At 42.0% G+C, this 71430-nt stretch overlaps 2 protein-coding genes across 2 annotated transcripts; both read left to right on the plus strand.

The window, feature by feature from the left end:
- Positions 1–9253: 9253 nt before the first annotated feature.
- LOC116487935 (zinc finger protein 845-like) lies at positions 9254–15898 on the plus strand. Its single transcript, XM_032185184.1, has 3 exons — positions 9254–9370; positions 9775–10401; positions 11198–15898. Exons 1-3 carry the CDS (start codon positions 9313–9315, stop codon positions 13798–13800), a joined length of 3288 nt encoding a protein of 1095 aa, XP_032041075.1. The 5' UTR covers positions 9254–9312; the 3' UTR covers positions 13801–15898.
- Positions 15899–17881: 1983 nt separating this feature from the next.
- CDC5L (cell division cycle 5 like) lies at positions 17882–52320 on the plus strand. The gene is made up of 16 exons (XM_032185086.1): positions 17882–18005; positions 21416–21519; positions 22493–22654; positions 23181–23308; positions 24154–24253; positions 24501–24719; positions 26106–26250; positions 26729–26917; positions 27824–27972; positions 30578–30740; positions 32122–32286; positions 33618–33698; positions 34039–34284; positions 36914–37111; positions 50433–50645; positions 51827–52320. Exons 1-16 carry the CDS (start codon positions 17961–17963, stop codon positions 51929–51931), a joined length of 2412 nt encoding a protein of 803 aa, XP_032040977.1. The 5' UTR covers positions 17882–17960; the 3' UTR covers positions 51932–52320.
- The last annotated feature ends 19110 nt before the right edge of the window (positions 52321–71430 follow it).

A 71430-nucleotide genomic window follows, 5' to 3' on the forward strand; every position in this document is an offset into this window, starting at 1 on the left:
CCCAAATTTACTCCTGTTTCTGGTGAGCCAGCTGATCAGCCTGATGAGCCTCTGACGAAGGGGATAGCACAGAGACTGGATGGGGAAGCTGCTCTCTGTAAAGCACAGGCCAGTGGTAGCCTTGGATTAGATGGACAGAGGGGTTAAATATTGATTGCTGTGATAATGAAGGCTGCGGACTAGATCCACCAAATCAGAAGAAACTCAGGCACTACAGGAAGGGATTGTTGTGCTGACATATACCCAGCCTTTATGGCTGACTGAGCCCCTGTACTAGTCTATGAGTCACTTTGCTCTGCCAGCTCTGCTCTGAGAGTGGCAAAACATTAATAATAAAAAACAGAAGAATGATGTTATCTTAAATTGTGGCACCCAGCTGCTAAATTAATGTATGCTTAAACCCCAGGGCTCACAGAGCCTGCTGAAGCAAATGGAAAGATTCCCGTTGACCTCAGCAAGCTGTGAATCATTCTCAAGTGGGGATGGAGCTCCAGTTCCAGTGGCTGCTCCCATCTCCATGCAGATCAGTCTTGGAGCAGATCTCATATTGGCCATGGTGTTTGTTGGGTGATAAAGCAATTTGCTGATAGAGCAAAGCATAACCTCATTGTACTCTGAAATGGGGATGGGAGGAGTTCATCTAATCCCATTAGACATCTACATCTGAGCTAATTGCCCTCTGCTCCTCTGGTACTCAGTGAAGAGAAGCAGCATTTCATCTGCAACTCATCACTCCAAAATGGACATCTAAAATAGGTCAGATGACTCACACTTTAAATGCCTTTTTCTTTCAATTGACAATAAAGGGAGCCTGGGGTAATTTTCTCAGATTCAGACATTGACATGTGGTATAAAGAATTTCACTCCAAGCATCTTCATTAGACAAGCTTCAAAAATGTTGTGTTTTTATATGTGATTGCTAAATCAAACGGCTAAGTCAACACAAGATCTTAGCAGGGACAGGTTCAGGTAGTTTTCAGTCTTGGTTAACTAATCTGAGTCAGCTTTGCTTTGCAGAAACTGCAGAGTTTTGTCCTCAATAGCAACTTAACAACTTAAAAATATGACAAGTTTCTTTAGTGACAAGATAGCCTTGCTCAGGGTTTCATAATCTGGATAATTGGTCCAAAATGGCCTCAGGTATATTCCAAAATAATAATATTAAATCGACAAGAGGCTTCATATTTTTGCCATTATTTTCTTCTCAGCAAGCTCCTACCCCACTGGTAAGCAGTGCATTTCGTACCTGCTTCAAACCTAAATGTACTTGTACACAATATAGTCTAGGCTCCCATTATGGTTACTGGAGAACCAGTAACAATGGAACCAGTAACCAGAACAGGCAATAGAAACTGGAAAGCAATTCATCTGCCTAAGAGTAGGTATCTGCTTTCGAGTGACTTGGATTACACCCAGACTCTGTTGGCTGTAGAAAATCGCAGAATCACGGAATTGTAGGGGTTGGAAGGGACCTCAAGAGACCATCGGGTCCAACCCCCCTGCCAAAGCAGGTTCCCTAGAGCAGGCTGCCCAGGTAGGCGTCCAGACAGACCTTGGATATCTCCAGAGAAGGAGACTCCACAACCTCCCTGGGCAGCCCGTCCCAGTGCTCTGTCACCCTCACCATGAAGTTCTTTTGCATCTTGGGGCGGAACTTCCTGGGCTCCATTTTGTGGCCTTTGCCCCTTGTCCTGTCCTCACAAACCACTGAAAAGAGGTTGGCCAAATCCCTCTGTCTTCCACACTTCAGATATTTGTAAACATTGATAAGATCCCCTCTCAGTCTTCTTTTCTCCAGGCTGAACAGACCCAGGTCTCTCTGTCTTTAAAGAACTCTCATGAGAGCAGAATCCCTCATGATAGCAGAAATTTGATCAGCAGATCCCATCTAGACACTACATAACGAAGACATCCTAAAACTGCAGCTGAATTCCATCCACAATATTCAGAATTACCCAATCCATTACCCCATAATAACATCTTTACCTGGAGTATATCCTGACAGGATCTCATCTCAATGTGATAAGATAAGCCACATCCTGGACCACTAGTACTGCTACATCAAGAAATAAAGAGCTAATCCAAAGATAAAAAGAAAAATAAGTTTTGAATCAACCATTTCATTTTGCAGTGATTTTTTCCATGCATGTGAATACATATCTGTGTATGTGTTATTTTTAAAGCAACACTTTTCTAAATGGGCACAAAGTTTTTTATTCATGTGGGGTCTTTTTCATCCTGACAGTAAAAATACATTGTGAAGTTTCAACATTTGTCATGAAACGGAAATGTTCAGTTTCAGGCAGCTCAAGTAAATTCCATAAAGCCCTGCAAAGATGAAGCATAGAACATCTTCAACATAACCAGGGGGTTGGACAAGATGATCTCCAGAGGTCCCTTCCAATCTTGACCGTCCTGTGATTCTGTGAAAGCTATAAACTGACTCCACAAGGAGACATGTATGGATGACTGCCAGTCTTTGTTGTGTAAGCCTGATTTGCTTCCACCAGATGTTTCTCGGAGTCCAGACAAATCAACATAAAGCTTCTCAAAAAATGACCCCAAACTTGTAATAGAGTCCTTATGTAGTTTAAAAGGTCTATTCAGGAACACAGCTTCTAACTTGGCACTTGTCCTCAAAATATTCATGATTGTCAGCAGCTATTAAAAACAAGAACAACAATGGTTATTTCCATAATAGCGGTATTTGGAAATCTCCAAGGACTTTGTGAACTTAACAGACTTATCTGAGATGTATGGACTCGTACCAACTATTAGGGAAATGCAGCTTCCTCTGGGATAAGAATTGAACATTTGTGTTCAACGACTCTATAAGGTAAAAAAAGACAAGGCATGAATAAAGACTGATGAAAAACGAGCCTAGTTTGGATTTTTAGGTAAGGTGAAAATTAGTTTTTCTCTCAGTATTGCCTAAAAACTCTATTTAACATGTGAAAGAGCAGAATTATTTCTTTTTTTAATGAGAGGCAGTAAGTAAAATTTCTCTCTTATGCACAGCCTTGCAGGATGAGGCAAGGGGACTGGTGCAAGGAGATAGCATGGGCTGTAGAACGGGACAGAAGAACCGTGTTCCAGGTTTTCCTGTTTAGATAGGAAAGTCCTTTCTGTTTTCATTTCTCCATCTCTAAAATGAGATCCCTCTTTTGTAACATCTTCAATGAGAAGTCTGTGTAATACAAAGATGTTTTGTTTTGCTTCCAAGTGCATTACAGTGATTCTTAGTACTTTAGCTAGGGAGAAGTGTGTCAGTGTGAACTTTGCTGCTTATGGAGTATGTGCTAAAATGCAGGCACAGCAAATGACCCTGTGGAAACACAAAAGAAAAAAAAAAAAAAGTTCTGTTTTTTTGGTTTGTTTTGTTTTTATGCCAGGGAAAGAACTAAGTGTTTTCCTATAGCATATTGCATGTGGGTCTCTGGGAAAGCACAAGGGAGGGCCTTGGGACAGTTCAGGGAAATCATATGGGCCAAACAAGTTTCATCCTAGACCCTTTCCTTGAAAAGCTCCTTCAACTCAGCATTACATGAAATTTATTCTTTTTACCAGACCAATTCTTGCTTGTGGGTTGTGATCCATGTTTAATTACAACATAGCCATGGCAAATATAATGCCTTTTGACTGATAAGTCACCCTAGTAATCGTTCTGCTCTAATGAGAAGTCCATGCCACTTGGTGAAAGCCTCAATCACTTCTGACGTGCTGTGTAACTGTCACTTATGCAAACCAAACTGATGGGGGGAAAAAAATAAAAAGTATGTTGTCATTCCGTTTATGAAATTTGCTTGCAGTCAGACTTGGTACTCTGCAACATGCAGGGGAAAAATAATACAAGAGAGAGTTTTTGTATCACATAAAAAGCCCTCCCTGTATTTTTCCATTATTAAAAGTATAACCTAAACTATTTTCAGATGGAATAATCTAAGCTGGAAGGGAATTACAGAAACAGGCTACAACAGACCTAGGGAAAAAGTTGCAAACATAACAAGCTTCTCCTTTTCCATCATTATTCATCATTTTCACTCCTGACAATGTGAATATTATAGTTGATTTTTGTTATGATTATGAAGCAGCTGAAGACTACACAACAAAATTGCAAAAAAACATGAAAAAAACATTTTGTTTTCAATCGAGATGTTCCCCTCAACTGCAGAAAAGTAACCACGCCAACTAAAATTCTGAAAGCCACATCTAAATAGCATATTGGTCAGGTTCTAGAGGAAATTTTCAAGCAGGATTTTGAAGCAAACAAAAAAAATAATAGTTATCAGTGAGTTGTAGTCAGACAAAATACTTTTTTGTGTAGTCAAATGACATATCCTTTTTGAAGCCCAAAACAAAGGTCTTAACTCTGGAGTTTTTTTTTTGTGCTGAACGGGTCTGTTTAGTTGCTGATGATGAGGATTTTTGTGATTAGTGGCCTAAGTTTACAGATAGAAGCCTCTCAGGAAATTGCAGAGGTAGGTTTGGATGGGAGCCCTCTAAGCTGGTCTAGACTCCCTTTAGACTCTCTAACAGGTAATTTCCAGGTGAAAAACTCAGCTGCTTTTAATGTAGAAATCTAAAGGTCAGCTGCATCACACAGTGGGGTGCCTATTTCTTTATACCCATAAGGAGAGCCTGAGGTGTCTAGTTTAAACAATGCCTTATGGAAAGGTAGATGGGTGAGGTAACACATTATTATAAGCATGGACAAAAGAGAAGAAAAAAGTGGATGCTTTTCTGACTGACATGCTTCCAATTTATTTGGTAATAATCCTGGTTAATCCTGATTCTCAATGACTTCTCTGGTGCTAGAGTTTTTCTCCTGATTTACTAAGGAAATGAATCTTCTCTGGTAATTCTCCTTGTTTGTTTCCCTGTCTTACTCTTTGTACTGGGAAATTGTCCCTGGACGATGCTAACTCCCAAATTGTGCCAATGAATTGCTTAGGAGATTTTTAATTTGCCTGGATCCAAGCCAGGCCAGTATCTTGCTGACTATTTACAGTATATATAGCTTGAGTTCTGCAGCCTGTGCAGGTGGCTGGTACTGTTTAACCTGTTGGTGTAGCCTGGCAGAGACAGGCGGATGGACAGACAATTTCCAAACAGTCGCTGAGATTTTGCCACCTAGTTTCAAAGGGCAAGAGAACTTCATAATTTGGACATGATCAGCCCATGCCAAAAGCCCTCCAGTTAACAAAATAAATGTGAACGTTTAAAGTTATTTTAAATCCATTAGGGACAGATTAAAACTAAAGGAACTTGCTGTTGTTTTTCATGTTGAGCCAACTGACCTAAGCCTCCAGTCAATGTTATCGATGGAGTCTAGAGAGAGACTCAGCTGATCAAATGCAGCAGCCTGGCTGCATTGCCTAAATAAATGTGTCTGAGGCCATTTGAGATGCCCTCGTTTATCTTCCTTGATCTACAGATGTTGTTCCAGAAGGGCTCATGCCCCCATCGGATCTGTCATATCTGTCAGCCCATGCAGATGTCTCATTTGCCCCGTGGCACCTCAAACGGTACTAAATACCCCGTTTAGGTAACTGAACCATGTCTGTAGTGACTGACTGGCTGAATTATTCCATAGGGTCTGCTGACTACAATAGGAGCTTAGGCATCTGGTATACTTGTAGACAAGTAGTGCAGCTCAATCTCATTTTAAAGTCTTGAGCCAGTTCATACCAGGGCTTCTAGCACCATTTTAAATGTCCAAGTACTTCAAATTTCCTAGGATAGGAGGGACATTGTCACAGGGTTGGCTGGTATGACACTAAAGACCAGCAGCAGGAGCAGGGCTTCTCAAACAGCTCAAGGCACCAACATGCAGACAACTGGACTGAGCCTCAGTGTGTCTTAATGATGACCTGAACTCCACCCACAGAGCTGGTTGCATCTTGTCTGCAAAACGCGTCTTTTCGTCTCTCATGCTCCACCGCAGAAAACTTCAAACAGATGGTAAGTCACTGAATTCTTTCCATTAAACAAACATACTTTCCTTCAGTTGTGGAGTACCCAGCAACTGACAATTAAGCAGCAGTACACTTATTTTTATGATTACCCTTGTCAATCCACAGGAATTTGCTTTTCAAAACAGCTGACCTTTTCCTACAATATTATTTTTGACAAGTGATGGCTCATTACTCTCTGTTAAACTGTCAGCATTTTAGTATTTGGCTTTCAAATTATTACCATAGGCAGAGGTACCAATATCCTATAGTAAGATTTCCTCACAATTTCCACAGTAAAATCTTGCTAACCTTTAACTTCAAGTTGAAATTTCCTTTACGACATTTACTTCACATTTATGTTTTTTTTTTTTTTTTTTTTTTTTTTTCAGAAAGTCTCACTTAACACTATTTAGTTATTTTTAAGATCAATTTTGAGAAGTACCTTATTTTGTGTATTAAAAACAAAAAACAAACAAACAAACAAACAAACAAAAACAATCAGTCCGATACTACTGCTGAAAAGCTCTAGCATGTCTGTGCTTTGAAGCAGAAACATGACATCTAGCCACATTGTGACCTTGGGGACAATGTTGCTTCTTTGGCTGTTTTCATGATGTTCTCCAAAATGCGACATAGCTGAGCCCCTGGAAAAATCAGTTTCCATGTGCTCAGAGGAGACTTAGTTTGACAGCTATGCTGTCCAGTGTGCTGGCACTGAGCTCCTCCCAGCACAGCTCCTTTTCCCATCTCCCCTTTGATCATCAGGCACATCCACATGCTCTAGGGGGCCCTGCTTGAGCAGGGCGTTGGACCAGTTGATCTCCAGAGATCCCTTCCAACCTCATCCATTCCGTGAAGAGTGCAGTGGGGCTTGATGTGACTTCCACTCCCTGCTGCATCTCTCTGTGGGCGTTTGGTGTTAGAAGGCACCATCCCTAAGTGCTGCTCATTTCTTTGCCAATGACTAGCTCCTCACTGATGTGTTTTTTTCACTTCCCTCTGGAACGGAGTTTATTGAGGCTGTTTGGAGGAGAAGAAGAAGAAAAAAAAAAGTTTGAAAAGGAGAAAAACAACCCAACAGGTTTTTACAATAAATTAATCTATTTAGTTACTAAGTCTCCGTTTGTTATTACAACACCCTGGATCCCTAAAAGCTGCTAGCCCTGGCTCACAGTCCTAAAACAGCTGATACAACCCTTCTGACCAAACCTTCTAGGGAGAATTTTTCCCTCTTTACATTAGCTGATAGATGAATAATTTATTTCCCAAATCATCTTTTTTTTTTTTTTTTTTTTATGATGATGATGATCTGAAAGTGCCTCCAGCTGACCATATTTGTCTTGAGGTTTTAAACAGTACATTTTAATGCCTAGGACAAGACTTGTAGTTGCCACCTGCCAGCATTTACAAACGTCAGGTTGGGCCAGTACCTGTGTGAGTGCTAACAACACACAGCCACTCCTAGAAATGGAAGCAGGAGCAGGAAATAGGAGGTGGCGAGTGCAACCTAAATAGTGCAATAATAATGTTTAGACAGCAGCAGCATTCAGTTTGCTGCAATTAGACAGTGCTCTGCAAAGCAAGGTACGATGCAAACAGATAAAAATGCAGAGGGCCACGTGTATCCCACCTCCTCTTTGTTTAAAAAAAAAAAGAAAAAAAAATAATTGAAATAGGTATTAATCTCCCTTCAGGGAGAATATATGAGCCAGAATATTCCCAGTTAAGTTTTTTTTTTTTTTTTTTTTTTTTTTTTTTTTTTTTTTCTCCTCATTTTCTTTCTTTCCTCAGATGCAGACACAGGTTACAAGAAGCATCAGCTGTCTGTGTTGTGACAAATATCCCTTTCGGCTGTTAACTGCTGTGCTTTTAAAATGCAAGTTTGGGATAAGCTCAGGAAAAACGATTCAGCAAACATCTGAGACACACAAATCTCTGTGAGATATCAGTGTACATACACATCACTGAGAATTCAGACACGACTCATAGCCCAAAAAGTAATCCTATTCACAGTGGATCTCCTGCAGGTTAGTCTCTTTTTCACAGCTGGGTTTTGTGCATTTTGAGACAGCTGTGAATGGGAAGAACAAGTGTGTGGGTTATTACCTCTTAGCTTTGATAATCACAACTGACGTGATGTATTTTTCCTCCTTACTTTCTATTTGAAATTCATATATTATTTGCCTCCCTTTCCACAGGACTGGCTAAATGGGGACAAGATTATTTGCGATCTCCCATGTATTTTCATTTTGTTTTTTCGTTGCAGAGCCTTAGACTGAACTCGTGTACGCAGAGCCCTCTTGTGGCGATTCAGCCAGTTCTGGCAGGAAGACTCTGGTAATATTTTTTTTGTTTGTTTTTCCCCCCTAGGAAGAAAAGAAGGTTGTCCTACGGATTGCTGTGACAGGCAAAAGTCCAGGCAAGACATCCAGCCCATCCTGGCAGCTGTTTCTCACAAATCTTCTAACTGTGTAAGAGATTCATTACACAATATTCCTCTCATCTTTGCCTAATCTAAATAAGAGTTTTCTTTATTTTTTATTATTTATTTATTTTTGACAGAGCCCAGAGGCTTTGTCACTCCTATTTGAAAATATCACCATGCCACCTGCACCGCGCAGACTGAACTTACGGGTTGGAATATTGCCTACAGTGGCTGGAGAAAGGCAGGTATTTCAGCCGTTTGTTGTTAACTGAGCTGGAGTTTCACCTCACCGTCTGTGAACAGGAGGCTGCAGCCCTGCCTTCAGGACAAGCCACCTTAAGTGTGGGCTTCTAGAATAAAAGCTACCAGCACGTACAGGAAAACCAGTCTGCGTGGTTATGTACCCGTTAGCATTCACAAGGGACTGAGGGTTTGCTGCCAGCAGGACCTGAGAGCTCAGCTGATACGTTATCGTGATATATGTATGTTGATATGTTTTTAGGGTAAAGGTGACTGGTTTCACTACTGAACTGCTTTTTAACTCGATTTATTTCCTTTGCTGCCTTTTCTCACAGAACAGACGGGGGTAGATGTTACAAAACATTTGAGGTCCCCGCGGGCAGGCACTGCCCAACACCAACCCCCCTCAGGCAACCATTTTGGTGCGGGGGCGCAGCCCCCTCAGGGCGGCGGGCAGGCCGCCACAATTAGGCCCCGCCCCCAAACCCAAACCACGCCCCCAACCCACGCCTCACTCCGGAGGCCACGCCCCCACGCGGCTCCCTCCAATCAGCCGACGCCACCCCCCACCTCCTCCCCCTCCCCTCCCGGAAATTTCGCGCTGTGCGCATGCGCAGTCGGGCCGTAATGGAGGTCGAGCGGGGCTTGCTCGCTGGCATCGCGGAGGGGGCTGGGCTCGGGCTGGGCCCGGGGATGGCGGCGGAGCCGGCGGGGCTGGGCCCGGCGGGACTCGGTCCGGCGGTGGAGAGCGGTACGTGCTGTGTAAGGGGGTGCGGAGCGGCTGGCGAGGCGGGGCGGGATGCGCTGGGCTGAGGGGACGGGAGATAGGGGGATGGAATATGGCGGCGGAACGGGAGTGCGCATGCGCAGCGCGGTGCTGTGGGTCTGTCAGGAGCAAACTGCTCCAGCACGGGACCCCCACAGCTCCCCCCAGACCCCTGCTCCTGTGTGGGCTCCTCTCCACGGGCTGCAGCTCCGGCCCGGGGCCTGCTTCTGTGGGGGCTCTCCATGGGTCGCAGCCTCCTCCAGGCCACATCCACCTGCTCCACCGGGGGCTCCTCCACCCATGGGGGGGCTGCAGCGTGGAGATCTGCGCCGTGAAAGTTGTTTGCTTCTTTCAAAAGTAGTCTTAACGCTGTGTGTTTCTCTCTTCAGAGTCGGATGTCTTTGAAGTCATGCTCCCGATAACAATCTTAGTACTGAGCGATGAGGATTGTCTCTATAACGAGGCTGAGGAGCAATCAGTGGCTGTTCCTGAGCTGAAGGAGGAGGATAAACAGGAGGCAGGCTTCAGTACCAACGTTCTCCTAGAAAGTGACCCAGCGCCTTCAGATGCCAGTAGTGGTTTAAGCGTTTCAGAAGGAAAAGAGGTTCCATACAATTATCCTTATTTGCAGCAATACCCTGAAGAAAAACGGATTGATGAGAGTTTGTGTAATGAGTTGACGCTATCCCGAAGTGATCAGTGTGACACAAACAAAGATAAGTGCAATCAGAATGTATTGCCGATGTCACCTCACAAAACAGACCTTAATGAGATAAATGAAACCAGTGACCAGAAAGAATGTGTTGATAATGATGCTTGTCAGAAGATTCCTCTCTTCTCGGCAGCTGACAGTGAGGGTGGAGATGTGACTGTCAACACCTGTGAGCAGTTGGCATTAGCAGCAGTGTGCAGAGATGAAGAAGAAGGTGCTGATGTTGCAAATGTTCTTTCTGCTGGAAGCCAAGAGAAACAACTGGAAATCCCCACGGAGATGGAGGCAACTGTTAAAGTGGAAGGTAACTGGTTAATAATATTAGTGCAGGGGTTGAAGAAATCCAGTAAATCTCAAGCCTGAAATGGGTGGCAAAACAGGAATAATTCAAAATAATTTATTTTAGATTAATCGTTCTAATATAGATTTTTATCATATGCAGCAGGAAAAGACTGGAGTATGCATGGTTCTTTTATGGACTGATGTGAAAAATAGTGGAACGAAATTGGTACTGTGTCACTCTGCCACACTTTGTGAAAGGGCTGCCTGAGACAAAAGGGGGAAAAAGATCTGAAAATATAAGCTTGGGATACTACTTATTTTCCTCTCAGGTACTAGAAAAGGCATAAAGAAATAGCAGGACTACTTGTACTCTTGACAGACAGGATAGCAAAAGGGGCATCGTGTGCACTGTGCAAACGGCTATTTGAAGAACTGAGCCCTAGTGCAGTTGAGTGGCAGAGCTTTGACAGCAATTCTGGCATAAGGCTCTGCAAAAAGTCTGCGTAGATTACGTTTGTCTTGTGAAATTCAGAGCTTTGAGGAAACAAAGAGTGAAAAGATGAAGTGAAAGAAGGATTTCCTTCCAATAAGAATCCAACAAGGATTTCTTCTCTTCAAACGTTTTAAACATTGGAGGAAGGCTGTGGTCAAGTGGGGAGAGACATAAGAAGAGAAGTAAAGATAGGAAAATGAAGGTGAACGGTGTGCATGTATAGCAAGGTGATGTATGTTAGGCTATTTGGGATTATTGCTACCAATTAATTCTGAACGTCGGTTGTTGTATGATATGTCATGCGTATGACTTTTTATCCCTGTAGATACTGATTCTTCATTGAATGGAAGTAATGAAGCTAATGACAAAGCAAGTAAGAGAAGTGAATTTGAAGCCCTGAGTTCAGTTTTGGAACATGTCTTGAAAGAAGAACCGGAACCTACCCAGAGTCATCCTGCTCCGTTTGCTAATAGATATTCCCCTACTTCAGAAGAATTGGTGAAAGATTTAGGGGACTTGGAGATGAATGCTTCTATTTCTGCTGAATCAAATGCAACCGAAGAGCATGTTTATAAGTCCTTAACACCATTTTCTAAAAAAAGACATCAGCAACGATATATTGTTTCTCCTCATGAAAGCCCAAATGAAATACAAGGCCAGCAAGAAGGTTTAGCATGGCCCAGTATGAACATCAAACCTTTTTCTAAAGCATCTTGCTCTATAAATAAGCATGAAAAAATAAATTTTAAATGCAGGTTTTGTAGTTCTGTATATACGTGCGCTGCACTTCTGAAGAGACACATTCATTCAGCTCATAAAGATAAAAAAATTCATAAATGCTGCTTTTGTAAAAGAACCTTTTTCTTTTCTGTCAACCTGAAGAACCACATTAAGTTTCATAAGAAAATGAATAGGTTGCAAAAGGCAAGAAAAAATAGAATGAATGCTAGAAAAGGTAGACAGAGAAGAACGGAAGAACGAAAATCAGAGACCAAGAAAAAAGAAAGCAAATACGAGAAGTTTTTCATCAAAATTGAAAAGGACTTGACATCTCTGGGCGTTCCAGTTATTTTTTCCTGCAGACTTTGTCTTTTTGGTTCATCAAATCCCAGGATTTTTGTTCATCACATGAAGGGGCATCAAGAGAGACCACCTTACCAGTGTCCCCAGTGTGATTACACCTGCATTAGCTTATCCTACATGTTAAATCACATGTACTGGCACGCTGGCTATGAGCTGTACAAGTGCAGGTTCTGTACCTTTTTCTCATTATATTTTGCAAGCATGGTGAGGCACAGCTACATACATACAGGGGCTAAACCGTACTCATGTGAATTCTGCCAGTCAGCATTCACGAGCACCAGCGGGTTAAAGAGGCACAGAAGATTGCACGCAGGCGAAGGAGCGTGCCAAGGGCCACAGCTCGGCTTTGTACGTGAAAGAAAGAGAAGTCGAAGACCTTCAAAGAGTTACACGTGTGATGAGTGTAACATCGTGTTTTACACGAGAAGACATCTCAGCTTTCATAAGAAATTTCACAAACAGTTTAAGGTGACCGATAGTGGTTATACGAATCAGAGCAATGAATATAAAAGCGAAGTGTTTGAATTTGACAGCGATTCCCAGAACTGTGCTTCTGAGAAAGATAATAGTCTCACTGGGGGAATGTGTAAAATGCTGGCTTCAGAAGTAGACTTTGAGCAGGCAGATGATGTGCAGGATGATAAGAAAATGTACTCTGGAAGCATATTTCCTGAAAGCAGCTGTGGAAGCAACACTTTACCTATTTTTGGGAGTAGATCAGAAGTTCTGGATTCATACGAAATGGACACTGTAGTTTGCAAAGAAGACCCTCTGTTCAACCCTGATTACTCTCAGTGGCAATTCAAAGATGATGATTGGCAAGCTGAAGATGATGAAGATGCTGCATATTATACATCTGAGGATATGTGGCCTTCCAGGTTGTCTACGTTTAAAACATACCAGTGCCAATTCTGTGATTATGCTACTGCTGTTCATAGCAACTTTAAGCTGCACCTCAAAATGCACGCAGATAGAGGACCATTTGTGTGCCAAGAATGCAATAAGACATTTAAAACTTCAAACCATTTGCAGAGGCACAGGCTTCTTCATGTAGAGAATCAGTATGAATTTGGTCATTGCCTCTACATGGATAGCCATTTAGAGGAGAATCTTGGATTGCATCCTGAAATGCACATAGGTCTGTGTCCAGAAGGAAATTTTGGTTCCTTGGAGGGTTCAAGCAGCGTCCATTACATGTTTGGTTCGGAAGTCTATGGAGAGCAGACAGCTATCCAGAGGGATGAAGGAAATGATTTGCTAGCACAGAGTGAGCCCCAATTCTATCAGTGTGCAGAGTGTGACTATGCCACTTACATTTTAAGCAACCTTAAACTACACGTAAGGACTCACACAGGTGAGAAACCTTACAGCTGCAGCGTTTGCCAAAAGGAGTTCCGCACCTCCAGTCACCTGAAGCGACACACAGTGATCCATTTTAATATGGAGCACCTCAAGTGCAGGAAGTGTGACTACTCCACAGACAAATGGCTGTCCTTGAAACGGCACCTGGCTTTGCACTCGGTTAGCGAAAGCTCCTCTGCTGTGTGTCTCTACGAGCAAAAACCTCTCCCTGTCAAAACATACACGTGTGAAGAGTGTGGCTATACCACGGTCCACAACAGCAACCTGAAGCAGCACTTAAGAATTCATACAGGGGAGAAGCCGTTCGAGTGCATGCAGTGTGGCGTCGCTTTCCGCACGTCGAGCCACCTGAAGCGCCACGTGCTGACTCACTTGAAGCTGTATTGCAGAAAGTGTGACTTTTCTACGGTAGATAAAAGAGCTTTCCAAAAGCATGCCAAAGTGCACAAAAAAAAGTACAAGCATAACATTACAGCTCTGTAATGTGGTGGTGTCTGACAAAAAGCTTCTCAAAGAACATAACCAGCAACGTGACCCTGGTAGATAAGCTTGAGATTTGCAAGCTGGCACTCAGGTCTTGAGAACTGTACATGTCTCAGAATTGTTCATTGTGGTACATTCCTCTGCTGTACTTGAAATGCTGGCTGGTAACGGGTGCGTGCAGTGTTTTGGTCAAGAGAGTGAAACTTGGGATGCTTCTTTGCTCTAGGTTCTGCTGGGAGCTTTAGTTTCTAGTGTAGGTTGTGCTGAAGAAGAACTTGGAGGTGCCTCTTCATTCCTGGGTAACCTTTATATTCCAAGAGGTCAAAGTTATGGTTTGGCCTATATTCGTCAGTGTAAACAGTTACTTTGCTCCATTTATTTTCTTTAAAAAACAAAACAACCTGTTTAACTGAAAGAAGGGATTTAAAGGGAGGGATGGAAGTGCACATTATGCTGTATAGTAATAATTTTTCAGTTATGAATTGTCAGTAGGTTTGGAGGCTTACTCCCATCTGCTCTAAGTTTTATTCCCTGCTACCGGGTTCTCCTGTAACACCTGCAAGAGAACAAATCAGTGTCTCAAAAAATTACAGGTACATGCATTTAATCTCATTACAGGTTACAGGGATAGGAAGGTGTTTCCTGTACATTTGTGTATATGTAAAATATGAAATAGGCAGCTCATTGAGTCTGCAGTTGCTCCGGGTAATTCTCTGAGTAGTCTCACAGAAGTAGTAATACCTGGAATTGAGATATTTTATGATACTGAGAATCCTTAAGTTAATCTTCACAAGCTTTATGTAGATGGCTAGTATTAGTTCAGTATAAACTGCCTTTGCTTTTCTCAGGCTGGTAGTCAGCTGTGTTCTGTTTCTTAGAATAGATAACGTTCTTTTCAAAGAACCTTTCTGGTGACGTATTGCAAAAAACCACTATTTACGTTGCAAACCTTAGCACCTAGCTTGAACTGTAAAATTTACTTTGTTAAAGAACTTTATTGTATATCTGTAATACCACATGTAAGAACTGCTCATGCCAAATGGCACTTTTATATGTTATGGTGAAGGCTGAGCTGGATGTTTCTTCCACTCTGTGTTCAAATATAGGCAAATGCTTGTACTACAGAATTGTATGGTGATAGAAACTTCTGCGCAGACAGCACTGACTGTACGTTCAGTGGGATTTATGAAAGCGCTGTTACCCTCTTGTGTAAGGAAAGAAAATGAATTGCATATTGGGAATTATTGCATAATTCTTAAAATTCATAATTCTTGAATAATTGGGATAATACTTATTTTCCCTAATGCTGCAGCTCAGACCACAGAACAGCAGAGTAAGCTTACAGTTTAATTTACATGATGTAAACATGAAATTGCCACTGCTATTTTACTTCGCTCAAGTTTATGATTTTCTTTATAAATACAGATAATATATTGAAAAAGCTTTCTGGTGACATAGGAAAACAGTTTTACAAGAGTGGATGGAAGCTCATGAATTGATGCCTGTATTTAAGGCCAGACCAACAAAAGTATTTATTAAGTGATCCAGTTCTCAAGTTTCAGTAGTCAGACAAGTCAGTATCTGTGTCTGTGAACCCCAGTGATTGCAGATGTTTTTACTATAAGCTGGGAAGTCACTATTTGGAAACGAGGAGGATTCAGATTTTAAAATGATTGAGCTATCCAGCTGATGCACTTGTGAGAAAGAAAAGCACTATCTTAATATGAATGTTTCTGGGAAATATTAACGGTATCATGCAGGCATGGAAGAACTTTTACCTGGCTTACTGTATGGTTCTGATCACTTGAAAAATTCAAAAGAACACGTGCAAAGAAGAAACAAAAATGGTAAAGAGAATTGCAGCCCATACATTATATGAGATAGGGAAGCTGAAGGTGAAGAATAGTTATTAAAAAGTATGTTGTACAACAGAGAAGAAGGAGACCAATTTAAGGGCGATAAATTTGCTAAAGAAATTTTTCTAAAAAAGGCTCGCTAACAGTAGAAGTTTCTTTTAGTTGCAAGTAAGGAGTAGAAGACATTTTCAGATGGAACTTGAGTTTGTAGAAAATAAATATTCCAGGTGATTGCCTCTAATAAAAGATTCAGTAAAGTATTTCATGAATCCTGAGCTTCCCCTCTGTTCTTGATGCAGTGCATTGGACGTTTGGGTATTGAAAATGATTGTCAAGTCAGAGGTATTTGAATGCAAAGGCATATTCATTTTAAAATAAGGACATTGGCTGTCCATGTTGTTTTTTTGTTTTCTTTTAAAATTATTATTTGTAGCTAAAGGTGTCCTTCTAGACTTTTTTTTTTTTTTTTTTTTTTTTTTTTTTTAAGAAGCTGAGCCTCTCATAAAACATCCTGTGAAGTTTTCTATTTGTTCCAAAATACTTGCTTAATTTTCTGGCCCTCCTGGCTGCCAGGACATGCTGCTGGCTCAGATCCAACTTGCTGTCAGCTAGAACCCCACCAATCCCTTTCCCCATGCTGCTCCCTCCAGCATGGAGATGCCTTTCCCCATGCTGTCTCTCCTCCCCCAGTCTGTACATACAATCAGAGCTGCCCTGTTCCAGGAGCAGAATCTGGCCCTTGCAGTTGTTGAACTTCATGCAGTTGGTGATTGCCCAGCTCTATTTTGTCAAGATCTCTGCAAGGCCTCTCTGCCCCTGGGGAAGTCAACAGCTTCTCCTTATTCAGTATATTCTGCAAAGTTATTTAGTACTTATTCAAGTATTTACTTGACTCCTGAATCCAGATTATTTAAACATTGAAGAGAATTGGGCATAAAATGGAGCCCTGGGGAACCCACTAGTGACTGATGAAACTCTATTTACTACAACCCTTGGGATACTGGAACTTCAGCTGCTTCTGCAAGCATTGGTAACTGCAATCTGGTAAAGAAACCATCCTTCTCCATGGACTTCTTGGTAAAGCCATTTTTCCAATGTCTGAGCCCTTCTGGAGGGTTTGAAAGCCTTTGTAGCCAGGATAGAAGGATATCTAGAAGGATAATGTAGCACCCACCTAGAACCAACACCACTTTGCATACGTTTTACTCTGTTTTTAATAATTTCCTTTGTGTGGGGATTTATTGACAGAAATTAATTTGGGGAAGAAGGTGGCAAGAATACCTGCTAAGGAGCATGAGGAAAGAAGTATAGCTCTGAAACTGTGAGGGGGGACAGCAGGAACTGCCCTGACATCAGCAGGATGGACACTTTGTCCTGTCCATGACACATTTTCCCCACAAAATTCACACATCTGGGGTGGTAGTAGAAGGCTGAAAGGCTGACAGGGAGAAGAGAAGTGAGGGACATGGGGCTTGGTCCCCCTGTTGCAGGGGGATTGGGTTGTAGGGGTTAGTTACTTCGGGGTCAGAAACTGGTGTGAATGAAGTGACACTTCATAACTTGAGTGAAGGACTGTGGCAGAAAGACCTGAGAAAAGTGGTCGGAAGCCAGAACGCAAGCTTTAATAGCAGTTAAAACCTGGATGTCACCATGACTTGCTACCACAATTTTTGTTTTGGTTACAGTGCGTCAATGTAAATAGCGGTTGTTTTGGTTTTGTGTTTATTTCTTTTGTCCTAATTGCTCCTACACCATGAACATCGGTGAAACCCGGCCACCTGCTGCCTCCTCCCCCCGCCCCCTTATCCCTTCGGGAATTTGACACAACTTAAGGAATTTATCCTTTGAGAGCTGACGACCTCCCCGTACGCCTTTTCTTTTTTTTTTTTTAATTATTATTTATTTATTTATTTATTTAGCAGAGGAGAAAGAAAAGGGAAGAGAAAGCAGAAACCGCCCCGACGAGCTGAGGGCTGAGGCGCTCCAATCACCCCCGCCCCCCCATTCAACTCCCCTCAGGGCCGCCAGAGCGCAGTCCCCCGCGGGGGGGGGGAGGGGGGGCGGGCACCGCTGTGCACATGCGCCGAGCGCCAACTCCCGCTTTCCCTCCCCGCTCCCCCTCTCCCGCCACTGTGCGCATGTGCAAGCCCCTCCGCCGCGCAGCCCCCGCCCTCCCCGCTCCGCGCATGCGCAGAAGGCGAGCGGCGCCTGCGCTGGGTGCAGGCCCGGCCCCGCCGCAGCCGCTGCTGCCCTCCCGCCGCTCGTTTCTCCGCTAAGCCCCTCGGGCCCCTCTTCGCCGCCAAGATGCCGCGGATTATGATCAAGGGCGGCGTGTGGCGGAACACCGAGGTAGGGCCCGGTTTGCTTTAACCCCCCCCATCCTCCCTGTCCCCCCCTCACGGCTCAGCCCTCAGCGGTGTGGGGGAGGGGCTGCGCGGCAGCACTGCGCAGGCGCGGGCGGAGGGGCGGGAGGGGCGGGAGGGGGGCTGGTCACGTGGTGCGGAACATGGCGGCGGCGGCGGCGGGGGGGCGGCTGTTCGGATGTCCCCAGAGAGCAGAGCTCAGCGCCTGCCCTTCCGCGCCCCTCCTGAGGGAACTGCAGGCCGCCATGAGGCCTCCCCTCGGCCTGCTCTGCTCTGGATTGAGCAAACCAAGGGACCTCAGCTGCTCCTCACATGCCTTCCCCTCTAGACCCTTCACCACCTTCGTAGCTCTCCTGTGGGCAACCCGAAGGCTGCGTGCTGGGAGCTGAGGAAGCTCAGCCGTGCGTAGGGTCGCCTCTGCCCCACAGATGAACCACCCGCACAGTAGCTGAGGGATATGTGTGGGCTGTGTTGTCTTCAGACATCACAGAATGGCCGAGGTTGGAGAGGAACCTCTTGAGGTTCAGCGAGGGCAAGTGCAGGGTGCTGCACGTGGGGAGGAACAACCCAGTGCAGACTGGGGACTGACCTACTGGAGAGCAGCCCTGCCGAGAGGGCTTTGGGGGTCCTAGTGGACATGTTAACCACAAGCCAGCAGTGTGCCCTTGTTGCTAAGAAGGCCAGTGGGATCCCCATCAGGAGTAGTGTGGACAGCAGGTCACAGGAGGTGATCCTCCCCCTCCACTCAGCACTGGTGAGGCCACACCTGGAATGTTGTGTACAGTTCTGGGCTCCCCCAGTACCAGAGAAATGTAGAACATGGTCCAGCATAGAGCTACAAAGACGATTAAAGGATTGGAGCATCTATACTATGAGGAAAGACTAAGTGAGCTGCATCTGTTTAGCTTAGCAGAGATTGAGAGGGGATCCTATCAACCTCTATAAATACCTGAGGGGACCATGTAAAGAGGATGGGTCCCAACTCTTCTCAGTGCTGTCCAATGATAGGATAGAGGATAATGGGTATAAATAAGAGGGTAATAAATACAATTGGTATGAGGGGTAATAGGTATAACATGCTCTAGATGACCCTGCTTGAGCAGGGGGGTTGGACTAGATGATCTCTGGAGATCCCTTCCAACCTTGGCCATGCTGTGATTCTGTGACCTCTGAAGATCACCTAGTCCAACCCCCCTGCCAAGCAGGGTCACCCTGAGCTCATTGCACAGGATGGCATCCAGGTGGGTTTTGAATATCTCCAGAGAAGGAGACTCCACAACCTCTCAGGGCAACCTGTCTCAGTGCTTCATCAGCCTCACAGTAAAGAAGTGCCCCCTCATATTGAGATGGAACCTCCTGTGCTTCAGTTTGTGCCTGTTGCCTCTTGTCCTGTCACTGAACGCTACTACAAGAGATTACAACTGAGAAGAGACCGGCACCATCCTCTCGACACCCTCCCCTCAGATATTTATACACAATGATGAGGTCTCCCTTCAGTCTTCTGTTTTCCTAGGCCCATTTAGTGGGCCTGTTTAGCCTGGAAAGATGGCCCTAGAGCGTGTTCTGTACTGCACAGGGAGGGGTTTTGTTCCCTGGGAAAGCAAGGGCATGGAAATCTCTTCCCCATGAAGACCCCTTCAGATGGAATTGGTGCGGACGTGTATGGGATCGTCATCTGCAGCCCCGAGTGTCTTGTACACAGGGATCTGTGTGTCCTTCAGGAAAATGAAAAACAGCAAAATACCCTCCAAAACCAACAAAACTCTCTCCCATTTTTGATGTCACTTGCTTTCAGAACTGCAAGTGATAGTGTAAGGAAATAATAACAAAAAATAAAGACTGTGAAATGTATTTATTAGATGGCACGTTCAAAAGGAGGTACTCAACACTGTAAAATCCAGAACTGCGCCACTGTATACTCTGAACACTAGACATGTGCATAGTTCCAGAAAGCAGTGAGAAAAATTAACAGAAAATTACTATTTTGTGTACTTCATGTGCCTTGAAGCCCTTGTGCTGTACCAGCTCTATGTCAGGAGGCTGCTACACTGGAGGCCTACAGAGGACAGGAATAGCCATGTGCACTTAACCCTGGGCTTAATTTCAGCCATTATGGACTAATTCTGGTGTTATAAAGAGAAACAGATCATCGTTTCACCCATATTTTATTTACCAGAGGTGAAATAGCTCATTTTAGTGTTTATTTTTTAAAAATTAGTATTTCAATTATATGTACAGCGTTATGGATATTCACAGTGGGATTAAGTGGATACCAGATCATCAGGACAGTGACTGCAGAAAGCCTGCTAATGTCATCAGTATGGTTGCAGCATGCCATGTGACACCACGTAAAATCCAATAACCAAGACAGGATTTAGAGACATTGTGGTAATTTTGAGCTTTTCATAGAAATGACCTGAATTGTTTCGGGTAGCAGCTCAAGCCAGAGCTCCTCATCATTATAGCTGCTGTGTGCTCTGAGAGCTGTCTATGCTGGACAGAGGATCTGTCATTGATGGCTCGCATCTGCATTGTGCAGCTGAACAGATTCAGGACACAACTATGAGTATAGAAGAGAAACATCTGTGGTGAACAAGGCTATAAGAATAGCTTTGAGGCATTTAAAATTCTGCTTTCTGACCTTTGAAGACATAAAAAATCACAAATCTGCTTATCTGGGGAAAGGGAGAGAGGGACTTCTGGAATGTAAAATGGGTACCCAACACTGTGAAATCCAGAACTGTGCCAGCAGCTTGTTGGATATGAGCAGCCTGGCTCCCAGGCTGAATCCATTTATTTTTCCCCAGAAGTTTATGGGCTTCAGGATCAGCGCTTGTGGGTGTAACACTCTAAACAGTGAAGTGATGTATTTTAAGATTTACTTGGAAAAGAGAAACTTAGTACAAGGTTCCTTCATTTTCATGAAGCATATCTATACATAACAGCATATTCAATTGATAGATTCCATTTGCATTAACCTGTGCAAAATAAAAAGAGGACAAGGTAATTTTATGATGTTATTTAAAAAAAGCCACCTAGAGGTATCTGTTTTTTTCCCAAATGTTGTGCGATGACCAAAAGGACAAACACTTCTCTACCTCTTTATTGCTGTTCTAAAGGAAGAAATGCAGGACCGTTGAAAAAAAGTGCGTAAAGAGAGCACTGAAACTAATCATTTTGGAAATCTGTCAGTTTCATCCCTTGTATTGATTTCTGCGGCCTTTGGAATGCAAATCCTCATTCATCTGGAGAGTAAAATGTGGAAAAGCAGCAGCGATGCTGTTTGCACTGGCTCAGCCAGCTGCATGAAACCCACTGTGTTGGCTGCTTCAGCTCAGCCTTGCTGCTTTGTGAGTGCTCACGATCCATGACAATATGAATTGTTTTTGTTTTAAGGATGAAATTCTGAAAGCAGCTGTGATGAAATATGGCAAAAACCAGTGGTCTCGTATTGCTTCCTTACTGCACAGGAAATCAGCAAAGCAGTGCAAAGCCAGATGGTAAGTGACATATGCCATGACTTGGAATGTGAGGTTTGTAATTAGTGGCGATTTAGAAGCTACTGCAGATGAATTTATGTCCACAATAGAACAATAGTTTAAGATTGTTTGATTCTGTTATTGTAGATATTACAAATCGCTGATGAGTAACGGTAATGGGAACAAAAGTATAAATGTTCACTTCATCAGTGACCATCAGCAAATGCAGGATCATGTTAAGTGTGTACATGATTTCTTTTTCCATATCACTTGTTTTAAATGAAAACACATATTTCCAATGAAGTAAAATTAGAATTAGTGGAATATCCTGAGTTGGAAGGGACCCACAAGGATCATTGAGTACAATTGTCAGGTACTAAACTCTCTTTCAGATAATTTTCTGACAATGGCAGTTTTGGCTTGAGGATGAATGTTTAGAAACTGCACTGTGAAATTTCAGTTTATGTCAGAAATCGGAAGCCTAAAACTAATGCAAGTAGGTGCAGCATGAACCCATTTCAAAATCTAGCTGATCTGGCTTAGTTTCTGAAGTAGTACACATATTTATTGGAATATTTCTGCCTAAATTAACTGTACTGGCACAGTTAAAGGTGAGTGAAACAGTCATTGAAAGCCATACAAAATGAGCTTATTTCTGATAACTTTAGTTATTGAGATTTTTACCTTTTTCCGAGTTAAATTTCTGTCTCCTTACTTTGCTAGAAGAGAACAGGGGAATGGATTAGGAGTCAGTGTCTGTATTAATGGATTAAAAATACATTTTAAAGCTCAAATAATTGTTTTTTAAATAAAATTACTGTGTAGTAAAATATCCTTCTGTATAGGAAAAAAAAACAAACGTATGAAATATGCATAACAAGATTTTGAAATGTCATTGTGATGATTTGGGGAAAGACTGTTGTAAACTAATTCAAGACAAATCATTGGATAACTTGGAATTGTATCTCATTTTGTTTTTTTCACTTTTGAACAGGTACGAATGGCTAGACCCAAGCATCAAAAAGACAGAGTGGTCACGGGAAGAAGAGGAAAAACTGTTGCACCTGGCCAAGCTAATGCCAACCCAGTGGAGAACTATTGCCCCAATTATTGGGAGAACTGCTGCACAGTGTTTGGAGCACTATGAATTTCTGCTGTGAGTTACAGTGCTTTGCTGGAGGTGCATTACAGGAAAATGTGCAGAATTTGTTGTATTGATATGTCATTTGCTTCTCCCATGGTGCCGAAGTTGACAGTCCTTTTGTAAGCAAGCCCTTAAGGACTGTTTCTTTTCAGTTAGTGTGTCTAATTTCAAGGAAGAGGCATCTCAAGTGTTCTTTTTTTTTTTTTTTTTTCCCCCACGAGGTTTGATTTCTTGTCCTCATTGTTAAAGGTTACCAGAGCCAAGTTTTCTACCATCGGCTTTGTCAGTATTGTATTTTATATAATATTTTATTGCTGTAATATAACACTAGGTTGGTTCCTTTCATCTAATTTAACGTTATTTATCTAAATTTACCATGTTCCTAAATCTTTTCAATTATTAGATAACAAGTTTAATTACAATACATGGTACAAGCTTAATTTTTCATCTGTTTTGGGGGAGATTTAAGAAAGGGTTGCTTGTTATGCACCTGTGGGAATACAAAGCCAGTTCTGACATACACGCAATGTGTTTTTAGGGACAAAGCTGCTCAGAGAGACAATGAGGAAGAAACTGCCGACGATCCTCGGAAACTTAAACCTGGAGAAATTGATCCAAATCCAGAAACTAAACCAGCCAGGCCAGATCCTATCGATATGGATGAAGGCAAGAAGTTGTTCACTGCTTTTGATGGATATCTGATGTCTTGTTTTTTCTGTTTGCTCAGCTTCTGTACCCTGGGAGTTTTTTGTGCCTTATTTTTAATTCCTCCTCAGAGATATATATTTTTTTCTTTTTCATATATATTTTATCTTATTTATGTGTCTGGCAAATTGTTTCTTGTTTTTCAATCTTCTCCTCTTTTTGGTAGGCTTCCTGCCTTCTCATTTGTTTTTGTCATTTCTTGCCTCAACTTCCTCTTTGTTGCTTTAACGACTGCACTTCCCATGATGATTGTTATTTCTGTATCTTCATCTTTTCCCACCAGCTGATACCTCCTGGTTGAATCCCTACTGAAGTGCAACAGTGCGTGGCTTTTTTCCTTGCACATTACAATTTTAGGAATTAAGAATTGCACATTGATAAAATTGTATGAATGGACCAGTGATGGTTTTGAACAGTCATAGGTTCACAAATACAGCACCCTTGGATCTAGCTGGAAATGATATTAATAAATTAACCAATACAGTACTCATGGATGTAGACACAAATGAAGTTATTTCATTTTGTTAGTGCAGTCAATTTGCCACTTTCTAAATATATTTTTATTTGCTGTAGAAATTAGTTGAATTATTTTTAGCAGTAGATGTTTTAACTTGAAATCTTTGCTTCATCAGGCTAATTAGAAAATATATTGGAACAACTTGAAGAAAACTGAAGTTTAGTGATCATGCACAGTTCCTGTGAAAACATTGATTCATTCAGCTTTTAAACGTTGCTTTCTAACCCTAATGTCATATTTCCCCTTACTGCTATTTTTAAGTATATTGTATTTATCTACACTATTGCAGATGAACTTGAAATGCTGTCTGAAGCTCGAGCTCGTCTGGCTAATACGCAGGGAAAGAAGGCGAAACGAAAAGCGAGAGAGAAGCAGCTGGAAGAAGCTAGGTAAGCTTGTGCTTAGCTTTAGATGCTGGGTCTTCTTTTGTGGGCTCTGGAGCATATAGAATGTATACATAGGCTTAAGTCATCGCAGAATCAGACTTTTTCATTGTTATCTAGGGCAAGAACTCACTCACATCATATGCATATATGCAGCGTTATCACACCAGCAGTTGATGATAGTACCAGCTCTTGGGATAGAGGAGCCACCTATGGGTAGGCACTTCAAATCACAGTATTACTGTTTCTTTAGACGACTTGCTGCTCTTCAGAAGAGACGAGAACTTCGAGCTGCTGGGATTGAGATACAGAAAAAAAGGAAAAAGAAGAGAGGTGTGGATTATAATGCAGAAATTCCATTTGAAAAGAAACCCGCACCTGGTTTTTATGATACATCAGAGGAAAACTACCAGATTCTGGATGCAGATTTCAGAAAGCTACGTCAGCAAGACCTGGATGGAGAATTAAGATCGTAAGTATGTGTTACATTAGGGAGGGAACAGTGTATTGAGGGAAAAACCAACAAACACACAAAAAATATGTGTATGCTTATGTGTTTATATACATATGTATGTGCTTATATATATTTTATGTACATTTTATATATATTAATAAATCATATATAACATATTTATACAAAACATATAAAATGTATAGTCAAGAGTGTATAAATTTATAAACAATATACATATGTTATACATATCTAAGCATGTATTTGGCATATATTTAAGTATATAAAGATAAATACAATAAATAATAACGAAACGTACTAGGTCCTGGAAGTGTCTGAAATAGAACTTGGGCAGGGGTTATGTTTTCCACGTGACAGATGTTAGTGCAGGTCTTTTTCTGCACTTTTTTTGTGCAGAAAAAAAAAAAAGATGATCTGTCTTTTTTTTTTTCAATCTTTCTAAAAGATCTTATTAACCTTTTCTGCATGAGAATAGAAGACCTTGTAGACATCGGTGCTATTTATATGTAAATCTTGAATTTGAGGTTCATTTTCTTGTAGCAGTAGATTACTCATAATATTGCAGTCCTTTCTCCAAGTCAAAACATTATTAATGTTGCTTATAGGAGTAACTTGTATTTATTGCAGTAGTACTTTTGATAGGAAAATAGTGTAATAATTCAATTAATAATCTTAAGTAGAATTTCCTTAAATGCTTAATTTCTTCCCCTGCCACAAATCTCTAACCGCTCAGTTGAGAAGTCAAAGGCACATCTTCAGCAGCAGCAGTATGGCACGTATTTAATTGTGGAATTGCATTCCCTGTTCCTCCTGCCCTGTGCTTTTTATGGAGAGGGTAGGTCCAGTACTACGTGCAGTTTGGTTTATTAGCTTGTGGTATATTTAATTCTTTATGTATGGCTTTTAGTTTAGAGAATGTGGTAGAAGGTTCAAACTGCTATGTATTGCTAAGTTATGATCTCAGAGGTTGACCCCATTGCTGTATGAAGAAAATACCATATTCATTAAACGCTGAGAACTTAGGTCCCATATTCCACAGAAAATATTCTTCCTTTAGCAGCTGCCGGAGGAAGAGGACCCACTGATTCTAACTGTGTAAATTCCTGAATGGGCATTTTGTCTTGCTTCATAACCCTGTTGATTGTAGCTGAAGCAACAACCACCTGTTGCCTAGTTCTGTAATGCAGAAGCATTACACTCTGTTGTTGTAGGTTCTGCAGCAAGATCTGTAGACCGTATCTAATTAACTTGTACACCACAAGTCAGTTCACTCTTCCCAAAACATGCTTTATTTCAGCATATCCAGCTTTTGCTAGGGTACAGGCTTTTTGTTCTTTGTTTTACTTTGTAGCTGTTCTAAAATGATTCTCTTCTCTGTATTAATAGTGAAAGGGAAGGACGAGAGCGCAAAAAAGACAAACAGCATATGAAGCGGAAAAAAGAATCAGACTTGCCTTCAGCTATTCTACAGACCAGTGGGGTGTCAGAGTTCACAAAAAAAAGAAGTAAATTAGTGCTTCCAGCACCTCAGGTAAATAGCGCATTAATCAATAACCAACTTAAACGCCCAGTGCCAATCAGCAGTTTCTGTTCTGTCAGTTGGATCTTGTGATCATATTCATCTTACTATACCTGGGGATTTTCTCTTTGCAGGAAGGCATAACCTGATCAAAACCCATAAGCCTAGGTGGAAGATTGATCTTGGAGTGATTTTTTTCAAGTGGAGTTGGTGGGAGATGTCAAGGGAGATGCGTTGCATTATGTGTTTGGACCTTCTGTGCATGGGAATGGGGTGTATCTTGTGGCCATATTTTAGAAACTGAAGTTTTATTCTTTAGTTGGTTTCAGCATGCAGGTGGCACTAATGTAGTACACACCTGGGAAGGGGGTAATGGTGTGAGGAGACTGTTCTGTAGTGCTTTTAAAACAAATGTCAAGTACCTTCTGATGTACAACAGGCATTTTGTTTTTCTAAAGATAATGTGTTTGTGGTTGTTTTCTTTTTAAAGATATCTGATACAGAACTTGAAGAAGTTGTAAAAGTCGGCCAGGCGAGTGAGATTGCACGCCAGACTGCTGAGGAATCTGGAATTACAAACTCAGCTTCCAGCACTCTGTTGTCTGAATACAATGTGACCAACAACAGCATAGCCTTGAGGACTCCAAAAACTCCAGCAGCACAAGACAGGATCCTGCAGGTAGAGTATAAATGGACAGAATAATCTTGTGGGTTTAGTGCAGTGGTCAGTTGAATAAAAAATGTAAGTACCACCAAAGCATTCCTTAGATGTTGTATGTTACTGGGGTTTGAACTGCTACATGATCTGCAGGACACACTGAAAGGCATAGATGCAGGCCCACTTCTATCTGATCAGTTGTTTGTTAGCAAGTTTAGCTTTAACCATTCTCCCGGTACCTTGTATAGTTTCTCTTTGTGTAACTCGCATCCTTTAAACAATTTATTTTATGTTTTTTTCAACTTAGTTTGGTATCCAGCTTTTTTTTTTTTTTCAATTAACCAAAAGTAATTAACTAAAACAATAAAATAATATTTTTCTAGCACTTCATTTGCTTAAAAACACTTAAGATGGGGATTCTTAAAAACCCTAGCTGTGCAACTCTGAATTACATTCGTGTTGCAGTGATTGTGTGAATGTCTCAGTTCTTTTAAAAACTAGTAGCACCAGGTAATGTTTTGTTGTATGTGGGGAAAAGGCTAAATGAAATCACTGCTGCTATTTTGTAAAAAACTGAAAGGACATGTTGATAATGACTTGAATATTGAGTCACTAATGAATCTTGCAAATCTATGTAGTCTGACAAACCAAAGGAATTTGAAACATCAGTCAACCCACTCGTTTTTGCAATTCTAATTGATAACATATATGACTGGCAATGAAGATTAAAATTGCTTTCAGCAGAACTGTAGGGTTTGTAAATAACCAGTGTACTGGTGTTAAAAAGGGTTAAACATTTTCTACAAACCGGTTGATATTCAAATAGCCCTTCAGCTGTTCTTATTGCTAATGAATCTGTGAAACATGTATAGCAGAGTGACTCTGAAAGTCTTGGTTAATGTACCGTCTGTGTTGTCTGTTCCACAGGAAGCACAGAACCTGATGGCTCTCACCAATGTGGATACCCCCCTGAAAGGAGGTCTTAACACACCACTGCATGAAAGTGACTTTTCGGGGGTAACTCCCCAGAGGCAGGTTGTTCAGACTCCAAATACTGTGCTTTCCACACCCTTCAGGTAAAAAAAAAAAAAAAAAAAAAAAGTGTTTTTGTAACGGGTGCTTGGCTGAGCATGTATCTGATGGACCGAAGGAAGCAGCTGTCAATGTGTGAAGTAATAGGATATGACCAGTGCTGCAAAACAAACTCTAACCCCCTTTTATTTCAGTCTCGTGTTGAACAACTTTCTCCTTTTCTGTATCTTTTGCAAGCTCAGCTACATTATCTTCATCTGTATATGTATAGTTTGAAGGAATTTTGGTCCAACATGAGCTCTTCTGTGGTCTGGAGCAATATAAGTTATACTGGAGTAATACAGAAGTATAAATAGTAAGATGGCATGTCATTCTGTGTGTGGATTCTAGCCTTTCCAAAGTATTACCTCTGAGCCGAAGGTGTGGGAGGTCCCTTAGCCAAACCCACTTGGAACTTTTGAAAAGCTGGGGTAAATATTTTATAAGCCATATATATACAAAATAAAATATTTCTTATACTGCCAATCTAAATAGTATGGAATTGTTAGTTTAGCTCTTAGAGTGGGTCCTGAATAAATATATATCCCACAAAAGCCAAATAGCGTAGAGCTAAAAAATATTACACTTTGTACGTTTTGTCTGTCAAATTTTTCAACTTAGGTTCTATTTATACTTGTACCGTGCCGTTAGGAAAAGCGGAGAATGAAATAAAAGAGACCTTTATGGCAGCTTTTCAAAAGCAGCTTTATTTTGTTATTTAAAAGTTGTATGCAAAAGCCCTGCTCTTTTAATTGGATCTACACAAATGATCTGTTGGAGTCAGTGGAGTGCAGAATGAATATAGGGTTTGGCCCGGAGTGATCTGGCTGCTCATTTGGGTTATTTTATATCAAAAAAACATTCTGATTCTAAAGACATTCTGATTCTTTTTGTCTGTTTGTCTTCTGCGGTGTGGGGTTTGGGTTTTTCTGTGTGTGTTCTTAGCTTCTGAAGTTCAGATTTGCCCGTGTAAGTATGGTAGCTTTGTGTCCATTTGGCTTGCTATAATTCATAGTTCCATATCAGTTTGAAAATCCAAGACCTTGAGAGGGGAAAAAAAATCCACTAGGTTGTTAACAATAAATAAAAGGAAGCTCTAACTTTTTAAGCAGAGTAGTAAAGTAGAGCCATTGTCTAATGGCAAATAGAGGAAGTATTTAGGTACACCTATTTTTCCTACGATGTCATGAAATCTGTAATATTTTGATGTAAGCTCCGTATGGAAGTTGTTGCCTTCCATTAGATTTTATCGTGTCAGGTCATAGTAGTAAGAATTATAAAGTTGAATCTTACATGTTGAAAAATTTAATGGGTATTTAAACATTGTGTGTAACTGAGACAACTGGAAAAAAAGCTATCCACTTACCTAGAAACTGTTTCTCCTGAAAAGTTATCATAAAGCTTTTTTTTTGCTAGTATGATCAACAAAATAAATATATCCTATGAAACAGTCATTTGAAAACACAAAATGATTTTTCTTCTGCTTTTTTGTGGGTATCATCCTGCAAATGTTACTGTCTGTATTTGTTATTCTAAAAGAGTTCATAAAAGTCTGAACAGCCTCAGGTGAAAGGAAATTGTCACTGGCCACTCACAGCCATGCTCAGTTAATAAGGCGCTGTGGTATCCCTTAGAAGAGGACCAGTAGAGCATGTCAGGCCTTGTATGCAACTGTTTATCCACTGTTCTGGCATCGTACTGGCACTGCAGAATTACAGTTACTAGTAGTGGAAATAATGTATTAAACCATCTTGTCCTGTTTGTCTCTGCCAGGGTTATTCTCTACAGCACATTCAGTTTTCATTGCTGCCTGAACATGTTTACTTAGGTGCAGATGAGTACCATAGCGTAGGTTTTTTTATGCCAATTTTACCCCTTCCTGAACCTGTTTTCTTTGGGATGTTTACCAGTGTCTTACCATTTTTTTTTTTTTTAATTTTGTGTTTCTCACACTGTGCGGCCAAGAGAAAACTTGTAAAGTGCACAGACATGGCCCTGGATACAGTCACACTCTTTCATGCAGTAGGTTCAGTAGGATGGAAAACAATATTTCTTGTCAGTCTAGAGAAGTAGCAATTGAGGCCTACAGAATCTAAAACTTACTCTATCTTGCCTAAACTTGGGTGTTGAAAAATGATTGGTATAATACAATTATCTCTTCAATAATCAATTAAAGCAAAGACCTGTCTTTGGGGCAATTCATTAGGTTGTAAGATGGGACAGCTGTTAAGCCATCTGAATTCAGAGTGAATGACTTGCCCCAGGTGGTAGGGAGGTCAGAGGTTGCAATTAAATCCTGATTGCTGTATCCCAGAATGGGGACTGGCGACTGGGTAATCTCTCCTCAAAAGCAGTGCTGGGAGTTGATGTAGTTCCTAAAGCTTCTCCTAATGTGTTGATGTGCCTGAAAGATCCTTGTGTACACGTTGATAGGTTTAAATAACTTATTTGATTCTTTTAATTGCATATTATGTTTTCACAGCCTTACACACACAACTGGATTGAATGTGTTAATTGTATTGTGTAACTTTCTGCAGCACTCGGATGTTTGAAAGTAAAAATATTTTGGGGGAAAAAAACAAATCAAAGTTGTATTTGCACTTCCTCTAGAACACCTTCTCAAGGACAAGAAGGCTTAACTCCTCGTGGAGGACTAACTCCTAAGCCTGTGGTTGGTACAACTCCTGGTAGAACTCCATTACGTGATAAATTGAACATCAACCCAGAAGAGGGGATGGCAGACTACAGTGACCCATCTTATGCAAAACAACTGGTAAGAACTGTATAAGGAGTGGAGGTGAATGCTCTGTTAACTTTCAGGTTTTTAATTTCTCATCTTCTGACCAGAACTTTATAACAAGTGCTATTTCTACCATTTGTCTACAGGTCTGTATTTATCATCTGATAAAACCAAATCTTTGCATTGTCATACTGTCAAGAATTTATTTGAAAGAACAGAAATACTGCCAGTTAAAACAGCTTTGACTGTGTTTAGTGAAAGCACACCAGAATTATTCACCAAAGAAGATGTAGTTAAGTTTCAGTCTTTTATCTTTGAAGCTGAGCAGGAAGTATATCTAAAGATTCAGTTTTCTTGCAGTCCTACTCATTCCTCAAATTCCTCAACATCCTGGCTTCCCAGTTTACCTACAGGGCCTTTTAATCAGTTTGTCTTGTTGACAATATTGAGCTGAAGGAGTTTAATTTTTGCCATAAGGAGCACTTGGTTTTAAGATGTTCATTAATCTGAGTCCATCGTGATTCTTTCATCACCTTTGGCAACAGACGTTTCCTTTCCTGGAGATGCAGCCAGATGTACCTTGCCAATTAGACTTGGCATAAAAAGGGCATATAACTAATGGGTAGCACCTTGTGAACTCCTTTTATGTGGCTGATTCTGCAGCCCTAATGGTGGCTTTGCATATCTCCCACCAGAGCTATTGACGTGTTTCTTTTTAGGCCTAGCTAAGAATATCCTCTTTGAATTTTTAGCATGTTCTTCTCACAGAAATAACTCTTTGACTTCAGAATTTCTTTCAGCTTAAAGGACAAGGCTTATTTGTATTTTGGTTCTATATTAGCCTTTTTGTCATAAGAAAGGGAACAGGGGATTTGGTTTCTGTATGGACTCCACTGACTTCCAGATCCGGTGGTGTTTGTGACATTTTTGTCCTGTGCAGCAATCCACAGATATGTGACCAACTGCTGTGATAAAAATTCTAGTTAGTCTTACAAATAGTCCCATATCCATCATCAGTATGGATGCATTTTCACATATTTTCAATTTTGGAAAGGCAAATATGTGAGTCTCCATGGTTGTACTGACACTACTGGGAGGGGAAGGCGCCAAGCTGTTGTTTTGTATACTTTATATATTTGTATGTTTCAGTACCTGTCTTTAAGAAAGCTGAAAGTTGTCCTTTAGCATCAGAAAGTTTCTCTGTATGTTATGTGAATAAATTTTGGGTAGTGGTATATAGGCTAGCCTGGATTAGTAATGTGTCCCCTTTTGTCAGACCTCACAAATTCTGTTTTTATTTGATTTGTGTATTACTTGTGTGTTGTTCACATCTGTTGATGCAGATAAATGGAATTTTGTCATACTGTGCATCAATGCATGAATTCAGAAACACATCTTAATAATATTCCAATAGGAGAGAGAGTCTCGTGAACACCTGCGCCTCGGGCTCATGTCCCTTCCTGCTCCAAAGAACGACTTTGAGATTGTTTTACCTGAAAATGCAGAAAAAGAACTTGAGGAACATGAAGTAGATGAAGCCTTTGTGGAAGATACGGCTGATATAGAAGCCCGCAAGCAGGTAGGTGTATGTAATGCAGATAGTGCTATTTCTTTAAAACAAAATATGTTCATTTTATGGTTTCATAGTGTCATACATGTTAAGTGGAGGTGGTACAGCTTCTACAGAATAACAGGAAAATGTACTTGTTCACTGTGGTGGCAGCACAGAAAACATACATACAAGCAGAATCAGTTTTCTCTCAACCTTTTTCTTTGATGGTAGGTAACATGCCTTATTTTTTGTGATAGTCTTTAAAAGTGTGCATGTCCTCCCTTCTCCTTTTGTTCCCTCAAAAGATAAAAATATAATTAAAAGCATTTTTCAGCAGATGCATGTGCTTAATTTTAAGCATGTGAGTACTGTGCATTTTTCATTTTCAGGTTATACGCTCAGGGTTAAAAGTTATTGTTTATAAAATAGATACAAATTCAGGCAGGCTGGTGGAACGCTCAGAGATCTACTAAGGAGTGAATTGTTCCCCATTTGTAGGGGGTTACGACAGGATTACTCAGGCAGCCAAGTTGTGAATGGGTTTCTGTTGTTGTTGTTTCAGAATTAAAGCCTGGAGAAAGTGATAGTTTGTTTTAACAAGTGAACAAAATAATTAAGACCACACAAACTATGCTCTGATATCTGTTAAGTGTATCCTAAAGCGTCCCATTTGGGGAGGAACAAATTGTGCACATATAGGCATCTATTGCATGTAATAAAATAATAGAAGTATGCATAAACATGGATAATTTAGGTGTGTGGAATAGAGAAAAAAATCAATTTCTAATATCAACTAAAATAATAGCAAACTGCCTTTCAAATGGAGGCATGACATGTGTAGGATCAGAACATGGGAGGTATTGGTCATCATCCCTGAAGTTTTAGGCAATATTTCCTTTTCATTTTATATGGGAAAAAAAAAAAAAAAGAATTTAAGGAGAAAAAGCAGTATGTAAGAAAAAAATCTCATGTTTTCATATGTTCACAAGTATTGTTTCACTGAAGTACGTCGTAAAAGAGGACAAAGATTTAAGAGTCTCTTACTAGCAGGTTTCCTATTTGGAGAGTTAGAGCAGAAGTAAAACCTGATGTGGAAAAATTTATAAAGGACTAAGTCTGCTTGGGATGAACGAAAATATGATGGCTTGAAATAGCTTTTTAGGATCTCTGTCACAGTCTGCTGTAGTCTTGTTAACATGAGTGGCAGTAAATTATGTCGTGTGAAGTGTGACCTACTCTGTGTTTTAGTACTTCAAGAAACTTTTGCTGCAGGAATTAGTTCTTTTTATCACATGTATTTGTAAGAAGCATCCGAATGTATTGCAGCAGTTGGAGTAACATTTAGCTTGTTTGTCTAGGCTCTCCGAGAGGCAGAGCGTGCGAAGGAACTGAAGAGAATGCACAAAGCTGTTCAGAAAAATTTGCCACGTCCTTCAGAAGTAAGTGGAAACAAAATTCACTTTGAAGAAAAAAATGCAGGTTTTAACCATTGTAGGAGGACATACAGCCTAGGTAGATCATGAAAGAATGAAATCCTTATTTGACTATGCTGATTTCAGCTTTTCATGTTGAAAATGTTCTAAGGTATTTCATACTTGTAGCCGAAAATACGACTGGGTTTGGGTTGCTGTATCTGTTTCATGCAGCAAGGGTTTCTGGCACCTGTTCACGTGGTTTAACTGATGTAAAATCATGTTTAAATAGAAGTATATGAATTTAATGTGCTCTTTGGTAATACGGTGTTTATGATTTATTTTTTTTATTATTATTCTTGGGCAGGTTAATGAAACAATATTGAGACCCTTGAATGTGGAGCCACCTCTAACAGATTTGCAGAAAAGTGAAGAGCTAATAAAGAAGGAGATGATTACTATGCTTCATTTTGATCTTTTACACCATCCATTTGGAGACCAGTCTAGTGGTAAGAAGGGGAAAGGCCCAGGATTTGGAACCAACAATGCAGAACATATGGCTTACTTGGAACAAAATCCTTACGAGAAGTTCTCCAAAGAGGATCTCAAGAAGGTGAGAATTGTACAGCCTAATTACCCCTGACCTGAAAAAAAGGAAAAGAAAGTGGATTCAAGATTGTACAGAGTTGGGATATCTCCAGAGCATTGTGTGAAGAGCTGTAAGGGTAACTTAAGTGTATGTTTTTTTTTTTTCTATGAGCTAAGGTTCATCTCAACACTCAGCAGGATGATAATGATGTATTTGTCCACAGACACAGTCTTCTGGATACAATTTTGAATGTGTTGTGATTGTTTATCATTTGAAGTAAGAGTAGGAGCTATAAGCCCTCCACATTTATCAAATTCTACTTTGCCTGACCTATAAAGTGATATTAAAGTACAGACACTTCAGTCCCATGTGGTATCCTCCCTGTGCTGCCTGTGTTGACTTTTAAGCCAGGATTACAAAGCATTTATTTTCTTCATAGCAGTGCAGACTAAGTATGACAGTGGTAGCTAGCTTATAACTGGGAGCAGCAAACAGGGTTGTTTAATGATGCTTCTCAGGCTTGATCCAGCACAGCAGTGCCTCTTGCAAAGCCTGCTGGGCTGTGGCAACTGATCTTAAAGCACCCCTGGTTAAAGTGCTGAATAGGCAGAACAGGTTGTCAGTGGACAAAATGAGAGTGTCTAGGCATTCTGTCCTCTTCTGCATTGTAATCCCAAGCTAAATATCCTTGTACCGAGGCTTCCAGTTCGGGCTGTTCATTTATTTAAACATCTACAGATGTTGCGCTTGCTGCCAAGTGACAGACAGTTTAGACACACAAGGCTGTGGTTAGCTCTTTCAAAGAGCTTCACCTGTGAAGTTGTGCCAGTAACCTTTTACAAAATGCTTACAGGAATAAAAATGATTGAAAAGGACAAAATCACATGCCACCAAATCATGTGTTGTTATGCACAGACTCCTGCTATCTGTAACTTGTAGTCTGACACAAGCTGTGGTAGCTCAGATCCTAAATCCTGTATTACTGTAAAGTGACTCTACAGATAAACAAGCAGATTTTAGATCTGTGTCCTTGACCATAGCTGACCAGTGAATCAAGAGTCTAAAATAAAAAAAACACTGGACAGTATGTACTTTAATTTGCTATTAAATGAAAGATTACACTTGCAGATTTCTTAGCAGGAGAAATTAAAGATGGAAAATGCAGTTAGATCATGAATATCACTGTTCTGACAATGTCAAATTGTTCCCTTAGGATCAGCCTCTGAGTGCCTTCTCTTGTTTGTTTTGAAGTACAACAAGAACTGAGTTTGCTGTCACTTCATTTGGACTTGTTACACAGTCCAGTAGTTTTTGTCTGGAAATTTCCTTCAGAGTCCCTAGAAATTATTCTCTCTTAACTGATGGGCAGTTCTTTCTTCATACTCGCTGTCTGACATTCAGAATAATACTCCCTGTTTGTTTAAAATCAAATTCAGGCCAAGTAGCATTCCTATCTGCACCCCTGTCTGGGGTTTGTTTGCTTTCCCTTTTTTTGTTCTAGAGCATTTTCTACTGAAATTCCTTCAAAAAATGCTCCTTTCTTTTCCTGGTATATAGTGTTCTTTTGGGAAGGATTAGCAGTGATGCTAAATGCAGTGTTGTGAGCTGTGGAACTGTTTTGCTGTCACAACTAGTCTAAGTAGTTACAGTGTACAAATAGCTGCTAATTAAAAGTGCATTAATGTAAGCTGCAGCTTTGTCAGGTGTGGCTGGAGTACTTCTACTTTATCTGACTTGACCGTCCAGGACAAGTGATTAATTTGTCTTTCCCTGGTATCTCTGGAGTGATTTAACCTAGCAATGCTTTGAAATACATGCTTCCTGGACAATGTGCTGTTATAAAATACAGGTTGGCTTCCTCTGAGATATCTGCTGGTGATACAGAAATTAGCAGAATGCTTGTAAATGCTGTTGAAAGGGTGGAGACACACTTATAATCAACGAAATCCAGATCAGCAAACATGTTTAGGTGTTTAGTTGCAAATAAATCGTGAAGAGCTTGGTGCCTATGTAGCTCTGTGGGTTAGATTCTTTGTCAATATTATGAGTTGTGAAAACAACGCGGGTCTTTCCCATTAATTGCGATGTACTTTGGAAACTGAACTGGTAAGAGGAGAAAGCTCCTAGCTCAGTAGTAGTTCTCTACAAACACTGTACGCTTGTTAGAGGAGCCTTTCCTGCATAAAAGCTTACGCAGCTCATCCGTTAATGTTTAAAGTTGACTTTCCACACTGTGTGGAGAGGGGCAAGCAAAAGGAAATGAAAAGTGATTTTTGTTGCATAGAACAGCTGCTTCTGTCTGTGTAGTTCTCCCTCCCCTCAAGGTCCCTGCTTTTATCTCTGTTCTTCTGCAGCAAGATGAAATATCTGGTTGTGCCATAGCTTTCATTAGCTACAGCGGAGTGATGTCAGGTTTGGCCAAATTATATAAAATGAGGGATAGTTGTGCTGTGAGTAGCCTTCTAGCCTGGGTTTCATTTATAATCCACAGCATCTGTGTTAGATTTTGTAGTTAGCTTAACCTGATGGTGAGCTTTTGGTATGCAAAGAGAAACTGCCCCCATGAATTGTGTGCTGAAGGACTGAAAACAAGAGGAATTTTCTTGTACCCTGTGTATTGTAACTGCAATTTATTTCTCATCATTTCCAACAGGCACAGGATCTACTGGCACAAGAGATGGAAGTGGTAAAGCAAGGAATGGGGCATGGAGAGCTCTCAAGTGAAGCTTATAACCAGGTGTGGGAGGAATGTTACAGCCAAGTGTTATATCTGCCCGGACAGAGCCGCTACACAAGAGCTAACTTGGCCAGCAAAAAAGACAGGATAGAGTCACTTGAGAAGAGACTTGAGGTCAGTGTCATTTTTTTCTGCTTTTGCATTTTTTTTTTTTTTTTTTAAGAGGTATCGGTCACTTTATAAATTCAGGTCTCTTGGTGGGATTCCTTTGAAAAGGTTGTTAAGAAATTCTCTAAGGGTCTTCATAGATGTTCTTGAGGTGTTCAAATTGCCTTCTGTCCTTTTCTCAAAGTATTCTTACAGTATTCTCCTGCACAATGTCCCTTTGCACTATTAGCTGTAAGACTGACTGCTCATGTCACCCCTTTATTCTAACCTGGAGAGAAGGTCAGCCTTTGCTCTCATGTAGTTCCGTGCAGTTTGTTTGCAGTTTTCTTAATCTCTGCTATTAGTGGATGAGATACCAGCTCTCTCTGGTTTTTCATTTTGTCTCTGGTAGTGGGCAGTACAAGATACTTCAGAGAAGGATGCTTTAAAACAGCCTCTGTCCCAAACCTCTCACAAGTTGTTTTCAAATCCAGAGTTGTTTTCTGATTAATGGAAGTTTATGGCATACTTTGCTATTGACTATTACATACGTGAAGGTTCAGCCAATTCCAGTGGTCCCCCAAAATGAAAAGAGTGGATGTTTGTGTTTCTCCATTACCAGGAAGTACAAGGCTTATTTATGTTTAGATTTAAAACTCAAATCTTGAGTTTGGTGTCGTGTTTGCTTCACAGATACTTCCTACAAGCACAGAATGACAGAAGTCAGATGGCAACATCTCACCGATGTGCCTGCATGCAGTCTGAGCACTATGGGAGAGCACTGGTACGAGTGGGGCAAGAACTGAAACGAGACCTTCCTGCTGCTTTCCGAGCTGTACAGGGCAGCATTCTCCAGTGCCAACTTGCTTGTGCTCATTTATTCAAAATGCAGCAGTCACAAGCCTTAACAAGGCTTTAAGATTTGATGAAGTGTCCTAGGATAGAGTTTACCCTTCCTGGGTTGCTGCTCTTTTTTTTGAGTTACTTCACAGTCTGTTTCACATGTTCATCCTCCAATTTGTTTATCTTCCATTTCAGCTCTGCTGAGCTCCTCTATTTTGAGCTCTCCCAACCTCTGTCATGTTTCTTGGAGGAAGAATGCAGTGTAACTGCACAGTTAAAGGGTTCTGAGAGCTTGTTTGAAATGTAAACTACAAGGAATACACATGCACTCTATTTACTCACCCGTCCAAATCCCATCAGAGCCCTCATCTGGGGAAAAAGAAGAGTTTTGCAGATGGGTTGTACTACTTGGAGCAGCTTCTTGATCTGGTTTGTGACACAGTGTAGGACTCCACCAAGCCAACAGTGGGTTTACTGAGACTGGGTGATTTCTTGTTTTGAGGCTTTTGTTTGGTTCAGCAGCAGTTGTCAGTGCTGTGTGTGTTACACATACAGCAAAGAGCAAGCTTGCAGTTTCCCAGTATGATCAGTTAGGGGTGTTAGTGGAGAAGAGATCATCAGAGGTATAGTGTGCTAACTAAAAAAGAGCAATTCAAACCTTTTGACGCTGATTTCTAGACCGTCACCCAAATGCTCCACTAAAAATGCAAATGTACGCAGCTTTTATGATAAAAGGTAAGCTAGGTTTACATGGTTTCTTCCCACAAAACACGTTTGTTCAGACTTGCAGTAAATTATCAACAGTTCTCCAAAATACCATTTTAGCCTAAAAAATTATGCAGGTATGCAATTATTTTCCCTTTTGTTAAAAATTTGAGTTTCCTTTTACAAGTTCTTCTCTATTTAACATCAACATAGCTACCGTTGCTGGAAGAAACAGATACAAACAGATACTACCACAGAAATTAAATGAGAGGGAAATCAGAAAGACTGAATGTTCACTTGGTTCCCACGTGAAATACAGAAAGAGCATGTGTTTTGTGAAGTCTTTTAGTTGTGACTTGTCCGTGCGTAGTCTTCCCTGTTGTTAGCCTCCCGTTTGGGCCACGAGCCGTTCACCTCCGTGGTGATGCTAAGCCCCTGTCGTGCTGCTGCTTGCCCAGCAGAGAGCACCATCGCCCTGCCGAAGGCTGCCAGCCGGTCACTGCTCCCTTCGGAGCTCTGCTCTGCTGCATTTCCATTAAAAAAAAAAATAAAGAAGAAAAACTGAGCACAGCAGCACCCAAGCTTACAGGGCAGCAGGGGCTGCGCTGGCCTCGAGCCAGCACGCTGAGGGCTGTACCTAATTTGCGTATGAACGCTTTTGAAATTTCAATATTTTACGCCCCAAACTGCATTAGGAGAGTGAGTTATTATTAAAGTCGCAAAGTCAAGCGGTTGAAGTTAGGGAATGCACAGGCAGCCTTCCTCTGGCAGCCTTGATTTGCCTACGCAGATGCATTATGAGACAGCCTTTAATTTTGTGATTACAGCCTAGTATTTTTTTTTCCACAGACTCATTTACTGCACAGGATGGATGGTGCTTGCTTAATGAGTAACTATTGAATATTTTGTTTTCTCTTCATTGTTCAGTGTGTGGCCCAGTGCCTTTATGCTGCAGATTATTGTCTGAATTGGTTACTTCTGTGTGGGCTTCCTCGTGCTGTTAGTCTATCTCCTCCCAATATTTGAATGAGGAGTTGCCAGTGGCATGCTTGCTGAGGGTATTGAAGCAAAGACAGATCAAATCATCTCTTTGTCAAACTCCTGGTGCGTTTGCTCATTGCTCTGTAGTCAGCTAGGAAATGCAGTACGAATTGGAGGGTCTGTCAAGAAAAAACTGTTTTAATTCACTTACCAACATCGCGTGGGGTTCCGCAGAAGGGAGAGTGAACAAAGTCTGGCTAGCTCTGGCTATGATCACTTGCTGCGATCACAAGGCTCCGTGATTCTCTAACAGCTTCAGATTAGCTGGGAATTCTGAGTTCTGCTAGGCAAGGTGTCATTGCTTGGTGTGCCGATAGTAAGGTGGGAGAGCAAGCTTGTGGCTACCTTCAACATACCCCAAACCCCAGCCGAGTCATGAGCTGGGGCCAGCAGAGCTGGCTACAGGTGCAGTGGAAGTCCTGCTTTGCTTTTCACTGCTGTTGAGTGCAGGTGGACAGAGTTAAATTTGAGCTGAAAATTTCCCCAAGTGTATGCAAACTGCGATTCAGTGCAGCTCTGTTGCCTGACCTGTTTTAGAAGGCCCTTCAGCATAGGTCACTGGCTGAGTTTAGTTAATAATAAATCAAAAGTGTAGCAGCTTAATGAAGAAATGAGTGTACAACAGGAAAAAAAAAAGCATGACATTTTTTTCTACTCTGTTTCCAGAAATGGCAAAACTCACCTTCATTTTGAGTTTTTTTTTCCGAGTAAAATTGTCTAAAAGCAGTATCAGTTGAAGTATCAGCAGTATCAGCTCTTTTAATGGGAAGTATCTGACAACCTTAACGAAAAGCAGTGATATTAGCTCTCCTTTCAGTACCCTGAGATATTTGCTTGTACTCTTAACTTCCTTTGAGAGAAGAATGGAAACTAAAATAGTCTGCCAGCAGCAGAAACTGATGCTGGTCAGCTTCTGGGGCTGCCTGTTCCCTTCCCGACTGAGTCTGGTAGAAAAAACCCGCGGTGTTCAGTGGGAGTTGCTGGAGACAGCTGCACATTGGGTAGTCACTGTCTAATACTTCCATATGGGACTGCTAACACCCTGCAGATCCTCTGGAGAGGGTTTAAAAAAAAAAAAAAAAAAGGCAGCTTATTTCTAGCACTGTCTTCATTGCTCAGAGATTACTGGCTGGATTGATGGTGTGGACAAACGCTCGTCTTCCTCTAATTGGCCTGTTCTCGCTGCCTGAGTGATTTAGTGGTGGCAGTCTTGTGTATGTTGACATGACATTTATCTCTCTGGAATTGATGGTGATATCACAAACAGATTTTTGCTGTTATTGATGGTCTTGGGCAAGCGAAGTGGAGTAATTGTGGACGGCTTCCGTTTGGCTGGATACCCTGTCCAGGCATCTGCAGCAGGAAGGCGCAATACACTGATGGTTTTCCTAGTGGAATGTACAGCCACGTGGTTGTACTTCTCATTTCTCTTCTTGTTTGAGGATTTTAGACTCTTTGAACGTGTTACTTACATAGCTTTAGAGTGGGAAGATGTTAGTATGTGAACTTTTTCGCCTTACCAGCAAGTGCTTCAGGTCTGTGCAAGTGAATCCCTTTGACCTCGCTGTGAGTTGGGGTATGGCTTAGATTTGCTTGAATCCAGGTGGGATTTTCTGATCTGTGCAGCAACTTCTGGAGGTCTAGCACATTTGTTCGAGGCTAGCTGCCCTGCAGGATTAGGCCTTTCAGGAACTGGAGTTTTCTCATGCACAGTAGCATTGAGTAACCACTCCTCTGCAGCATCTCATACTTATTTCTCCTCCAAGCAACGTGTTTATAAAGCAAACTATTCCTACCTGGGATATTTGTTAAGCTAGGAAGCTTATCAGGTGCAACGAGACAGTAGAGGCATCTGTTTAACAAACTAGTTCTTTCCTTTGTAATTCAGAACACAGGAACTTCCTACCAGTGTTGCTTTGTATTTGAAAGGAGTTCATAATATTGGCTTGCAATATTCAAATATTTTTCTTAGCATTGTGGTAGTTATGTCCTCGTTTCAGTTGATTGCTAAATCATCCCTCATGAAAGTCTACAGAGGAGGAAACTAGTTCATTGTGTACACAAAGCATAGTAAAATATCCATCCCACAGCAGGATTTGCAATATCTGGTTGTGTAACTACGGTGTGCATTGTCCCCATGAACGAGCTGGTAATGCACCAGACCGAAGCAGGCAGTTTTTGATCGCAGCCCAAGTCCTCTGAATTAATTTTCATTGCAAACCAGCATCTTAGCTGGAGATTTATGGATTGTGCTGCACTGCAAGGTGTATCAGTTGTTAGGTTATTGGAGATTCTATTTTTATCTCTAGCTTACGTGCTTTTAAAGACTGCAGTTTGTCTTGGATTTTCAGTCGTGCTGTTTCTAAGAAAACACCTGTAGAAAATAAGAATATGTAAGACTAGGAATTGAGAAGTTACTCAAAATTCAAATACTCGAACTCTGGTGGAATCCCTGGGTGCTCTGCTTTTATGGTCACACATACTCATTTGTACTACTGTGGTGCTGTTATGAAGTGTTTTCTTCTTTTTTAAACAAGGTTTGTTGAAATGTAGTTGGCATCAGAGGAACACATTTGAGGCTTATCAGTGGTCTCCACTGTCAAGCTGTTCAGAATTTGATAGATCCGGCTGTTTATGCAAGACCACTACTACAGTGCCTGATCTCTGCTTAATGTGCACTTGCTCATCAGGTTGCAAATCTATTTAGTGTTGCAGTTTTGTAGGGAATACACTTTTTTTTTTTTTTTCCTGGGTAACACTGATGGATAGCAGATCTCTTAGGAACTGTCTTTACCTCTGTGTGAAAACACTTCTAACTACTTACCAGCGTGGTTAGCATGCAGTTTGTGTTGTAGCTAGGATGCTCCACTGTTTCAGCTCATGCCAAAACCCATCAGTGCTGCTCCCTTCTCTTCCTGAGCCCCCTGCTGTTACCTCTGATCTTGTACCAGTGCTGCTGCAACTTGGCATTAACCTGATTCAGTTTGTTGAACTGTCAGAAAACGAATTATTTTGAGGTTAAGAAGCAGACCCCTTTCCATAGCAGCTGGTTATTAGATCAGCCTAGGCTATTACACATCACATCTTTGCTTGCAGAATTTAGGAATAGTTGTGAGGTCTGTAATGAAATTACCCTCCATACCTATGATACGATAAATAAAAGTTTGTCTGTTGCCAAGGGTAAATTCTGTGTACAGCAAGAAAAAAATGCCCTGCCAGGGAAGATAAATGGACGCAGCCAGAAATTATGCACTCTCTTTCTCGTGCAGGTGGCTATTCGTTGCCTATTTTTGAGCAAGTCCTGTGAGCTGCAACTCAATACAGCTCATTGTAGCCTCCCAACTCAAACAAAGCTGCCGTTGCCGTAGGCTCCCTGTGTTTTTGGTAGGGAGACGAGGCTCCTCCTGAGATCAGCTTGGCCTGCCTGAGGGTTGAATTTCCTTCATGGGGTTCCTATTCTTTTTTGATTGCAGAGGCACCTTAGGGCACCTCAGATAAGTGAAACAAACCTAGCTCTTAATGTCTCCCTCGGTTTCTCTGTCACTGGAACAGGATTGATGTCTACCTTATGGAGCTCTGTGAAGTGTGTTTGCAAAGCACTTGCAGACCTGTGACTGGAAATCGCTGAGTAAAACCTCTAAGCCTTAGGTGTGCTTTGTAATACCTGGAAAGTAATCTTCAATTTACAGCTGGCTGAATGGAGCTGGAGCTTTGCATCTGTGCTTGTTGCAAGCCTGGAATAAAAACCATTTTTAACTTTCCTTTAGGTAAATTGACTTATTAAGTCCTTGGATTTCCCCACAAGTTACATTTCTACCTCTACCCCACTCTGAAACCTTCATCACCACGAGCAAGTAGGAAAAAGGCAGATGTAGTTTTACTCAAATTTAGCTGTTCTCTAGGACTTAAAGGCTTACAGAGGTGACATTGCTCAGGCTGCCAGTTGAACAGCTTTGAGAAATAGAACTATGCTTTTGCTGCTAAACTGTTATTTTCAGAGAGAAATGCAAATGCTTGATTTTATAGCAATTTTCTTACTGTTGACTGACTTGAGGACATTTGGAAGGAAGCAGATGACTGCCAGTAAGAGGGTTCTTCATATTCTTATTTCTGTGATCTTGCCTACGTCTGAAATTCGTCTTCAAATTGGACCGGTATGTTGTGGTTGCCTTTCTTCTAAGGTCATGTTTTGGGGGCTCGGTAACTTGTGTGTGTGGAAAAAAGCCTTTTTCCATTTGCTTACTTCATGTCCTCAGTCCAGTTCTGCCAAAACATTTTAAATGGAGAGTAGAAAAAAGTTCTGTAAAAATAAACCTGAACTGCGTAGCAGTTATTTTTTTGTGGCCAGTTACTCCTAGTATGGGGAAATTTTTCCTCAGTGCCTAAAACAATTGACTTCCTGTGCATTGCCTGGTGAAATCAGGTTTTGCATGTGAAAATGGAGTTCAGAATGGGAACCCCTGTGCTGAGGAATAAAGTTCAGCATTGAGAGAGCTCGTCATTGCTAAAGGTCTTTGCGCACCATCGCTTTTGCAAACTGATTTTTGACAGAAAGAGGGAAAAATCGATACGGTTTGTTGGTGCAAGCCACCTCATCTGCAGAGCCTGTCCAAATGTGGAGCAGTGTCAGAGCCTGTGGATGTTGTGCCAGTGGGAGTTGCTGCTTGTGAAGTAACTTGTTGCATTTATGCTCGTGTAGTGGTAGCTGCTGGAGTGGAGCGCTAATGACTGTGGTAAGCTCATCGCAGGGCTTCTGCTGTGTACGAAGAGGGACCAGGGCTGCCTTCTAATGGCTTGTGGTATGGGCTTCCACAAGATTTTTTGCCTCGCCTCTGGAAGAGGTCAGTCCGAGAATGCTGGGTTTGCAGTGATGCTTTTTGATGTTAACTGTATTGTGCTCGCTGCCCTATTATCTTATCAGATGCTGCAGTAACCTATGTTTGCTTGCAGCTAAAAAAATCTCTGAAATCGTTCTTGTAAATCAGCAGTGTCTAACTTATCCTTAACTTCCTATAGTAACTTCCTATAAAGCTAGATAGTTGGGTGCCACAAACTTCTGTGGGACCACTTACTCTTTACATACCCTGCACTGTCACTCCACAGCCCTACCAACTCCTGTTGTGATGTTTGAAAGCGAGGTGTTGTGATTTCTGAAGCAGTTCATATGGAGAATGCACTCGGGTTATTGGTTTCAGCTGGGGGCGGATGGAATGGCCTTCTGCAGATAGCAGTAAATCATAATGGTAATGACCAGTAAACAGTAAAATATTTTTAAGTAGAGTAATTAACTTTTTAAAAAAATGTGCTATTGTAGAGCGTACCTTTTGAGCTCGTTAAGGCAGATCACCCAAATGTGTGCAGAGGGCATTACAGTCATCATTGGCTCAGGGATAATGTGAAATGCTGTCAAAAGCTGCTCAGCATGACATGGCATTCATCTCTTCATCTTGCTGCTCGTTAACTCCTTTCAGCTGCTCTGGCTTACCAAGTCAAAACAAGGCAAGTTCACAAACCCTGCTATTTAAATTAAGTTGATCCAGCTCCCACCAGCAGAAGTGAGCATGGGAGGGTTGTTTGTGGGTCTGAGGAGAGGCAGGAAGTTAGAGCAGTGTTGGGAGTATTCCTGTATAGAATCACAGAATAATCTAGGTTGGAAGAGACCTTCAAGATCAGAGTCCAACCTCTGACCTAACACTAACCAGTCCTCCACTAAACCATATCACTGTTCCTCCACACAGGAGGAACTGGAAAAAGATTTCTTTGCACAAGCTAACCAGCTTTAGGGTGATGTGTTGATTCTCCAAGGTCATGGGATAAGTTGGTTTACTTTTGACTATGGCTCTGGTAAGAACATAGAGCAATTTTCTTTCGGCTTTTTTTGTCCATCAGGCACTATCAAGCAGAATACAGGAGTGCTTGCTGCTGTTTAGGGATTGCAGGAGGCTTCAAGTTTAATGGAATGAAAGCAAAACAATAAAGGGAAAAAAAAAACATCCTTTAAACTGAGAAGGGTAGACTTTGCCTTGGTAGACTTGGCGAGACGAGGAAGTGTAAAAATGTGTTTTAAACGTGTTTGAGCCCTACCTTCATCGGAGTTTTTTTCCTAAATCTTTCCTGGTGGATGCTTGTTCTCATACGCAGTCTTTCCCTGTTCTTTGTTGTCCTTGGTTAAACCTTAAAACTAATCTATCTCAAATTTCATTGCCAGATTCAAATCCTTTCTCCTTTCTAAGTGGACATAAAACCAGACTAATTTCACAAAGATCTTCTGGATATCTAAAATGTGTTGTTGTGTCTTCTGCCATTTTCTGTGTTGCTGTTAGACGAAAAAAAAATTATTTTTCAGACAGTCTCCCTTTCCAGATGATGGTTTTATGAACCTGTGAATACATCTTTTACTCTGTTTTGAACTTTCTTTGATCTCTGATCCAGTGTTAAAAACTGGACACTGTTTTCTAGTTCAAGTCTTACTGAGCATGAAGGGGAAGGCACTTCCCCTAAGATCGGGCACCATTTTATCCCGTGTCTGTATTTGCTATTCCCGTTTTGCTAAAGCTGGTACAAAAGTCAACCAAGCCAAAGCTGGCAAAGAAGTCGTACAAAATAAATAATGAAGTGGAGAAATCTTTGAAATGTCTTTACATTTTCTGCTAGGTTCATGAGGGAAACAGTTGTCAGATTTTACTGAAATCCATTTCTTAGCTTTAAGCAAATAATGTAGACTACTGTTTAAACACACCTCTTCATAACTGCTTGGAATTTTTAGCTGGGTATCTGAGCCTTAAAATTTTACGAAGCTTGAACTAAAATTATATGCAGTTATTGGCATTAATGCAGAAGTCAGCAATTTTTAATAAATAGTATTTGTTACAAAAGCTGAGACCTCCTTTTGACCTTTTTGTAGTAGGTCCTAAAATCTTGTAGTTGGGAGAGAGGAGGAAAGGTGGTGAGTGTTCACATTTCTCTGTAAGTAGGGGAGGAAGAAAGGGCTGTTATTTCTGGTTTTCAAAACTTGAGAGGATTTTTTTTTTTTCTTTTTAACACAGCAGTGAGGCCCATGGCCTGTGATAATCCAAGATAGACAAGGAATTGACCAGAAAAACAAGGGCTGAATAGCAGTGTACAACCTAAGGAGCTGTAGTAGATAAAAGCAAGAATGTGTATCCAGAAAAAACTTGGAAATATTACATCCAACTCCCAGTGTCTGAAAACTTCAGAATCCTTAAATCATCAGGGTGTGATATTTTAACAAGCATTTGATTTGATCTGGTTTTTGTTTTTCTTGGAGAAAGAACGCTTTATCATAACTCGTTGATTAAAGCAGTAGGCATTTAGGGTGGGATTGATCTACCTGGCCTTGGGTATTTGTGTTGGGGCAAGCAGCCCATGCTCCTCTCCTAGTCAGCAGAGAGGAGTAAGGACTGTGGTGGCATCACTTCAGTCCTCTTCTGAGGCTGTGTATCAGGGGAGCTGTGCCCAAGACCTGCCAGTTTCTCTCCTGAATATGGTAGGAGCTTGGGTGCCATGCTGAGATGGGAATATCCAAAGCCAGGCAAGGGGAGTCCCAGCTGAAGTGTGTAGAAGTGCAAGACCAACCCAGTACTGCCACTGCTGGTGAAAATTGCAGATAAGTTACAGCTTCTGACCTTGGTGCCCTGCTCTAATCTCTTTTCTGTACAATGGAGGTATTGCTTTAACTGTGTTTCATGTCCTCAGGTACGCAGTGCTTAACATTGGGTTAGAAAATTGGGTTGTTGAGAGATCTTCGTTTAAGAAGGCAGGGGAACTTTTCTAAATGGTTGTTTTTTAACCTATTCTAGGATGATGACATTCTGATTGGAGTTCCATTTCACACCAAGAGTACTCTATCATTTCTAACACTGTGAAACAATGTGGGGCAATCTGGGTTACATTAGATCTCTGTTATAAACAAAATTCTCTTTGCCTGTGCATCCATCTCTTCCATAATCTCTAAATACCAAGAATTCTCAGCACGCGTTTTTCATCGAGGAGCAGTAATTGGAAAGCAGTTCATTTGCCGCCCAGCTGTATTTGTTGTTGCAGTAATGGCATATTATTTACCAGTGAAGACATTTAAAGCTTTCATACTTTTCCATCGGAGAGTATCCTCACAAATCCCTAATCTATTTATTTAATTTTCTCTAGATTTGTATAAATATTGAAAAAGAGGCGCCTTTCTGTATGCTTAAAGCACCTTGGGCATACTGAAAGACTACATTGCAAACAAAATCTGAAAAGTGTAGCAGTCTCCCCAGGAGCAAACTAGGCAGCCTAGAAGGTCAAAATTCTCTTTCACTCCCCCATTAACAGTTTTCTCTCTTTACCATTCACTTTGTTTATCACTGTACCACGTACTAAACCTGCTTTCAACAAGTGAATAAATTGTTAAGGAGCGAAGCATTTTAAAGAAACGTGAAGCTGCGTAATAAAGCATACTTCAGTAGCATCAGACAGTCCAGGACACAGTCCTGGACAGATTATAAAGTAGTTTTTCCACAAAGAATTTAGTTTTGAAGGTAGAAAGATGATATGTTGGGTAACGCATGGTGTGTGGGGTTCAAAGCAGAGAAAAACTTCCACTTTCTCATTGATCAATGGTAATTCATTTGATTTCTAAAGGAAATGAGGCAAGGATAGTTACTTTAGCCACTGTGTTTCTGAGGTAGACTTGTGTTCTAACAGTTGAGAATGTGAAGCATTTTTTCTTCATCTCCTGTGCTAGTATACTTGTTACTGTGGCGAAAATCAAAATGTGAGAAGCCCAGAATCTTCTTGTTGAGTTTGGAATCTTTTTTTTTTTTTTTTTTTTTTCTTTCTGAGAAGTGTGAACTGTTTTTATGTTTTTAATATTTTTAAGAAGGTAGCATAAAAGAATGACCAGGAGCCCTTATGTCCCTGTGCAGAGATGTGAAAAGCTGCACCTCCCCCCAGCTTTGCAGAGGTATATTCTGTGTATGAAGAGTTAAGGATCTCTTTGGTGCTGTCTATCAGGCTTCAAAACTGCCCATAGCTTTTTCTTTGCCTGCCCATTTAACCTTGCCCAACTGAATGCAAGTATAAAAATATGCAAAGGGCTCCGGTGCCTTTTCTATTTTTAAATGTTGAATGAAACACTTACAGCATGTTAACATGATCACACTGGCTTATTTGCATTGTATCCCAGGTGGCAGAATTTTATAACTTTTATCACTTGTCAGTTTCAAATCTCAACTCTGGATTACGGCTTTAGAGGACTGACGTGGAGTCCTTTGGGAAAACTATGGGGAAATCAAGACTTTGAAATCCAGGATGCACCAGGCAGCACTTACCAGAATGATACAGGAAGGAGAGTTTCACTTCTAACATGCCACTTGCTTTGTGGTTTTGATACCACATTTTAATTTCATTACTTCACATCTGTTGTGTACGGTATTGGCTTGTAAATTGTGGGGTTTTGCTTCTGGCTTTTGCCACTGACCTTAGGCAGCTGATTCATTGTGCTATCTCAGTGCTCGTCTGCTCGCTAAAGATAATCTTACCTTCTTGCTCTGAGATTCTTAAGGGAAAAGCCCTGTGAAAAAGCAGTGTTACTTGAGAGGCCACCGAGGAGTTACCAGGTTTTCAGTATGTCGGAGGAGGGAATAAGGTTGCAGCATTATGGTTCTGCAGTAAATCTGAATGGGAGATCTCGCAGATAGGTGAGGTGACTTTATTTTAAGCCCAAACCAATTTCACTTCTTTGCAGTCTCATACTCACATAGTCCCAAACACAAAACAAAAGATGTGTACTGGAGTCATCAGTCCAGCATTCAGCTACCCAGACATCTGAATGCCAGCAGTCTTCTTTCCTGGGATGCCTTACGATGCTAGCAGGAGTGAAGGGATACCAGCTATTGACTTCTAATCATGTCACTGGGTTTTTTTGGGGGTTGCCGAGGTGTTTTTTCATTAGTGTTGATTTTTTTTTTTTTTTTTTATATTTTATGTCTTTCATACCTTTAGAAGCCAGCAGTGGTTGGCATCTCCATCCTGTCCCACCTCTGCAAATCATCAGGATTTACTCTTAGTCCTTTGTCTCCTGATCTGGCGTTCCTAAGAAAGCACATGCAGATAGGTGGTAGAACTTAGTTGCTGTTCTGATGGTTCTTCCATGGTTCCTTCTGGTGCTTCTGTGTCCTGACATGGCCATTCGTTCATCAACAGGATCAGTGTGAACATTTCCATTGTGGTTTTCTACAACAAAAAGATGGATCCAGAGCTGCATTCAGGCTCCTGATTGCCTCTTTTTCTCTGCAAAATATGATTTAGATTAATCCTGTGGGGGTAGAAGGACTGAAAGATGTCTGGTTTTGCAGATAAAGAATATAATTTAAAAAGAAAACACTCTCTTCATTTAGTTTGCCTTTACTAAAGCACAGATCTCCTGTGTGACTGGGAGGTGGCATACCAAGCTGTTGTGTGTCTTGGCTGCCCACTGAGCTCACAACTGCAACAATTCCTGTCTATAAAACCTTACTCATACCGTGTAATCACCCTCTGTTATGGTTAGTGGTCTTCATCTTCAATTAGCTACATGCATTGTACAGGTTTTAATCCATAAATCTCTTCTAGGTTGTTGTAAAATGCGCAGTGTATGATCTGTTAACAGAAATCAAAGAACTCCAGCTCAATACAGTGTTCTGCAGATTTTTACTACCTCTTTTTTCTTTAACTTTTGGATTCTGGATAATTAAAACAATTCCTGGTTTCGTTCTGACAGATAAACAGAGGTCATATGACAACTGAAGCAAAGAGGGCTGCCAAGATGGAAAAGAAGCTGAAGATTTTGCTTGGTGGTTATCAGTCTCGAGCAATGGGCCTCATCAAACAGTTGAATGATTTGTGGGACCAAATTGAACAGGCTCATCTGGAGCTACGTACTTTTGAGGAGCTGAAGAAACATGAAGATGCTGCTATCCCAAGGAGACTGGAGGTGAGATTGCATAAATGTGATACCTTAGATCAAATGCAGACATTGTGGAAAAGATGTTTTTTTTACAATGCACAGACTCTGAAGTTAACAGCCTGAGTTTGTACCAAGTTTTTACTGGTAGTCTTAAATTATACTTGTAACCAAAAAAAACCTCTGCTGTTCACTTCAATATCAAAGATTCTGTGACATGTTACAAGCTGGGACTAATCTACTAGTGTATACTTTCATTTTCTTTTTATTTTATTTCTAATGTGGTATATTTTATTAATCTTCTGCAATATGTATCAGCAGAGGTTCCATGTCTATCTTAATTCGGCTTGTTTTGGTTTTAATTACTGTCAGAACTCAGGGTAGGTTGGAAAGTTGTGCAAAGCCTCCTATTACCTTGAAAATCAGCTGACCAAATGCTAGTTCAGAGTACTGGAGACTTTCCTTTCTTTTCACATGTCGATTGTGTTCCTCCCTTAAGCTGTGTTGTTATTACCAGACTTGCAGATAGCTGAACTGTTATAAATTGGCAAGAACCCCATTTTGGAACTGGCTTTCGACATCACAGCTCTCAGTTTCAGAAGCTGAGCAGCCATAGTGTAATTTTAGTTCTGAGCCATCCTCGGAGCTCAGGCTCTTTGCCATGAGTCCTGCCACTAACTCTGCATTTGGTGATCTGGACCAATGCTGCTGAGTAACAGCAGCCTGCCCTACTGGCTCTAGCTGGTCAGTATGGTTTTGAGAAGGAAGGAGCAGCCTCAAAGAGTGAAGGGATATCCCATGAACTAGCAGCTGGCAGTTTCAGAACGAGCAGTAGTTCTCATTCACACGCTGCATCATTAGTGGAACAAGCCCTTGTTGCAGGATGCTGTGTTAATGAGGAAGGTTACCTAAAAAAAGGTTCAGGACAAACTCAGGAAAGAGAGGAATCAATAGATAACTCTTAAATACAGGGCACTGCTTGCGGCTGGTTTCTAATTTGAAATCTCCCCTTTTGAAGCATTTTGTATTAGCTGCGGTCAAAAACAGGATGCTGAAGTAAGATGGCCATGATTCTTGATACTTCATATTAACTGTTCCAGTTTTTAAAGTAATTTCAGCATTCTTCTACCTCAGCTTCCTGTGAAGGAACTAAAATGCAACCTTTGCTAATGATCTTCAGGCACGTGACTGGTTGTTTGTTTTCCTTTCAGTGTCTAAAAGAAGATGTGCAGCGGCAGCAGGAGAGAGAAAAGGAGCTCCAGCAGAGATTTGCTGATTTCATGTTGGATAAAGAGACTTTTCAAGCAAAGTATTAAAGCACAAAATTTCTTTTGTCGCTGATGTAACATTTTTAAAGTGTACAGATACTTCTCCAGCTTTTGCCGTCAGTCACAGAAATCAAGTGTGGTCTGCTGTTTGTATCTTGTCAACTTTTGTTCCTTTGATGGACTATTTCAAATGCTCTCGATATGAATGGCCTTGTCCAGGATTAAAAAAACATTGGATCAAAATGTCCAAAGTTTTATTAAAAGAAGTCACTCTGATATGATTTTAGCCATGTCTTCATTTGCTGGGATTGTCACATCATTCCTAGTGTTTTATCAGTCTTAAGACGTATGAGATAACATGCCTGAGAGTCATGTCTCTTGAATAAACCTGGAATGTTAAAAATAATTATGAAATAAAATGCTTGTCTTAACTGAAACGGAGTCCTCCCCCAGCCCAGGTCTCTTTCATGTTTCTGATAATTTATTGTTCTTCCACAGTTGTGCTCCATCCCCCATTCCTCCTTCCTTCCCCTGAATTGTCATTTTAACAGGTAGGACCTATGGAGAGTAATTTTGGTCCATGTAAAAGTGCTTGCAGTTCTGTGCCTGCAACAAAACTTTAGTTTTTATATCAGGATATTCACATGCTCATACTGACAGTAAGCGTAACTGCACTGTGCTTTGGCTTGCCATTGCAGTAGTAATCAGTTGCTTGTTCTGTACAGTTCTTAAAATTGTCCTTTGCTCCTTCCTGGCTGTGATCATCCAGCATCTTCAAGCATCTGTGGGACATGGTTTGTGAATTAGGGTGGGCCAGGGACAGACATTAATAAGCAGGAGGTGTGTAGCCAGCCCTGATAGCCTGATGGCCTGGATCTGTCCATGCTGTGCTGGCTGACCTGAGTTCTAGGGCTGAATATTGTTCAATTTAGTACTGCAGCCACATTCATACCACCTCTCAAGACGTTGCACATTGTGTAGGGGTTTTTGGAGTGCATCCTGATCCAATAGGTAGCACTCTTGAGGTCCTTGGCACTATTTCTTGTTGCTCCTTGAGAGTGGGCTCGGCAGTGTGCTTTGCTGCCCAGAGCAGCCTGGGAGTGGGGTGGGGAAAAGTTCCCTATTTACTCCTCCTCTCCTCTGTGACCACATCTCAACAGAATTTCATTTTCTTGCTACTTTGACTTTATTCTGAATATTAAGGATGGCTTTACTGAAGGGGGTGGATGGATCTTTTTCTGTTCACACACATAGTATTCTAAACCTTACCCAGATTTTTCTAAGTACTGCTTGTCCAGAACACGCTGAAGTTAGAAATTGGGTTTTTCAGAATGTTACCAATTATTCCTAATGCTTTTAATATTAGAATTTGCCAGTCAAGCGTCTAATTTAGAGGATTGCTTTCAGGTTTTATTTTTGTGGAAGTGTTTGTCCCTTTTTAAGGATTAGTCTTTCAACTCATACTTCTGGTGTTTTGAGCAATTGTTTGAAGAAATGCATAGGGAAAAAGGCAAAATTGTGTACTCACAGCACAGAATTCAGCAATTTAATACATCAAGTTGCACACATGAACAGCCAGAGTTGTGGATGTGTAGCTGCTTAAATGCCATCCAGAATGGTCCAGTGATCAAAGACAATCTTGGAGGTTTTTTTTAATTATTATTATTTTTTTTTAAGTGCAACCTGTCTCATTTCTACTGATCAGTGGCGGGAGCAGGTCATACAGCCAGCCTCAGAATGTCTTTCCCCTTACTCACCAGGATATCGTTCTTGTGAAGTATTAATGCAATTACAGACTGCATACTTCTAAAAACGTGTTAAATATTTTAACTAAACCAGAGCACATCTGGAGAAAAGTATTAGGCATCAATCTTCCAGCATATGGGGTATTTTAGCTTGGATGGGTTATACCCAAAAGGAAAAATTACATAAATGCATATCATGACAGTTCTTGTGGTTGTGTGGTAGCTAGAAATATTAAGGAAAAAACCCTTGTAGGTTTACCAATACCACAACTGCAATTATTTCTTTCTTTTTAAGGCTGCAGCTGAGTATCTTTGATGTCTCTTGTACTTTTGACAGCTTCAGAGCTGGACAGGTATTCAAACATTCTGCCCTAGCAAATACTCAGAAGCAAATTCAGAAGGACTGATAAGTCACAGAAGACTTTTCCTTCCTGAAATGCATACCTGCTACAATCAAGGATCTCTGATGTTGCTATATTTGAAAGGTACCTGCAGGAATTTTCTCCGGTAGGTTATGCTTAAGCAAGTTTGTGGTTTTCCCTGTCTGTAGTCAGAGGTTTTGTCCTGAAATTTCTGCTTATCTCCACAGTGAAACAAAGATAATTGAATGAGGTCTCCTGCCTCAAAGTTTGATTGTATCTTGCTTTGGCTTTTTCACCTGCCTTGAAGGTGTCAGCAAGGAGGCTGAAATCTGCTGAATTAGCCCCCAGAATATCACAGGGGTGCTGTAGAGATGGGAGTGGAGCAGCACCTGGCCAGGACACCCTTAGATCAAGGAATTCTGGCGTGGTAACCCAAATTGGAGCACTTGGGAAATTTATCTGACCAAAGCTGGGTGCTAACAGCCACCAGTGCTTCCAACAGCAGGCAGGGATGGAGCTCGGGCTTTCTAGATCCCCTTCTTGGACTTAGCCCCAGTTTATATCCCAAACAATGCTCCCTGAATCTCTTTCTAAAACGCCTGGTTATTGGACACAGATGTTCGGTGGACAGCAGAGTAACCAGCACACCTCAGAAACAATTTTTTATTCCAACCTTATGAGTTTAGCTACTAATTTGGTCTTTGTTTCCAAGAACAATAGTAAGTTTAACCATGAACAGCGCGAGCTAGTTAATGGTTTACTGCAGTGGGGAAAGCATAACCCGATGGAGTGGCAGAGGTGGGATGGGGGTTGTGTTGTGTGTGTGTTAACAATTTTGCGAATTATTTAACATTCTCCCTGAGAAATTCCTTCGTTGCCTTTCAGCATGCCAAGATCTATCTGCAAGTCTTTAAAGAATTTCGAGCCGATGATTTTCTTCCCTTCCTGGAATCAGACTTGGCGTTTACATGTTGGGTCAATCCCGCAGCTGGAGCCTGTTTCAAAGTCAGGGGAGTTGATAAGACTGCCGCTCACTTCAGTGCAGTTGGAAGCAGGTACCTGGCAGAGTTAATGGGGCAGCATAAATTGTAACAGCTGAGTGTCTCCTCCATACCCTGCAGATAGCAACTAGAAAAAAAAAAAAAAAAAAAAAGGGGCTGAAGTAAAGGGGGAGACTTTTCTAAGTTCCCTGTGAGACATCTAACAGAGCTGGAGGCAGCCCTCCAAAACATGGCAGATTTCCAGGAAAACGAGCCCTGTTTTGACATTGTAATTAGTCACTCCAGCCAGCAATGGCCAAGACTCGCTGTAGTTCCCTGGCTATCTTCAGCAGGGACTTCAGGGTGCCAACAGACCGAACATCTCGTATTTGCCCTCTCTGCTTGTGCACTCTCCTTTGCTTGAGACAAGCATTGGAGCATGTTTGGCTTAAAATGTGTTAATCCAGCTCACTTGTCCAATCCACTGCACGGACACCAGCTGGGCCAGCTTTCAAGGTTGAGAGTGCAAACAAAAGTGGAAGTGGGGCAGAACTGCCTCTTTCAGAGGCTGTGCCACGTCTTTGTCTGATTCAAGCGCCTGAAACAGGGACTGCAGTGCTCCAAGTAGCTAATGTGAGGCAACTGCCCACAATCAGGCACTTTAAGTGATTTACTGTATCTGAGCCCCTGATGGTAAACGCTGGAGACTTAATGCATTTTGCAAGCACAGCCCGACCATAGATTTCTAAATAAAAGGCATCAAAACCCATGATTGAACTTTTTGTTTTGGCTGCAAACTAGCTAGCAGCATCTTAAACTAGTGTGTGAACTTTGGCTTGCCCTCGATCTCCCAGGACAGTGATGCTGCTGGAGAAGATGACATTATTGTGGTCTGGACTTAATCTGCCTCACATTCATCTTAGGAATCCAGCTTGCAGTTATCTTCCATGCTGCGGGTTCAAAGCAACACCTGTCTTCCAAGCAGGGTTTTAAAGTGAAGTATCAAATAGCATTTCCCCCATTTTCTTCGTTTAGTGAAATGCGTGTTGAAAAATAGCCAGATACTCATCTAAAAACAAAGTGTCCTTATAACTGATTCCAGACTTGCATTTTCTGCCTGTCCAGGACTGCAGCTTGGATCTTTGCTTACTAACAACAGAAGATGTGGTTCTGCTTGTCTCGAAGACTTGTGCTTTCATTAGCTCCCACGGGAGCAAGATCAGACCCTGACTCAGAAAAGAACATAAAGCACATGCTTAAAGTATATGTAAGCCAATCCATCCCTATAGGTCCACTGAAGTACATGCAGTCGTCCCATCACTTAAAAAATTTAATATGGTCAATGTTGAACCAGGTCCTTTAATGACTTTGAAGTGAAAAGGAATAGAAGGGGTTAAAAAGAGGAACCTCAATATTGGCTGCAGGCAAGCACTGCTGTTAGGTTTCCTCTCCTCTTCCTTCCAGCTAGCTCGTTAGTTTCTTGGCAATTAAAAAAAAAATGTCTCTAACCAATTCCTACTACCTTGCTTGCAACTGTGAGTGCTACGATAGGTGAATAGATACAGAAGTGGGCACTTCACAGCATTGCTTCTGCAGCTCCTGGGATTCCTCTTAGAGGGTTTATTTGCCTGTTGTTGGAGGTGTTTTGTCAATTTTCTTATACTTTATTAAGAGATGCCTTAGTGTCAGGGTTAGAAAGATCTTGTTTTCAAGTCAGTCAAAAGTTTTTCACGTATCAGCTCAGACAGGGTCTGCCTCATTAGATCACTTTCAGGTTTCCACGTTACAACTGTGGTTCTGATGTATTCAGATTCCTTAAAGATTCCTCAAAGGAAATGCAAGTACCTCTTTTCAGATCATTTATGCACATTGAAAGCATTTATGACATGTGACGCAAGGAAACACAGACTGTTTTCTTATTTATCCAGTTCATATATCAGATCTTTTGCCAAGTATGTGCTACAGGTAAATGCCTCATAGGATCAGACAGAAGAGTGTGTTAGATTCCCCTCTTCTTCTCCTCCCATTTCTCCCACTCCCTTCCCTCCTCCTCAAAAGAAACGTGGGGTTTATTTTGTATAATTATCACACCAGTAACTTTTTAAAGCATGTTGTGCACCTTAGGTGAGATCCTGACCCCAGTGAAGTCAATGGAAGATTTGGCTTCAACTTCAATGAAGCTGAGATTTCCTCTCCTCTCCTGTCTGTATTTGATAAGCCTTTTTGTCAGGAGAAGAAAAAGATCCTCTTTTGAAAAATAGTCATAGGTGCTTAATAAAGCTGAACAAGCCAGCCAGGATTACATTTTTAGCTCAATGGCCAGCAAAATCTATTCCAGAACTAATTCTGATTAAAGGGACTGAATCCACCGGTTGAACCTCAGACACAAAGGCACCCCTGGAGTCATTCAGCTTATGATTTTTTTTAACTAATTATTGCACTGATCTTGATAGTGTCTAGCCCCTGTGTACATGTAAAGCATTGATTTCAAAGCTGTCTCTCTCTTATCTATTAACATTCATGAATTATCTTAAGACTTGGGCAGGACCATCACTGTAGCCGGATCTTAAAAGAGCAAGTTTACTGACTACGTTAATTGATCTGCATGGCAGACCATAAAATGATTATAAATAGGAGCTAAATTATTCCACAGATTGTCTCCCCCTCTTTTCTTTCTTAATTCAGACTCAGCCAAATCAGTCTCCAGAACAGAACAGGTCTGTCCCTCCTTGGCCTGAGCTTCATCCAAAGATTTTCAAGGGTTTGGGGGTAGGTAGGCTCTTTGATTAGATCTCATCTCCCTTTTCCAAATGTTTTATTCAAAGATATTCTCCCTGCAAGTCATGCTTCTTTTATGTCCGTAATTCATCTTGGCTACAACACTGCCCTCAAAGATTTTCATTCCTTTTTACCTGCTGCTTTGGATGAAAAGATCCAATTCTGCTCTTCTCCCTTTAAGTTTAGAGGAAAGCACAATGAAACTCAGGAGGAATAAGTCCTGTGGAAAAAGAGGAGGGAGTTCCTTAAATGTCTACGTCCCCAGCTCTCGGAGATCAGAAGTTACTCCACTGGCTGTAGTAAGAGAACACAAAACCTCCCCATCCATGCTAAGCCTGCTTAGCATGGCTCCAGAGCAGTGGGAGAGGGGGGTTTGTCAGGTCTCAGCTCTGCAGCTTAAATCCAAAGGTTTAGCTTTCTGCTTTATCTTCACCTGTCTAAATCCAGCCTTGGGGGTTCTGGTGTATCAAAACCCTGCCTCCTTGCCTGGCTCCATAGTTTCTCTTTGGGCTGTGTGCTCCTCTGTCAGGCATCCTAATTTCCAGTGAAGGCAGGATTTTTTGTCTCGGGCCTCCTGCCTGGTCTCTCGCTGGGACGGTGGGATTAGCTACCCATCCTCTGCCTCACAAAAGGAGAAAGCAAGAGGAGGGTCTTTTAGAAAGCCTTGTAAAGAGCTTTTTAGAAAACCTTGGGGAAGGAAAGGACATTAAGGCTTGTATTTCATGTGTGTCACAGGCTTGCTACAACATGTCCTGTGGATTTTATTCTGTCACCCTTAATAATGGCAACGCTACTGAAGTCCAGACAAAAAGCATCCTTGAATCTAGCACCAACATAAAATATCCCACCTAGTCCTAAATCACATTAATCTGGTGGTGAGCTTAATTGTGGGGGCAATGACTGAGTCGTGAATCCAATCTCCTAGTGGCTCCCGTAATGTACTATTAGCAGCGAAACAACCCCTCCAGCACTGCCTTTTGCTCCCTTTCCTTTACTGCAGATGCCTTTGGGTTAACAGTGAGGATCTGTTTTAATTTTACAGTCACTCAGTGACCACAGGACACAGATTGTGCCCCAGCAGAGAACACACAAGTGTTTTCCTGCCTTCCCTTCTTCCAACAGTCTAACGAGTGAACACAGGAGCGCGGCCAAGCCGAGGCGGTCACGCAAGGGGTGGCTGCGACAGGGATTAAAAGAAGTGCTGAATCAGCCAGAAAGAAGCACAAGGGTTCACAGAGCAAGCCTGAGCTGGGCAGGCGCACGTCTCTAAAACACCGAATAAAAGATAACCACAAATGATGACGGAGACTTGGTGAGGAGAGGTGGAGGGATGCTGGTGGGTTGGGAGGCACCTACCTACCTACAGGGAAGGATCATCCAGCAGGGCAGAAACATTTCTGAGGGACAGATTTTTCCAAGTGAGAAATTTCCCATTTTCCTTGCCTTGGGATGTGGAGATACAGACTGTGACCTCCAAAAGACTCTAAGTGTAAGAATGAATGTGGTCAGGGCCATTTTCACAGGATCATTTTTTTTTAATTATATTTTTTTAAGCTTTTTTTGGAAGCTAAATTCTCTCTAAGTCCCATCTGAAGGACTTAAGCCATCCCATTGATCCCAGAAACTGCACCCAGGCTGCTTCTGGTTCCTTCAGGAGCACCGATCCAGCACCTCTGTGCTGGTTTCAAGGAGCAGCAGACACCCAACTGTCTGACCCTGCTGAGCGTTGCTCTTAACACAAGAGGAAACTTGCCTCAGAAAGCTGGGTTCACAGGGATTTTAGCCTTGTGGGAGGAGCATTTTGATCTGCTGAGGCCACAGTACCCAAAACCATCATGGTAATAGCCCAAATCCACGGGGAGTGCTTCAAGGAGGCTTGGACAGCTTCCTTCAGGGTTTGATATTTTGTGGCAACCAACCAGCCTGAGTCAGAAATGGGTCAAAAAAGGAGTCAGATGGGACGAATCAGGAGCCACAGTCAGAGCTGCCCACTGCATGGGCACAGCACATGCAAGATCCTTGTGGAGATTCCCCAAAGCAGCTGCTAGACCCTTCCTGCATTAACACCATGGATGAGTGCCCTGACCCACCCTGCTGACACCTTCCCTCACCTCCTGTGAATTGATTTAGCCCTTCAGAAGTGTCCCGTGCCTGCTGCTGGCAGCATCCAAAGGTGACCTCCAAACTCCCAGGGGGGTGACTGCTTCTGGAGGCAGCCTGCAGCCTGTGAGTGAGCCTTTCCCACCCATCCTGTGAGTCTGGGGAGCAGAAGCCCAAGAGCAGATGCATGGCAGCTGGGCGCCTGTCACAGCCCACGGCTGGAAGCAGTTTTCCTGCAGAGGCTTCCAAGCCCCAGGGTGGAAGGAGGATGCTGTGGGGCAAAGCAAGAGGAAGGGAGGGAGATGAGGGCTGTAACAAATTGCACGCATGCAGATGTGTGAAGGAATGACCTGACATGTGAGATGTGTGCCAGGGAAATTAAAAAAGAAAGAAGCATGTCCTGATGCTTTTCTGCTTGTGACACATGTGCAGGGCTGACCTCGAATGCCTTCTGTCTGGCATTGCCACGCTCCCAGAGATGATGGAACTCAGGTGACATGTTTGGTCTTTGGCCATCTCTGGCTCAAGTTCCTCAGTGGAGCACTTGGCCCAATAAAGACCAAGAGCAGGGACACCCTTAGCTTGAAGAGCCTCATCCCAAGAGCTCCCTGCTGAGCTGCACTGCTTGGACCCTGAGCTGCCCAATTTTGCAGCAAGGCACTGAGCTCATCTCCCTCCTTCCCCAGATGAGGCAGACAGAAGCACTGCAAGGGAGAGCTCAGGAGACTCTTATGGGGCTTGTCTTTTCCTTGATGGCTCTTTAATATATCCAGTGACTGTTAAATGGAAATAAAAAAAAATAAAAATAAAAAAAGCATTTCTTGGACCTGACTGCAGAGCCTGTGGCTGCTCAATGCCTGCTGGGTGCAGGGTCCTGCTTGCAGTGCATGGACGCATCCATGCCAGGAAACTAAACGTGTCTATTTCTACCCCTAAGGTGGAGTACAGGCATATTTTTATTAATTTCAGCCTCCTATTTAACTACATTAACAATTGGCCCTGGCCCCTGCTAACACTTGGGAATCGGTGATACGAGGGAGCATCCCACCAGCCAAACATTACAGCCCCCCTGGTCCAACATGCTGCTCATTCACCACCTGCATCTGCAACTGCGTGATGGAAAGTGGGGCTGCAGCAGCAGGGGAGGGACAGATGCTGCCCCAGAGAGTGGTAAGGTGATAGGAGCCTTTATTGTGGCTGAGCATCCTTCCCCATGGACTGCAGAGCTACCTTGTCCATCAACCTGCTATCACGTGCAGCCCCCAGACCTGTGCTGGCTCGTGTCTGCCTCGCAAGAGAGCATCAGTTGAGTCCATGACCATCTCTGCAGATGCTGGCACAGTGCAAGCAGGTAGGACGGCGTGATTAATCTGTGACAGACTCAGCTCTCTTAAAAGACGATCATTTACGGCTGCGAGACAGCTAGACCTCTCCAAACGGAGCGTTGCAGTGAATTATTTTTCCAGCACAGTTTAAAGGTTTTAGGTTGTGTCAAGCTTGTCTAGCCTGCATTTTTAAATGCTCCCTTTGCTGCCAGTATTATCAGAACATTGGCTTAGTGCACTGTACCTGAGATTTGACAGATTTCTTCCTCCATGCACCCAAATCTTCATTCACAGCATATTCCAAGACTTGGAGCTGATTTAGCAAGTTGCCGTTCTCTTGTGGAAGGCAGAAGGGGAGGTGGGGCTTGTTTGTACTCCCAGAGCCAAGTTTTGGCAAGCCCACTACTCACCAGGAATCCATCCCCCTGGGACTAAGCTGCAGGACCACCGTTGTGTCCCTCCTTTTCCATCAGCATAAGGAGCCTGTGGCAGGAGGAACCATCGGCTGATGTTTCTGTGACATTTCTGCAGTGTTGAGGTATTTCTGTGGGCAGCACCACTGGTGGATTTGAAGTGCTGACTGCATGGAAGATGGTGACAAAATTCCTTGGGAGGCTACAGTGGTTTCTTGCAAAGATATTCATCTATAGCTGTGGAAATGCTTCAGAGGTGAAATCCATGCCCTTGAGGTGACACAAGGGCAGCAGGCTCTAAATGGATCAGGTTCTACCAACAAATGGGCAAGAACATTTTTATTTGTGTTATTTAATTTAATTTATTATTTTATTTTATTTATTTATCTTACCTCATGGGGGAACATGTCCAAAGTTCGCCTTAAGACTGAAGGTCCTCATCACATAGCACCTAAGCACATGGTCAACACCCAATGACCACGCTAATAAATGCCAAGGATGTGCTGAAGGACATGCAAAGCCATGGCTTTCCCTTCATTTCTGAGTCCTGAAGTATTTTAAGGTTACGTCTCTGCCCTGCAGCTGTATCTACTGATGTACAGAGTCCTCCAAGCCCCATCCAGCACCCCACCGCAGGACACCTTCCTCCCAAACCATCTCTGCTGTCGCTATGTCGTGGCAATGCCAGACATCGACTTCCCTCGCTGTGTAAACACTGCAGAGGTACTATAGTTAGCACCAGATCATTTCTCAAAATCACATCTTTTCTTCTCCGCTGAGGCTAGAAAATGGCAAACAGGATGCAGGATTTGGCTCCACAATATTCGCTGTTGTCATGACTCATGAGTTATTTTTATCTTTTTTTTTTTTTTTTTGTAACAGAACAAATGGCCATGGTAATTAATCTGCGTCTGTTTTGACAATGGCCCGGCCAAAACACATCATGTTCTTGCAAACAGTCAGAGGAGAGAAGCACAACAACATCATGTGTGCACAGCTACATTTTTAATCTTTTTTTTTTTTTTTTTTTTTTTAATGTCATGTCTTTAAAATATGCTTATGTACTGTACTTAATATATCAAATTATGCGAAACGGAGCAACAAGTGCTATTACACAGGTTAGCTGCACAGACAGAAATCTGTTTTGAAGCTCAACCACATTTGAAACAAGAGCTAATCAAACCACTGCAAAGGCAAAATTAATCCGAGTCGTTTCAAGAGGCTCCAACGAGGAAGCACCCAATCCCTGTGGAGTCTTAAACTCTGCCAAGTTCCTTCCAAATTTATAGGCTTATAATTATTTTTACAGAAAAAATGTTGCAATCAAACATTCCCCCAGCAGTACTTTTGTCTTCTACAGAGCTGGTTGAGCAATGAAAGGATTTATTAGCGGGGAATATATTAATGAGGAATATGAGGAGAAACAACCCAAAAGTCAGTGAGCATGAAATTTCCATGAAATCCCTCCAAGGTGTGAGTTTGCCTTGCGCACAGCTTGCAGATGCCGAGCACTCCCGATGGGGTAACTATCATACCCCGAACTCTGGCAACAAGTATTTTTGTCAGCCAACACGCCTAAAGGGAAATACTGATTTACAGTAGCATTGCAGACCTACCGAAACCAATTCATCCATGAGCTCAAAGCAGCAAATACTTCAGAGTTCAGGCAACCCCTAATTGCTGGCTTAACAAAATACTTCTGCACAGGACTGCTCATCCCATAAGTATAAATTATGGTTTTCTGTCCTTTGCTATGAAACATCATGTTCTCATGGTCTAGAGGATATGAGCTAGACAAGCCTGTCTAGTAAACTTGCCATAGTATGACAGTCTCTCATGGGATTTATATATCCTAAAATAAGAAACATCTATTTTCAATACCCACTAGTCACTATTAGCACACTGTCTGAACGGTCCCATCATATTTAATAGTTTTTCTTGCAATGACCCACGAGATAAGACAATAGCTAGATTTGTCTTTAACCACGCAGAACCTCTTGTATAACAGGACATTGGTATAAGCCCCTCATTTTTATGAGTCCAGAAAATATCCTCCAAGCCTGCTGTAGTAGTAAGAGTGATGCTTTTGCTTCCTCCAGACATTGGAAAAATGAGAGGAAAAACTAGTTTATCACATTGTCTAGGCATTTCATTGTTATCTAGACAGAATATACTTTGGAGCTGCCTTTTTTCTCTTCCTATAGGACAAGTTTGCAGGCTACATATTCCTAGTTCTTCCAGTGCTAGGATATCTGTATTTGTGTGGAAGAGAAATAGTGATAAATTTCTCTTACTTTCAATTTACAGAGCATTTGGACTGATGTATTTCCTGGAGATTCATGGAACTGATGTGTTTGATAGAATTCAAAAGATATTTTTAAAAACCGTTAAAGGAAAATACACAAGTATTTCCCGAATTTGTTTCTTCTTAGCCCATAGTTTACATGAACTGTTCAGCAAAGGGAAGCAAAAGCTGAATTTCAACCAAACCCAGACCAATACCGAGCTTCTGGTGGAAACCATGTTGGGATTAAATGATTTCCTTTGGTTTCCATCCAAAACCAAGCTGAACGTGGATTTCTGGGTTGAGTTTCACTTTGAATTTTTGGTTTTATTCAGTTATGAAGAATTAAGTGAAACTTGGGAGGTTCAAACCGTCATTGAATGCTCCTGAAAAATGATCTGCAAAACCCCTTGCTATGGAGTCCTATTTCATACCTTTGATCTCTGTGGATGCTGGGAGCAGTACTTGTGTCTCTTCCAGCCTATAAAAAACAGGCCAGTGAAGGCACTATGAAGCCACATATTTTTATGCAAAGACTTTGATATCCAAGAGACAACATCTAATCCCAGCCACCGCCCTGGAGCCAGCTGGAAAGTAGGAAAACCCAGAGTTTGCCCTTCTGCCAGAAAGGGTCCATCAAAGCCAGCAGGTACCACCCTGAGCACCAAATGAAGCCTAACGGGAAATGAAGCGAGAGACACACAACCGGGAATCCTACTAACTTCCTCTAGAAAGAGCAAAATATTTACTTTCCTCAGCTGAAATCAAAGGCAGTGCTCTTTGGGCTTGCCATTATGGTCAGTATGGTCAACGAGCCCCCGGTTATGGGATGTAGCTGTCACTGAGCAGCCTGTCCCTGACGATAGGAGCAATGGGGTGATCATGGAGCCTCCTGGCCACCCAACTGCTAGGCATTTTGATGTTGCTTACCTACCCATCTACAAACGTGGGCTGTAATCCCATGCTGTGTCAGCTTTGCAGGAGGGATGTGCAACCACCATCCTGGTTCTTCAGGGCTTGCTTTTTAACTGGGGTCATTTCCATGATCCAGCAGAAAGCCTGACCCACACCAGGTGGTGTGATGAAGTTGGGGAGGGGTTGCTTCATAGGCTGAATAGATCTGGGGGGAGGAGGAGCTTTTGAAGCTCTTTCCTCCCCCCAGATATCCTCAAGTTCTCCTGTTGGACCCTTGTTGTGGATGTGTGACGTGTCTCCCAATTAACTCATTTTTATAGAGCACGTATTTCCTGTTCTCTTGTGTTTTTATTTTCTTATCCCCCTTCAAATGCTTCCTGCCTTTGGCTCAAATTCCCTGGAGTCTAAATAGTCTTGCAGTCTCTCCACTTTTATAATTTGATTTTACTTATATTTGGAACAAAGGTTGATCTTCCACCCCCATCAAAAAAAAAAAAAAAAAAAAGAGGGGGTGGAGGAGAGGGAGAAGAAAAGAAAGAAAAAATCCAATTCACCCACCAACAAAGAGGCTAGATGCAAAAAGACAAGATTATTCTCATTCAGCTATTCATAGCACTGGAGTGCATTTCATTGGAGTGTCTGCACAGGCCTTTGTAGCAGCCATCTGATTGAACATTACTTATACTGCATATTATATGCACTAATGAGAAAATGATTCTAAATTGCCCCTAGGGATGGTTATGATTAAACTATTTGCCTTCACTTCCTCTACTAAATTAAAGCAACCAAAAGAAAGAGAGAGAAAAAAACAAAACAAAACAAAACAAAACAGTGAATCTGGAAAGCAGTCAGTATAACGGTTTGGTAAAGTTTCTGAATTCCTAGGAACATTTTTACTCCTAAACCTGGCGATTGGCTATGTATTTCAGGCTGCAACTTGAAGCTAAAGCTGTGACAAATATGTGGCACAGAGAAATGTTTTGGAGGGCTGTGCTGGGCATGATTTTCCGTGTTGTTAACCAGTCCGAGGCCCTGATCAGCTTTAATTGAACACGACTGAAGCCGCTAAAGCCCTCCCTGCCACTGACAGGCTTCTCCGAGGCGTCAGACGTCTGTCTCTTAAAAAGAGCATTTCAGAGGCTCACATCCACGGAGCCTCATTCAGACATTTTATTTAAACTCTTAAATCTTTTGAGCTTTGGGTGAATAAACAAGTGCCTGAAATGCAATCCATTCTTGCTGGTCAGAGTTTGCAAGTGTTTTTCACGGAGAAGAAACAAAATGGCATTTGTGTTTCCTTCGGCTTGTTTACACAGGGCAGGATTTGGGGAGCCGGAGCAATGTTACATTAAATGTCCATGTGCCTGCCTCTGCCTGTCTTACACTTGGTTGTCTGGGGCTGCTGAATTACCTAATTAATTAATTAAACACGTGCAAACTCCTTGGGGGCAGATTGCCAACTCACAGAGCCTCCGAAGCACTATTTAAAATTATCCAAGCTCCACGGTTCCCAGACTGGAGCCCACATCTCTCCGGAGGTCCCCTAGTCTCTGCAAGGTGTCCCTCATCATCTTCATGCCCTCCGGTCTGAGCAACCTCCCTTCCACCACCAACCCGATTAAGTCTGGTGGTGCATGGAGCCCTCCCATGGTCCCTGGGGTGGGGAACCATGGTGAGATGACCGGCCCCCAACACACAAAACCACTGTGACTTCTCTGCTACCTCCTGAGACACCCATATCTGGAGCACGAAGTGGTCTTCCACCAAGAGGTTGGCACACCAAGCCCCACAGATGTCCTCCCTCATGGTTTCTCAAAAGATAACTAAGCACAAAGTTTGGAGACCTAACAGAGCAACCCAAAGTTGCCTGGTAGCGTCTTATGATAGAGGTCCTGATATGTCACAGTTTTCAACATGTTCATTGTTTTGTTTGATACTTGATCTAACATGGAAACATGAAAACAATTTGTTGTGAGCTTATCCATACAATGCCAGGGACGTGGAAAGCCACTTCAGGGTGGAGCTTCATCTTTCCTAACTTGGGATGAGATGAATATGTCCCTCCTCTCCTTTGGCTATGAAGAAGAGATAAATGAGTAGCTCAGATGCAGATGTCTGCACCAGGAATGACTGAAAGTGGGGGAGTTTTGGGGGTAATGCTCCATTTTTCTGGGGTCGTTGAGACAACCCCAGGCTCAGAAAAGGTCTCTGAGATGCCAGGAAAGATTTGGGCCCAATAATCATATTAAAGCAGAAGGTCTCTGCGTCTTATTTACACTTCAAACTGGGAAGACTAAGTAAGGGAGCTGAGGTCCACATCAGTGAGACCTCAATCTATGCCAAGGCTGTAGATGTCTAACGATGTAGTTCTCTTGAAGGAAGTCATTCCTCCCCTCTGATAGTCAGTGGTGAGACTTTGAAGGTATTTGAAGAAAGACAAGCGCAGACGGACTTTTCTCTTCAGAGGTTTTCCAGGGTTCTCACCACTGACTATACAAATAAATGTGGCTCTTGGTGATAGAAACATTTACAATTTTGCCATTAGCTACATGGCTAAATAAGACAGGATTTGGGCTGCTGGTCAAGAAAGGAAACCAGATGAGCTCCGTCATGTTCTTGGTTAACAGGGACAGGAGCTAATTTTGTGAGTCAGACTGATATACATGTATCTACACCACCAGGTCACCACCACAGAGCCTGCCCATGCATGTCTTTGTGCACATGTGCACCCCTGTCCGTAGGTGGAAGCAGAGAGAGGGAGGAGGCAGAATCTTTGGGACAAATACATTACAACTGAGAAGCTATTCCTTAAATCTTCCCGCTTCTTTGTGCAGAAGGATGCTGGCTTTGGTGGCAAGAACGCATTTTAAACTGACCCCACACTTAAATCTGAAGGCAGAGCCTTCTTTGTTTCCCCCCCCCCACCACCCCCCTATAACTGGAAGGTTATGTGTTTCTTAGCTACTGGTCAGACTGGTGGTGCCTGCCAAAAAGCTTTCAGGGAATTTCCTCACTATGTAACAAATTTATGAGTCATATGAAAATCTGGGAAATGATTCAACCAGCTGTCTTTCGTTGACTCAAAGATTTTTACAACACCTCGGTGCCTCATCTTTGATTTGAGCCAACAGAATGGTTTATTGTAACATCAAATGGTCTTATGTTCGCTCAAAGGACGCTTCCTACTACAAAAAAAAAAAAAAAAAAAAAAAAAAAGCTGTAAAACTTTTGAAAACAGCCTGCCACTAGGTGAACGATGCACAGAGCTGCTGTATTTTTTCACCAGGAGCTGATGAATGTAGCTGGATTGCTGCTTCCCTCCAGGATGGCTGCAGGGCTGGCTCTCACTGGGTGGTGTGGCTCAGCCACTGCAGGTACAGTCTTCGTGCCTTGTGCATGGCAGGAATCAGGCTTGCAAATCCTTTCTTTCTGTTTCTGGGCATATTTGGGGTGAACTGGGTACTTCAAAGAGTTTGAGCAGATTCCAGGAGAGCAGACACATAGTTAAAGCCATGGAATTGCATTATTTTTTATATTTTTGTCCTGCTGTCTCAGACACTGCCTCCAAAACCTTGTGTTCCAACAAGCAGATAGGGATCCCGACTAAATGATAACCGAGCAGCCTTTGGGGCAAACTTCACAGTGGCAATCAGCACTCACACATGGTTTTAGACACCTCTAGTCCAGCAAGTAGCTCCTGCTTGAAGCCACGTAGCCCACAGCCGGGCAGGAGGCAGTCCAACCCTCCCAACTAAGTTCTTGAGATAATTTCATTTTACAGCCAAGGAGTGTAACTTGCAGTACCTAATCTGCCTGGGCAGCAGAGACTAAGGGTGCCCCTCTCCCAGATGAGGATGCAACAAAAAGCATTCTTATACCTGTTTTCCTCCTGTACCCAAGTATCTTGCAGAGGTCCAAAGACCAAGAAGGAGTGTCTTATTCTGTAGCTGGCCAGACGGTAGAGAGAGGTTACATCTCCTCAGACAGAGGCAGGATCTGGCCCATGGTTTTCCATCACCATTGGAAATGTCCACTCTAGCAGACAGCCATAGAGAACACCGTTTCTATGATCCTATTTGAGTAAAAGCATCCACAGCAGCTCTTTGCTGAGCTGAAATCACTGGCACCGATGTGCAGGAGAGATGCTCACAGACTGAGCTGGCTGTGAGGGAGCCCCATCTTCCAGGTCCCTTGTGATGGTCCTGAGTGTGCGAAGCACTCAGAGGTCAGACCTTCATCTAGAGGGGCAGGTCTGAGCAGCAGGCTGGGGAGCAAAGTGGGTTAACCCTTTAATCAAAGAAAATCACTTGAATGAATTCCTCCTTCTTGGGTAAGGACAGCTTTGGACTCCCTTCACCTTCCTAAGGGCACTCTAAGTACCAAAATAACTGCAGGTTACTGCAGGTGGAGGAGGTTCCTTCAAGACTGCTCTTTGCATACCAACAGAGTACCAGCAGAGCTGAGCCTCTAGCCAAAGACTAATTAATGTGTGGCCCTAAAGCACGGCAGGTTTTGGTTCTCTCCTTCCCATCCCATGGCACCATATGGGAAAAGCATTCCCTCAAATGGTTTTAAATCTCCTCCTCCTATTTCTATCCTTATTCTCCTAACAGAGCAGAAGTTCAATAAAGGTCACTGGATTCAAGCCTAGAGTAACATTCTCATAGGCACTGAAAGTGCTTCCTCAGCACGGAGAAGCTGCCCCATCAAGACCAGGTGAGCCTCGCCAACAGCCTCCTGCACAACAAGCAGACAGGGGAAAGGAAAGCCAAAAAATCTCAGTCAGGGCCCCATCAACAAGATCCATACCCTGGGTCTGGACGATGGCCAGTGCTGACAGCCAGCAAGCACTGCAGTTTGAAGTTTGCAGTTTGGGTCCAGCTTTGTGCCCAGGAGGATGCTGTGCACCCTGAGGTGCTGACTGGTGTCAGCACCTCCATAAATCAGCTTCTGTTTGTGGCCAAATAGTCCTGTGGGTCTTCTCCTCCTCGCCTGGGCACCCTCCTACAGCCCGGGCTATGCTCAGCCAATATCAGTGCTTCACATGTAGCACCATTGCTGTTGCTACCAATCATCATTAATGGGAACTGTGATTTTTGCTCAAGGGTAGCAGAACAAGAGCACTGTGATTCTGGGAGAGCTGCATGAGGGCTGAAAAAACAGCCCACGTAAAGAGTCAGAGCACAACCAGGGGGTCATTAAGCAACTTCGGTCATGGTTTAATCACTTTGGATTCACAGATTCATATTCACTAGTTTGATAAACATATATATGAAATAGAATATAATATATAAAATATGCAGAAACCACTGGAATCCCGTGCTTTTTCATAGATGGATAAATACTTTTAATAGAAAGCACTAGAGCTAATGAGATTGGAAAGCAGAACAGAAATGATTCTCCCAGTAAGAGTTAATTTTCTGCAAACAGACTAGAAGAAAAACTGGAATTAATTTATCATTACAGAACTAAACCAACACTCCATAATAAATATCCAAACGAACTTAATGATTAGAACCATGTTTCCAGTGTAAATTTCCTCAGCTATGAAAGCAATCAGCTGCACAAAGAATAGCTCACAGTAGCCCCAAATCCTTTGTTTTGGCCACTGAATTTCACTGCCAAACATGCTCGCAGCAAGCAGCTCTCAGCAGATCCGAAACGACTGCACCTCTTGCAGGGTTCACCCAGCACGTTGCAGGTGTAATGTGGCTTGCAAATCTCAAAGTGCTTGATGTCAGCACCAGGGGAATGCTCTATACGATAGAGTACAGGCCATTAAAATAGACTCTAAAGAGACAAGAGCAGTAAGGGTTCAGAGGGGAGCAGTACTGCTTTGATTTATTGAGGGTCATAGACTATATTCAGTGAACTGAGTCACCCTCCCCCGTCCAGGGACTCAGAGCAGCTGGACTCTTAACACAAGTATTCAGGTAAGCAGTATAAATCCTTGCCAAAGTTTTAATCCATATCCCAAATACACATCCACTAGCCTGCACAAAGATCCCATTTCTATCCATTTTCAAAGGATACGAAGCTGGGAACAGCAGAGAATGAGAAAATCAGAAACTCAGGGAAAAAAAAAATAAATTCCTAAATGGTGACATTGTGCATGGAGATGCAAATGAGAACTATTTTCTACTTGAGAATTGCTCTTTCATCCTTCCTGCCCCTTCCCATTGAGCAGTGATGTGGCTACCACTTGCAGCAGGCAGAAAGCACAAAGATATCTGACTTCAGGGGATTTGGCAAACATTCTGGGCTGGAACCTAGCAGCAGATACAGAGCATTTGTAACATCCAAAGTAGGCCCTCTCTTTCTTGACCTCCGTGATTTTTATTGCTTATCTGGGTATACATAATCATTTTAAGATGTCTCCTCTTACTTACCATGAAATAACCATGAATTATTTTTAAAAAGGTAGATAATAAACTTCAGAGTAACTCTTAAATGTACCCAAGCAGCCAAGGGGGGATATGAGGTTACTGTCATGAAGGATAGCTTCTGGCAACCGATCTGAGAGTGTTGCTAATGATTTTAATTAGCTTTTGGAAGCACAATCCACCCATTCTGAAGCTGGTTGCCCTGCTGCCAGTGATGATACTTTACAAGATTGGCAGCATAAAATATTTTCTGTAATTGGAC

The sequence above is a fragment of the Aythya fuligula genome, chromosome 3 (assembly GCF_009819795.1).
Source record: "Aythya fuligula isolate bAytFul2 chromosome 3, bAytFul2.pri, whole genome shotgun sequence".
NCBI lineage: Eukaryota > Metazoa > Chordata > Aves > Anseriformes > Anatidae > Aythya > Aythya fuligula.

What these genes read in the sequence shown, in the direction of transcription:
- LOC116487935 (XM_032185184.1), top strand. Translation starts at nt 9,313, where the DNA reads ATGGCGGCGGAGCCGGCGGGGCTGGGCCCGGCGGGACTCGGTCCGGCG. An exon ending in CGGTCCGGCGGTGGAGAGCG is followed by an intron (nt 9,371 to 9,774) that starts GTACGTGCTGTG and finishes TTCTCTCTTCAG; the next exon opens with AGTCGGATGTCTTTGAAGTC. An exon ending in GGCAACTGTTAAAGTGGAAG is followed by an intron (nt 10,402 to 11,197) that starts GTAACTGGTTAA and finishes TTATCCCTGTAG; the next exon opens with ATACTGATTCTTCATTGAAT.
- CDC5L (XM_032185086.1), top strand. Translation starts at nt 17,961, where the DNA reads ATGCCGCGGATTATGATCAAGGGCGGCGTGTGGCGGAACACCGAG. An exon ending in AAGCAGTGCAAAGCCAGATG is followed by an intron (nt 21,520 to 22,492) that starts GTAAGTGACATA and finishes ACTTTTGAACAG; the next exon opens with GTACGAATGGCTAGACCCAA. An exon ending in ATTTGCCACGTCCTTCAGAA is followed by an intron (nt 33,699 to 34,038) that starts GTAAGTGGAAAC and finishes ATTCTTGGGCAG; the next exon opens with GTTAATGAAACAATATTGAG.